A 72,089-nucleotide genomic window follows, 5' to 3' on the forward strand; every position below is an offset into this window, starting at 1 on the left:
TTTATAGTGAAGGAGTATTATTCCAATAAAGGAATAGATGGAGTTGTACAAGTTCCCGTTGACCCGGAGTTTATAGGAGAATGCGGGGCTATCTTCATCACTTCGGAAGACGTTTATCAAGCAGCCTCCATGGATAATATTGGATCCTCAGCTATGCTGTTTGGTATGAGGTATGTATCAATCTGTTATGTCATTACAAACTATTAGAGGAGTTTAAATATATTAGATATTCATCCGTAGTGAAGTAAGTTCTGAGATGAAATTGTGTGCTGCGGAGATAACAAAGGTTGAGAACATGTGTGTCTTAGTGAAGTAGGTTCTGCGAATTTTGTGTGCTGTGGTGGCTTATGGTTGAGAACATGCATGTTGTTTGTTGTATGTTTTGTCTGAATTGAATTTATAGGTTCTAATAATTTTGGATATGCTATAGAAACAGAGGAAACTCTGCCCAATTTTTTTTTGACGATATTAATTTATTAATTGAAAATGTAATATGAATGATTGATTCTCTACAGATGCATTTGGGAAAGCATGCACCCAAATTCACGACAATTATATAAATTTTTTGACACCGAACATCTTTCTATTGGCAATGATGAAAGTAGAAACTATACGGTGGATCTTATAGCCAAATGGATGATGACTATGGATAGACGAGGTCAAATATATTTCATTCCTTGGATTGTTGAGTAAGAACGAACTACTTAAACATTATCACTACTATGGTTGAATTTTAATTTTATAATAATCATATTTTATTATTATTTTAGTCGACATTGGATGTTGGTGCTCGTGATGATGCGGGGGATGACCATAATTTTGGACCCTTTAAAAAATCATAAATCTCCACCAATAATTACGGAGGTTATGGGAAAGTAAGTTCTTCAATTGTAATGTATGCATTATTAATTTTTAAAAGTTGAGAGCATAATATGTATTTAATTAATTTTAATTTTTGTAGAGCATACACACAATGTTTGGAAAATGAATACATCGGTACATTTACAAAATTGCTGAGAGGTTCTTGTCCAAAACAACCTGAAAGTCATGAATGTGGTTATTATGTACTAAGATACATTTATGATCTTGTAAATGCACCGAATCCGTCAGAAGTTATCAAGAAGAAAGTATGTTATATTTTAAACTCTTTTTTGCTTAAGAAAAACTAGATATAGTATTTAATTATCTAATCTATATTAACTTTTTAATTTTGCAGTGGTTTGACAAAAAACAATTCAATGTCAAAGAGGATCTACTACCACTACAAAGTGATTGGTTAGCTAGATTAATGTCATTTGTTTATGAAATCTAAATTTGTGTATGTATGTAAGATTAAAGTGCTAACTTATATTGGTTAGAATGATTAAAGTCTTTGATTCATTACTAGCCAATTATTTTGTATTAGATATGAAATGTATATATAACAATTTAACAAATTACGTTATACTATTGAAAATAATTATGTATAATTAAAATTGAAAATTAATTTTTTTTATTAAAAATGCTGGGCTATAATTCGAAATTGAATTTTTTTTTTAATGAGAAGCACTTTTCGGTCGAATACGCTGCGCTTTTCAATACTCTCGAAAACCGCAGTGTATTGAGTAAAAAAACCGCAGAGAAAAGCTTTTTTTGTAGTAGTGCCATGGCCATTCACATTATGGGGAATTAACCTCATAGGCTCTTTGCCAACTGGAAAAGGTGGAGTAATGTATGTTGTAGTCGCAGTTGATTATTTTACAAAATGGACCGAAGGTGAACCCTTGGCCACTATTACCTCGAAGAAAGTCCTAGATTTCGTAGTAAAGAATATCATCTGCAGATATGGGATGCTTGGGAAGATAGTAGCAGATAAGGGGACCCAAATCGACAGTGATTTACTTACACAATTCTGCGAAAAAATGGTGATAAAAAGTTTCTCCTCTGTGGCCCATCCCTAGTCAAACAGGCAGGTGGAAGCAGTCAATAAAACCTTAAAAAGATCCATGAAGAAAAGGTTAAAAGAGGCAAAGGGGAAATGGTTAGAGGAGTTGTCTCAAGTCTTGTGGGCTTATAGAACCACAGTGTAGGCTTCAACGGAGTATACTCCATTCTCCCTTGCTCATGGATGCGAGGCCATGTTGCCTATTAAGGTCGAAATCCCAACAATAAGGCGCGATGCATACAATCAGGCCTCGAACATGTCCCAACTCGAAGAAAGTCTGGACCTCATTGAAGAAAGATGAGATGAAGCCCAATTAAAAAATGTTGCATACCAGCGATGAGCTATTAGATATTTTAACAAGAGGGTCCGAGATAGAAAATTTGGATTGGGGACCTGGTGCTAAGCCGTGTATTCTTAGCCACATAAGACCCGTCTGCTAGGGTACTTGGACCTAACTGAGAAGGATCTTACCAGATCGAATCCATTATTTGACTTGGAGTGTATATGTTGGCGAGGTTAAACATAGAGTTGGTTCTGCGAGCTTGGAATGGTGAACATCTATGACCTTATTATCAGTAATGTAGGAATGATGTTTTTGTTGTAACCAAGAATGTGCTTGATTTTTTACTTTTTATCAATAAAATTTTGAATTTTGTTCAAAACTTGTATTGTTTATTGTTATACTTTTTTATTTTTTTGCAAACCCTCAGATTTCAATAACCTAAGATCACAATCATAGGATATTAAGGGGCATAAGTGGTATACAATCATACCATAGGATTGAAAAAATATAACATAATTAAAATAAAAAGTAATGTCTGGAAATTAACTCGACGTGAAAAATTGTTATAAGTGTATGGATCATTAACCAAACACATGAACTAAAAATGTCTGGATTATTAACCCGACATGAAAAAAAATGTGTGGATTATTAACCCGACATGAAAATCAGTGTATGGATTTTAAATCAAACACGCGAACTAAATAAGTATGGAACAAACCAACAAAACAGAATCGACGGTAAAAAGTTGGAATTCTAGATAAACCAACTGTAAACTAAGTTGACACTAGGGCTTAAAAGTTTTGCAAACAAGTCTCGACCTCGTAACCTTAAGGCCATACTCGAGGATGAGGAAAAGTGACTGAAAAAGAAAAATATAACTAGACTACTAAAATTACATGCCAATTAAGTACTTTCAAGTACATGGTAAAAGTAAGGCTCGACCTTGACAATAACGAAGTCGAACATCGATACTTTGAATAAATTGTGCATGAATGCATTGAAATTTGAACCTAAATCCAATGGATATATTTGTACGAATAAGCAAGTATAAAAGAAAGTCCTTAATAGTGGCATACTCAATATATTTTGATCCGGAAATGTAAAGCATGGCATTAAGGCAAAAAGATAAAGGTAAAATTGAGTGCATAAAGATTTTCCAAGGTAAAGTCCACATCAAGGCTGGAAAATTTTGCAAACAAGTCTTAACCTTTCAACCTCAAGGCCATACTCAAGGATGAGGAATAGTGACTAAAAAACCAAAATATAACTAGAGTACTAAAATTACATGCCAATTAAGTACTTTCAAGTACATGGTAAAAGTAAGGTTCGACCTTGACAATAACAAAGTTGAACATGGGTACTTTGAATAAACTATGCATGAATGCATTGAAATTCGAACCTAAATCCAATGGATATATTTTTACGAATAAACAAGTATAAAAGCAAGTCCTTAACAGTGGCAAGTATAAAATCCAGAAATGTAAAGCATGGTATTAAGGCAAAAAGCTAAAGGTAAAATTGAGTGCATAAAGATTTTCAGCTAGAAAATTGTGTGCATAAAAATTACTATTGTTATAAATTGATAATTAAGATAGCTCAAAATTGAGCTATAAATTGTCTTTGCCCCAAGGGCACAAAAGGTAATTACAAGAAATTCTAAGGGACGCAGCTCTGTTTGAAGTAGTTTATTTATTGATCAAACTGGATTCAGCCTCATCGCCTTTCTCTACCCCAGTCCTGCCATCTTGAGTGGTGGTCGTGACCTCCTCCTCGGCCAACCGAGTCTTCCATTTGGAGACGAACTTCTCTTCTTTGTCCTATAGGAATGAGGCATCGATGTCGGGATTCAAAGACCAGATCATATACATGGCTCGGCCAATAACTCAATCCTTTTTGGCCTCAAACTCCTCGAGCATGTGTTTCTTCTCATCCTCAAGAATTTCAAAGGTGGATTTATTTTCATCCTTCAAACGCTCGACCTCGGCCTTGGCAGCACTGGTCTCGATCTTCAGGTGTTCTATTTCGGCCTTGGCAGCATCAAAGTCTGCTGTCTTGGTGTCAGGCTCCGCCTTTAAGTTGTTGACCGACGTCTTGGAGGAGCTAAGCTTGGATTGGAGAGGTTTGAGGGCATCCTCTACTTTAGCACGGGTCGCTTCAGCTTTTTACATGGCTCCCTTGGCCTCCTTCAAATTATCTTCGGCTCGAATACGAGCATTGTTTGCCTCATAGACTAGGTTCTCCGCCATTGCCAACTTGGAGGAAAACACTAAGCTCTGATGGAGCACACCAAGAAGGGCCTGGAGCAAAAAAACTTTTTTTACTAAGGTTATAGACTAGACAGATGCAAAAGGAAGTTAAAAGACAATAAAAACTTGAACTCACTGAGATGGAAAGCTCCATTATTTGGTCAGTGAGGTGTGTAGGATTGTCACCTCTCAGGAACCGCCAAACGTCAGCATCAAGGTCGTGGCATGCCTGGCTAGCTCGAGACAACATGTCCGAGTACAGATCGACTCCAAGAGCCCTCGCCTTATTCTCCAAAGGGTATTCCCACATATGGGTGGAGGCCACAAACTTGCGGACCACAGTCGGGGCACCCATGGCCTTATTGGCCGAAAGAGGCATGATCTATTTTCCTTTGTTCGCGACAAGAGTTTAAACGGGAAGAGTCTTCTTCTCCTGAGGAGGTGGCACGGTCTCCAAAGGCATGGCAGTGGCGGCGGCTGAGGTCACGAGTGTGATGCCAGGAACCATGTTGGTGAAGGCTGGAGCTTGGGCCTTAGGCTCGGTAGAGACTGGTTTTGAGGGAGACGAGCCCTCTGCGATCTTGGCCAACTTTTAGGTGGGCCCTTTCTTTGAGGTCATGTGACCTCGTTTAAATCCACGGGGCTTGGGGGGCTGTCCCAAGAGGTTTTCGAGATTCCACTCCATATCACATGAAGAATACAAAGTATATTGGTTAAGCCAAAAAGAAAAAAGACAATTAGAGATCAATACATTTTTGTATGGAAAAATGACTAAGTCACAACATAAGATCCTAAAAAGAAGACTCACTAGAGTTTGAGTTTAGGGACAAGGAAATTCCCCTTTCTTCAGATGAGGCTACGGGAGTCCCATCCCTAAAAGTGGGGGACATCCTCGAAAGGTCTCTATAGTTGTTTGTGTCGTATTGCACTGCTATCCCATTCCAAACCTTGTTTAGACTATACATTGTTTGGTATTGACCTAGCTAGCCATCCCACCTACGAACCCTAAGGTCTACCCATGACCATACTAGGAAATTATTCCTGGGGTCCTCAAAGAGGTTCATCACGTTGGGTTTGTGTTTTAGTAAGGAGGGAGACAACATGGAGGATTTGAGCACTACTTTACCTCTTGACGAGCTCGCTGAGGCTTCATCCTGAGCATCGTTTCCCGAGCCTAAGGGTTCTAAGAGGCGAGGTCGGTGGGCCCGAGAAGTTTGACCCCCACGGTTGCCTCTTGTAGAGAGTTTAGCAGTGGGCATGGGTACGTCTTCCCATCTTGTATATTTGCATCGTTTGTGGTCTCGCCTTCTCCTATAAGGCCACAAGCTCGAAGCTCATCCTCGTGGAGGAGATAGGAGAGGGATTGCCGACCATAGGGGAGCTTAAGGATGGCTTCCCTTCACTCTCTCATGGTTTTCGTGGGCTAAGGGCGATGATAATTAACTATATAAAAAACTAAATTCAGCAGGACACATAAGTCTAAATGGAATTTAGCCAAGGAATGTTAGGAACTTACGAATTCTCCAAAAGGATTAGAGTCGAGAAGGAGCGAGGCCGTCTGTCCAGAAGAAAGCAGTTTTAGAGTTTGGAGGATGGTTCGACATGTCCTCGAATATGCGTTTCTCTTTTGGGTAGATGGACAGATAATAGAACCCATCTCTGCCATGGGCTCAGGAAGGGTTGCTTTTAAGGCAAAAGAGATATAAGATCTCATGCGTTGTGGGCTCCTCCTACTTCATCTCCTTGTACAACGACTTTAGTGCGGACATAATCCTATACAAGCTCGTTGGAAGTTGGAAATGAACTCTGTCGACATAATCGAGGAAGCCTTGAAAATTGTCCTTCAGGAAGAGCAACAGGGACCTGGCTCGTAAGTGCTCACAGTTCCAGGCCGCGAGCTTAACTATCCTATCTGGGTTGCCATCCCTAGGTGCAAAGCAGCTCCTCTTGACGGAACTGGCAGGACAACATATCAGGCTTCCAGATAGTCTCAATCCATGGCATGAAAGGAGCTCGGAGATTCATCGCGTTGAGGTGATGGAGTTTTGGTCATGTTCGACCTTGAAGAAAGAACTCTCCAAGACTGGGATGGATAGTGTTTTGGAAGCTTTAGGTGGTTGGTTAGAAGGACCTTCCATTAAATTGAATGCGTGCTTGCCCGGAGGAAAAGCTATGGTGAATTTGAGTTTAGGATCTAATAGGATAGGCCTAATCTCGGGGTCTGGGTAAGGGTAGGCTGCCACTCAAAGTCTTTTTCTTTTTCTTTCAATGACCTCGACAATCTGATGTCGAAAGTGGTCTCGTGTATCTTCTTGCTCGCACCGTTCTTCGTACTCGCGGATCAAATGCTAATTTCAAGTGAAAGGTGATTCGGGATGGGGAATTGGTGGGTGGTAAGGTATCACAAACTTGAGCCCCCACTGATTCTCAGAGTACTGCGACATCTAACAAGAAAGAAAAGGGTAAGGGCCCATCATATAGAAAAATCACAAGGAACTTTTAATTTTGATAACTCGAGCTCGAAAGCTCGAGATAACAAGATTGCCATAATTGAAACTGAAGGCTTGAAAGGGAAAGATTTACTCAGATGTCATTCCCGAACTAGTGTAAAGTTCGGGCATGGAGGTCGCATCCACGCAAGAGTGGGGAGGTTAATACAAGCATAAAAAAAATCTCATGTTTCCAGGAAAAAAGTTGGCAGTTACCCAAAAATGTGATATTTTTGGGATTTGTGCATTAAAACCCTAAACTAAAAACCCTATTTCTTAAGCTACATGAAACCTTTAACTAAAAATCCCTCATTTTAGAAAAACTCCATTTTTATACATTTTTACCAGGTAATTTTTAGCCTAAATCATGATTCTAAGCATACTATGGTATGAAGCAGAAAAACTTGTCTAATGCAAGAATAAATGTCTTAAAAACTAGTAAAAACCAGTGAAGATATTCTCACAAACAGAGGAAACATAGAAAAAGGAAAACATGTGAATGGTGATCAGAGCATTTACACAAATTGGTTCATGGAAATGAGAAGATCGTCGACTGAAAGATGGGAAGTAGGAATGATTCCACTGAGCCGAAGGATTTGGAGTTGCTTTGTTTCTTTGGTTTAGAAAACATGCACAGAAAAGCTATGGGTTTTTCTCTTTTCTTTGGTTCGTGTTTTCCGAGGAATAAAAATTATAGTGAAACTGATGAAGGAGAAGAGATGGCTTATATATATATATATATGACCATGTGGGATATCAAAGGTCGAATAAATCTGGACCTTTGGTTTGGTTTGGGACTTGATCTGATGGATGGGGTCTGGTTAAAACATTGGCGGCAAAAAGAAGTGGAAAGGACGTGCACGGAAAAAGAGGGTACTCAAGTACTTTGCATGTGCAATCCCTGAGTGACGCACGTCCATACTCGAGTATGGTAGGTGGCACATTTTACAAAAGTAGAAGTTCAAAAGTTTCCTTGTCATTGGATTCGAACCAACACTTTTGAGGGGGCAAAATGCTACACCCAAATTTCGAGAATAGAAATTTCGGTCTCAAAAGATAGGCTTGTAAAATGTAAGATCGAAAGAAGCAAGTACGCCACATCATTAGCATATGCGCGAACTGAGTTTGACAATTTCGCTTGGTATCAAGGTGACGACGATAGAATTGGTGAGTTCGATGATACATGCGGTCTCGATGGTGTTTCGAGGTTACAAGTCAAGCTCGATGCCACAACTGATCAACTGCAAGGGCTCAACACTTGTATAAATTTCTTGATTTATTCTTATTGGCGATTCAGCACTAGTCGGGAAGATTCGAGCCTGGGCATTGCAAACTTGAAGGGATGATCTCGATAAAGTTACTGGCTAAGGACGAGGTTAACCAAAATGACGAGCTCGTGATGTTGGTCGATCTCAAAGGCGTGTAAATTATGCTTTCGAGGTCGGTAATCTAGTTTGAACACAGTTACTGTTTGAAAAGCCCTATATCTTGGGGATTTGTTGTAATATGATAATACATCCCGAATATCATGGGATATTATGTAATTAATGTATTTATTTCAAATTTGAATTGTAACTTCTCGAAATAAGAGTGAAGATATTTTGTAATCCAGTTTATAAATAGACAGGAGAATTTCATTTGTACTGAGAATACTCTGCAAAAAATTGCTTTCTAAAAGCTTTAAGAGAATTCCACCACTTAATAATACTGACTCGTGGATTAGGCATATTTTAACTGCCGAATCATGTAAAATCTCATGTTTTTTTTATTAGTTTCCTTAGTTCAATGTCTAATGCTCTTCTTATTTAAATTGACGAAAAACGGCGTCAACATATTTGTCTGCAATGTATATATAAGCAATTAGTATGAATAATAAAATAACAAAAGGAAAAGACAAAAGAAGATCACAAAAAAAAAAAACACAAAAGTACAAATATCATATGTAATTATACATTATTCTATTATATAAGATATATATAAATAAATGTTATTATTTATGCTTTTTTATATAATAGAAGATATATATAAATAGAATTGCTAATGATTGTTAGTGGAGCCCAATATTACAAGAGGTGGTGTATTTATTGGTGTAATTTAATATGAGGTTCTATATATATATATTTAAATTTAATAAGTATTATAATATATTATTAACTAACTATGAAGTATCATGTATTATTAAGTACTTTTTTTTTTTAAAGGATATTATTAAGTACTTTAAAATATTAAATAACAACTTTCATAAATAAATGTCCCATTTGTAACGGTGATGGTTGCTATCTTCCTTAGTGGTGTTTTCCTCTTCCAGATGTGTGTATCTAATGTATTACAATTATAATTAAAGATATTATCTTGGTTATTTGGTAAAGTTATTCTTCCATTATTGCACCTCTTTTTTTTTTTTATCCAATAAGTTTAGTTTCAAACTTAATATGGTTTTTGGTTTACTTTCTTTTAAAATATAAAAATATTAGAAATAGTCCTAAATTTTGCCCAATTTATTGCAAGCTAGTTAGTTCTCGAATATTGAATTAATATATGTAGTGGTCAAACTCTTTATCATGAAAATGACACTTTTGGACTTACGTACCTATATGGATTACTCTGATTTATTATTATTATTATTATTATCATGAAAATGACACTTTATGACTTACGTACCTACATGGATTACTCTGACATATTATTACATGTATTTTATTTTATATTTTAATACTGTATTTATGTAATTTTTTGTAAAATTTTGTACCTTCGTTTATATTTTGTGGTATTCGTTTATAGGAAATTTGTTTGGGAGGACTTCAAAAAGAGTTTTATCGGTAGAGTTTTTTTTATGTTTTTAGTCCGTGAACAGTTTTCGACGCGATTTTTTTTATAATCGTATATATTATAGTTATTTAGAGCATTTTACAAATTTTTAGAAAATTCCGAATTATTTACAGTGCCGAAAATTATACTTTACCTTCTGAAATAGAGAGAAAAACTAAATTTATTGCGAGATTCGAACCTAGAAATGGAGATTTTAATGAGAGACAGCTGGAGTTTTTTTGGTGTGAGATGGGGATTGCAGAAGAGAGAGAAACATCTCTGTGAAGAAAGGGGAAGAAGAAGGAGTTGCGCGGTTGAGATATGTAATGACCCTATATGTCGATGACATGTTCTTGGAATAAGAACTTAACATTTTCCAAACCCGCGAATGACTCACACTTTTGCCAAAACACATCTACGAAGAACTTGTTCTCAGTATATAGGGTCCTCGGTACAGACAACATTTTTTGTAGTGGTATGTTCAACAACTACAATAGAAAATGAGGGGGAAAATTAAAAAAATCAAGAAAAAAAAACAAAAAAGAAAAATTATTACCAAGAGGTGTTGTGCACCTCCGTTTGCTTTTGTAGACACCAAAGAGAGCAATAAAATCACTACAAACAAACAAAATCACTGAAAATTCAGATTCAAATTGAAACAAAAAGTTTTAAAAATTCATAGAAAAATAAAAACAAACCTTGAGATATGAGGATGGTCAAAATATGAGAAAGCCAAAGATGCGAAATTAGGGATAAAAGAGTTTTCAGTGAGAAATTAGAGTTTTTTAAAGAGACAACAGATGAAAAATGGGGCAATTATAGAATGAGATTGAAGTTTTTTCACATCCGAAAGAAGAAGAAAGAATTCTAGCATTTTTAATTATCTTGCAAGAAAAAAAAACCGCAAATATTTACCGCTTTTTGAAAAAATCCCTTTACCGACAAGCATCTTTTTTTTAGTACATGCATGCTTATTCAATCAATAATTAATATTATAGTCACCGATTTTACCTTATTTCTAATCAATCAATCGTTTAGTTTTATATGGACAATAATTCACCATCTGTAATATTGGTTTTTCTACTACTTTATATTATAACCAATGTGACAAAGTTCGTACAATAATTGCAGTTATCTTGTTCAATGGTTATCTTTTCTAATTGATGATTCTATAAGATTTTAATTGTTGTTTTTATTAAAATAATACGATTTTCTCTGTCTTATACGTATAACTTTTTTTTGGTTAGGTACTCTTACCAAAACCCAAATATATAATACATTTATATATATTATTCCCACTACTATAACTTTATTATTATTTTACTTAAGGAGACCTATATAACTTTGTAACTTATTTGAAGTGTGAATCAATATAAGGTTAGGAAAGATAGAAAAAACTATAAAATATATATAAGAAGTCGGCACGGCACGTACAACAGAATCACTTTATTGAAAAAATTATTTTGACTTTTGTTTGATAAATATATATTGTTTAGCATTTTATAAATATATATTTTTTGTAATATAAACAAATTCATTTTTGATCCGAACATAAAAATATAAATTTAGATACAAAACATGCAAGGACTACATTTATTGTTACATATGAATTTTTGTTTTTTTTTGGTCAAAAATATGTATTGGGACTCAAATATGCCCTCAAAATTGGTGTCCCAAAATATAGTGTCAAAACAATGATGCATGAAACTTGTAATCTTAATTATATAATTAGATATAATTATAATGTTAATCATATTTTTGTTTTTGACAAAATTATTTTAAATCTTTTTACATAAAAAAGATTCCCCTTTTTTATATTCTATATATATATATAGTAGATGTATAATGCATGTTTGCTTAGTTTTATTTTTTTAAAAAAAACTATTTTTATTAAATATGTATGATTATCATATAAATTTGAAATAAATAAACAATATTATATATAAAAAAATGACATAAGTATATTAAAAGAAAAATTAAATCAAAATATTGTTTTATGGCTTCTTTTTATTTTAAATAATACGATAACATTTTAGATCACAAACTACAATGTTTAATGTACAAAACATTAATGAAATTATTCAAATTACACATTAATGATTGGAGAGGAAACTTCTTTATTCTTAATAGAAGATAAATGTTATTCTAATTTCTTATTTAGTTATTACGTACATATTCATATTATTTATACACACACGACACTTATATATATTATGTATTAAATATTATTGTAATAATAATATTAACATGTGAATTTATATTAATATAATTAGTAAATATCTAGTTTTGTATTAAATATTATTATAATAATATTTAAATTTTGTTGACCCACGATTTGGCCAACTGACACGGAGTCAGAATATGCTTGATATGAATGAATGCGTAGAGAAAAACGTAATGACAAAAGTAAATAAGATACAGTATTTTATAGTGGTTCGGCCCCAAGATCTGGTAATGACCTACGTCCACTTAGACTGATATTGATCTAAGAATCAAATGAGTGATCAAAGAACAAGGGTTCAATGAGTTTCACTAACCTCAGAAGAACAATACAATATTGCTAGGAGAATTACTATAGTCTCAAATGATTCAAAAGCCAAAAGTCCCTTCCTTGAGCTATCTTTTGCTATTTATAGGCTCAAGGGGGATTACAAAAGATTGTTACAGATATTCTTTCCCGAATAATCAGATACTCAGGAGATTGTGTGAGATAAATTCGGGATTCACAAAGATCTTCTCATAAATGTTGTTTTGTATGTGGAACTATCGACCAGACTGGTCGCAGGTAAGACTGGTCCATACTGCTTCTAATGTGTCTTCTGGTCGATACTCTAGCAGAACGTTTTCAGGTGTCAGCCACGTGTCCAGGAATCACTTACCACGTCATCAATGCTAATATTTTGGATAACAAATTTATATTAATATAATTACTAAATATTTATTATAGCAAAATTTTATAAAAATTAGGATTATATAATATATATTATATATTATTATAATAATAATATTTTATAATATTTGAATTTATATTAATATCTCTTCCATATAATAAGTGTGTAGATAATGGAAATTCTTGGTTTTAATGGTTTTTTATTTTTTAATGTTAACTTTAACATAATATTCTTATATTTAACAGAATATTCTTATATTTAATAGTAGTTTGTAATTACTTAAACTTAAATAAAATAAAATAAATAATTAAAAAAATAAAATAAGATATTTTTGAGATATTTTACAATGATAATTATTTTAAAATAATAAATAATTAAACAAATTAAAATATGATATTTTTGAGATATTTTATAATGATAATTATTTAAAAATAATAAAATCATATGTTTTATAACTTAAATAAAATTTAATTAAACTTAAACTCACTTATTAGAATAATATCATATTAAACATATAATATAATCTACTGTGAATTAGCAACAAAGTGCTCTTTTTTTTTAAAAAAAAACTAACAAGAAAGTTAAATTTAAATCCATGTATAATATTTAATATTACATTAAACATATGATATATAATCTCTTGATGTCACTGCCAAATTAAAAAACTAGAACAAACATAAACTTAAACAAAAATAAATATATTATTTAATTAAAATAAGATATTTATTTCAAAATTTATATAACATTAATAAAAATTTAATAAAAATACCTAATAAATTCTATAAATAAAACTAAACAAACATGCATATTACAAGTTGCTTGTATCTAATAATTAATAAATATCTAATGATATTTTATAATATTTGAATTTATATTAATATAATTAATAAAGATTTATTTTTAATTGGTTTTGAAAGTATATTTCGTTAAAATAACAACAACAAAAAACTTTAAAACTAAGAATTTTTATTATCTACACACTCTTTTGATATAGAAGATAGATACGATTTTTTCTGAATTTCATATACAATAGTTAAAACTAAAAAAAAATTCAAAAGAATTTCCAATCATAAACAAATTCAAAGGAACTTCTCCACAAAAATTATCTTTCATTGGCTGTTCAAATTAAAAGTTTAGAATTTAAATATTTTTTAACTGCAAATATTATTATTTTTGTGTTTGTTGACGCCGTTTTTCGTCAACTTAAAATGTTAAACAATATGAGCTATGGTGAAGATGAATAGTATGATGGAACAACAACGGTTTTACGTGGTTCAGCAGTTAAATGTGCCTAGTCCACGAGTCTATTTATTTAGAACTTGGAGTTTTCTAGAAATCCTTCAGAGATGAATTCCCCAGAGTTCTCTCTCAAGATATCAAAAGATCCCTAGCTCCTTTACAAGTGTTCATGACCTCTCTATTTATAGAGAGTTTTCAGAGTTCATTCCCACATATTTTGGGAAGATACTTCTGCATACTAATTGAAATAATGATATTAAATGTTGTAACTCCTATATATAAGGAAACATCCCCTGAAGACTAGGAAATAGATAACAGACTTGTTAATATCCCTTTGATGTTGGGATGTTACAACAATAAATATCTTTAAACGTACAGAATGTGTTACACCAGACGACTCATCAAATTCCGAGATCAGCAACCAGCATCACGTCAGTCAAGGTTTACTGACAGATTACGAATTGGCCGTCTTATTCCAAGACCTGCTCGGAGCAGATAGATACCATCGAGGCTGTCACATTTCGAGCTTGTTCTCTTTAAGCTCGGACTACTCGGTCTAAAGGCATTCGCTAACAGATGTACCCCGATGCTATGCTCTTTCGAGCTTAGAAAGAATCTCGAGGTTACATCTTCGAGATTGCCGCCTTGCTTCGGGGGGTTTACAGCTGGACCATGAACATGCGTTTTTATATATCTCGAGCTCACACTTGACGAGTTCAGCCTTCGAGGTCATAATTTCTTATCTCGAAATCTGGATGTAACAGTGTTAATGTTTTAAATAAAAAATATATATATTTTAATAACGATGTTATTTTTTAGTGATCTTAGAATTTCTTAGTTGTTATTTTAAGTTTGTTACACCCCAAATTTCGAGATATAAAAAGCAGCCTCGAAATCTAGGCTCGCAAGTATGGAAATCAAATATGTAAAAGGGTGAACAACGTGATTACTTGTGGAGATAGTTAATCACTTTAAGATGCCACGCCATTGGCATCCGAGCATGCAGTGTGAGCTCGAAAGTAAAGGTTCCATCCGAAGGACAGCTTCGAAAGTCTGACAGATGAGGATGCGACACTATTGTTACGCTGAGCTCGAAACATCTTGCAGGCTCGAAAATTCATTGAAGCAATAACGTGTTCACGGTTATAAATGCCTATAACTGTGTGTAAACTACCCTATTTTTAAGGGATATTAATTAATATATTTAATTGTATTTTAATAAATTCTGTTGTATTTCAAATTCAAATGAGATATCTTGTAACTTCCCTAGAATTAAGGGAAAAAATATTCAATAAACCATGTCTATAAATAATCTGGTTAAGTCATTTAGTATTTTATGCACAAATTTGTCTCAAAGCTCTCTGAGATTGCCTATAAAGCATTAAACGCAGGCTACTTATTCAATAAAAATGACTCGTGGACGTAGGTACATGCTACAAAAATGATATTAAAATATGGTGCATCTATGGTGCGACCAATTTACCAGTGCACCCATTTTGGGATTTCGACACTTAAATAATTTATTTTTCTAATTTTTTTATAACGGTGAACATTGTAGTCATTTAAGACATCTTGTAAATTTTCACGAAACAATTTATTGTATGCGTGTCTATTTTTTTGTATGCGCTTGTAAAATGCAATTGTTTGAATTTGGTTATCGGTACTGTAAAACACAAGGATGTGGCATACCGCTATGTATAAAATCCAATATTAGATCCCACATAATTTAATTTAATTATTATTATGGGGTATCATCGCTAACCAATTAGAGCGTCACACCTCTTGTATTGTTGGACAACTTAAAATATCAAATAACAACACTATACTATAAAAGTAATTTTCTCTGTTTCACCGTATAATTATAATTTTTTTAATCAAATTAATTTATCAGGTAAATATCTCTATACATAACTTGTGAATGATGCAAGAAATATTATGACTTCACTGCATATAAAATCTTCCATTCAAATATGTTTATACTTTTGACATATGTATAAATATATATATATATATATTTATATATAAAACCAAGCTTCAATTTGTTTTAGATAAGTTGAAGGTCTCAACACAAATTATATAGATAAATGGTGTAGATAAGTTGTCTCCCTCGACTCCGGGAAACGTCGTCCTTATCCGGCGACTGTTTAGCTAGCCTGGGTCGACTTTTTGAAGCCAAGCTCCACCATTTTCATCGTTACTATTTCTTCATGCATGGCCTCTTAATGCATATGACAACATTAACAAGGTTGTTCTCTCATTGTATGGTTGCCTCTGTTTTTCTTTTTTTCGCTTTTGGTTTTGGGTTTGCCTCTGTGTATGCCATAAAGGGTTAAAGATAATAGTTATATTTGAATAATTACCTTACTCTTATTTGTATTTCTTTTCTTTACTGGTGGACTAAAGTATGCATGGATAAGAAAGGACCTGGTTCTTGCCATCACGGCCACGCGATAAATTACCACATCAAATAGAGATGAAATTAAGCAGCAAGCAAAAAGTAACTAACAAACTCTAATTTTTATTGATTGCTCTTTTGTTCCTTTTGACTCTCAAGCAATTAAGACTCAACAAGTGTCTCTAATGGTTAATTAAGAGTTGTCTGTAGTTTTTTTTTTTTGTCTCTCATCATATAAATCTGCATCCGGTTTAGTTTAACAAATAGGTCACTAGCTACAAAAATGATTTAAAATATAGGCTACGGGTGCATCCATTTTGGGATTTCGATACTTAATAATTTATTTTTCCAATTTTTTTTATAATAGTGTATATTGTAGTCATTTAAGATTTCTTGTAAATTTTCATAAAATTTGGAATACAATTTACAGTGATTAAAATAAAGTTCAAACAGTTTGTTGCACGCATGTCTATTTTTGTTTTTTATTTGAACTTTATTTTCAACACGGCAAAATACAAGGATGTGGCATACTGCTATTGGTAAAATCTAATATCGAGTCCCGTATAATTCAATTTAATTATTATGGGCATCATCACTCACTAATTAAATAGTGACACCTCTTGTAGTATTCGACAACTTAAAGTACCAAACTGCAGCATAGAAAAAAAGTATAAAATACCTTAAAAAGGAAGAAATGCAACCAAAACAGTATAAAAGTAATTTTCTATATTTCCCGCATAATTGTAATTTTTTTAATCAAATTAGTTTATCATCTAAATATCTCTATAGATAAATGGTGTAGATAAGTTGTCTCCCTCGACTCCGGGAAAGGTCGTCCTTCAGGCGACAATCTCCACCATCTTCATCGTTCCTGAAGGTCCCTGCACTGGTTTTTTTCTCAACTTTTGGTGGTCGTGAGTCCCTCAGTCTGCTTTTTAGGTTGAAATCAGTAGCTTCATTTTTTAAAAAAAATTATATATGCTACACCCCACCACATAAAAATGTGGCCTACTATTAGAACCAATGAGCTTTCAAAATTTATGGGTGCATGTCCAAGAAGTCTCTAGACAATATACTGCTCATTGGAGTGCTATGTCTAGCTAACTACAAATCTCCCACATCTCAACAATAGATGAGACGTATTCTTCTATATATACATGTGTAAAGGGAAGAAACTAAGTACAACATACTCTTTCCCAATCCAAGGAAAGCACTAATAATTAATCTCCATGGAGATCCAACTACCCTCTTTCCCAATCCTCTTGATCTCCTTCCTCTTTTTGTTTATGGTGCTTACCAAACTACTGAAAACAACAAAAACCAGCTCATTAAACCTTCCCCCAGGACCATGGAAATTGCCCCTTGTAGGAAACATACCCCACCTTCTTGGCTCTTCCCTACTCCATCATAAACTCAGGGATCTAGCCAAGAAACATGGGCCCCTGATGTACCTAAGAGTTGGAGCAGTTCCCACCATAATAGCTTCATCTGCAGACTATGCCAAAGAGATCATGAGAACCCACGACATCGTTTTCGCATCTAGGCCACAGATTCTTTATTCCCAGATCATACTATATGATTACTCAGACATTGGTTTTTGTCCATATGGCGAATATTGGAGGCAAGTGAGGAAGTTGTTTGTGCATGAGCTTTTCAGCCCAGCAAGACTTGAGTCCTTTTTCAAGCCTATTAGAAAAGAAGGGTTGCTTAGTTTTGTGGAATGGATTCGTTTGAATGATGGGTTGGCTATCAATCTCACTGACCAGGTCAATTTGGCGTTGTGTGGCATCTTTTCTAGGGTTACTTGTGGTCAGTCAAAGGTGGATGATGAAGAGATCTTGTCTGTGTTGATGGGGACTGTGGAGGTGTCATTAGGGTTTGAACTTACCGATTATTTTCCTTCTGTGAGTTTGTTTGGCCATATTAGTCGATCTAAGCCAAAACTCATGAAGCTGCGAGAAAGGTCATCGAGGATATTTGATAAAGTCATTCAAGAACACCAAGAGAAAAAGTCAACGGAGTTAAGTGCTGGCCAGCGTGGCGATGAGGAAGAAGATATGATTGATGTTCTTCTCAAGCATTACAACAATGGTGACCGTGGATATTCCTTGACCTTGGACAATCTTAAGGCAATAATTTGGGTAAGTTATTTATTTCAAAACTCGATTCGAAAAGTTAAGTCAGAATTAACTTTTTTATTAAATGCATTAATTGTTTATTCTTTGATATTCTATAATTTAGAGCATCTTCACATGTTCATAAAATTTTAAATAATTTTATAACCGAAAATGAAAATAAAATTCAAACAAACTTATTTCGTTTCATGCATGATAATTTTTATTATGTTTCTGAAAAATAATATATTTATTGGGTAACTAAAAGAGTTGCATTTGCACCATACCTTCTATATATTTATTAATATAAATATATATATATATATGTGGTCTTGGTTATTCGGTTCAAACATTATCTCTTGAAGCACGTGTTCATTATTATCTAGTAGTGTACAGTCTTGTCTTTTCAAACTTCCCAAAGATTAATATATATGTATATATTTGGTGTTACGTCAAGTGTTGAAAAATTAATCAATTTCATAGTTACACTGCTATATATTAGAATATAATTGTTTTAAGTCCGTCAAGTAAGATATAAATTCTACATATATTGTAGTGATTTACAAATTTCTTAATTAATTTCCAAACTAAAAAGAAAATTGTTTTTATTACCTAATAATAATTATTTGAAAATTATAATAATATATTATGTTATATCTTAAAAGTTTTAAGATAATTTAATTCTGTAATTAATAATACAGAAGGTTTTAATTAATGTATATATAATCTTTCAGGACATCTATAGTGCTGGAATTGAGACATCATCCACAACAATCGAATGGGCAATGTCTGAAATGATGAAGAATCCAACTATAATGAAAAAAGCACAAGAAGAGATTAGAGAAGTCTTTAGCAAGAAAGGGTCATCCATTGATGAAACAAGGCTTAGTGAAATGACATACTTGAAATCAATTGTTAAAGAAACCATGAGATTACACCCTTCTCTTCCTTTGTTAATTCCAAGAGAAAGCCAACATGAGTGTGAAATTAATGGGTTTCAGATACCGACCAAAACCAGAGCCATAGTTAATGTATGGGCAATTGCAAGAGATCCTAAGTATTGGACTGAGCCTGATAGTTTTATACCAGAAAGGTGGCTAAATAGCTCTATTGACTCAAAGGGTAACCATTTTGAGTATCTTCCATTTGGTGCTGGGAGGAGAATATGTCCAGGTTTATCAATTGGTCTCGTGAATGTGGGGTTCACTCTTGCATTGTTGCTATACCATTTCAATTGGAAACTCCCAAATGGAATGAAACATGAAGATATTGACATGACTGAGTCGTTTGGTGCAACACTGAAAAGAAAAAATTGTATAGACTTGATTCCTTCAAGTTATATTAATTAATGATCACATGTGGAGTTAGGTGAAGCTAGCCATATATATCATGAATGTTTTACTAGTTTGCTTGTGTTGGTTTTTTATTATTGTTAAATATTTCTTAGTATATCACCTGTTTAATTAGTAGCAATTGAAAAAGTAAGTAGCAACTATGTTATATCAAATTGGGTTATTGGAAGATTAAAGCATTTTTTGTTTTAATGAGAACTATGTAAAACTATTTGTTTATTATCTAATATATAGAAAAAAAAATTTGTCATTCCATCAACAATTTTGTCACTTTATGTAGTCTTTTTCATGCATTGCTTTAGAATAAAGATTTAGATTTAATTCTTTCCACTATTCTAATACATTTTATTATTATTTCATGCTTAACAACTCAAAGAGGACACATAATGAATCCCCATCATGTACAAATACACTTGGTATATTAGCTAAAATTTGAATAATTACATTTTAGAATTTTCTACATTATTCTCTTTCAAGACTCTCCAAGTTTTCCCCAATGAGGTTTATGTGTATGGCATTCTTATTATATATCATCACCCTCTCAGTATTTCACTATTAATCAAAAACATTAATTGCGGTACCATTCACTACAAGAAACCAGTTCTTTGCCGGCGTAATTCGTAATTGCGCCGGCAAAAATCACTTTCACCGGCGCAATTCATGAATTGCGCCGGCAAAAATCAAACCCTATGCCGGCACAATTTAACGCCGGAAAAGATGACTTTTGCCGGCGCAAGTCGGGGTTGCGCCGGCAAAAGTAATGCCAGATTTTTCAAAATAAGCGTACAAACTTTTGCCGGCGCCTTTCACCTAACGCGCTGGCAAAAGTCAACGTGTTTTTAAATTTTTACACGTTTGAAATAAAAAGTAGGTGGGCTTACTTTTGCCGGCGCGTTTCGTTGCGCCGGCAAAAGTGAAAAAACGCGCCGGCAAAAGTCGAGATAATTAAAACGGCATCGTTTTACTTTAGGGTTTACTTAAACACTTTTGCCGGCGCATTTTTAGACTTTTGCCGGCGCAACGAAACGCGCCGGCAAAAGTCTTAACGATATATCTCAGCCGCAGCCTCCTTCTTCCCCATTTCTGTTCTGAGTTTGTAAGCAAAGCTCTCTCTCTCTCCTCTGTGATAGTCTCCGACCACCGGTGTCCCATAATCCCACGCCGTGGCTCAAGTTATATATTGAAGCATCTCTCAAGGTTAGTAAAATGAGAAATTTTTTAACATTTTTGGATTTTTTTCTCAATATTATGTTTTGTAATTGTATTTTTTTTTTGTTATTCTCTCCCTATGAACAGGTGTGTTGTAACTCTCTCGGTGAAACAAATGCAAAGGTTAGTTTATATATATATTTATATATGTTTATATATATTTCGGTTTATATATATATATTTATATATGATTATATATATATGTATATATTTATATATATTAGTTATATCCGAATATATATATGTATATATTTATATATATTAGTTTATATATATGTATATATTTATATATATTAGTTATATCCGAATATATATATATATTAGTTATATCTGAATATATATATACTTAAATTTGGTTTTTTTTTTTTATATATCTGTATATATGTTTGTATATGGATATATGTTTATGTATTTCTGTAAATGGGTGTGTATATATGTTTATTTAATGTTAAATTTTTGTAGAAATTGATTAATATAAATGTATGTGTGTGATATTTGTTATTATAATTATATTTTTCTGTTTACAAAATAAATAAATGTGTAGTTTTAAAAAAATGATATTAATAATGAAAAAGAAAATATAATTTTAGTATTTATTAAAAAAAATTTGATTTGAGAATGTATATTTTTTTAATTTTAATGCTTAATATGTATATTAAAAAATAGATTAGATTATGTATATTAAAAAAATATATATTATATTTTTTATATTAAATATTATTTGTTTATAAATATTTACTAAATAAATTGTTTTGATGTTACTGATATAGAAAGATTTGATATATGTTATTAATCTTGGTTTATGTTGTGCATGTTATGAGAATGTTCTGTATATTGCTCTGGGACTATTCTGGTTATATATGTGTTTAATTTGTAGGTTTTTAAATTTTTGGGATAGTTTGAAATATAGTCGTTATGCTGCCCAATTTTTGTTGGAGTTAGTAAAATTAATAAAAGTTTAATAATTAATTAAATAAATATTTAAGTATAATTAAAAATTCATCAAAAAAATAATTTTTAACTATAATTTAAATAAAATAAAATTACCAATCATAATAATTAATAATTAATAATTAATTTTAACATTAATATTAGATGTTTTGTAATTGAAAAAGTTAAAAATATAAATGATTTAATAAAATATAAATATAATAAAATTATTATTGATTAAGTAAATAATCCAATACAAATTAAAGAATTTAATAAAAAATTACAAAATGGAGATTAATGTATAATTAAATTAATTTTAAATTAAAAGTAATAAATAAGTAAATGTTAAAGTAGACTAGTCAACGGACACGTGGCAGTACATGATTGATAAAATTTGTTATTATTCTTAAAATATTTTTTAATTTAACAAAAAAATAAAATTTACATTTTTTAAAAAAAAATTCAAAATTTTTTTCAACTTAAGATTAAGTATGAAAAATACATTTTTTTTTAAATTTAATTTTATATTGTTAATATCCTCAAAATTTTTAATTTATTATTATTAAAATCTTCCTATTTATCATTTTGTCTACTTGTTTTCAATTAAAGATTAAGTAATTTTGTTTAAAATCTAAGCAATAATTTAAGATTAAATATTTTTTTTACTTAATCCTAAATAATTGATTAAAAGCAGCAAATTTGATTTTTTTTTTGTAAAAAATGAAAAAAAAAATTATTTTTTGTTACCTTTAAATTGGAAAACAATAAATTGGATTTTTTAAAAAAAATAAAAAATATAAAATGTTTTTTTTTATGAAAAATTATTTAAAATAATAATAATAATAATGTGTACCAATCATGTGGTGTCACGTGTCATTTAAGTGTTAGTAAGTTGTAAGTTTGAGTAATTTAGCCGGAAATATCTCTATAAATAATTATTTTTGCCAGAGATAGGATATTATTATCAGTTAGTGATAATTAGGGAGACAAACAGTCATGAAATACTTTGACTATCATTTCCCTTATTTTAAGACAATTATTAATATTTTCTTAATTATTTCGCTTAAAGATGGCAAGCGACAGAAGCTGGATGAGTGCGAGGAATCGTTGGTCTCTGGAGTATAGAAATGGTGTTAAGGAGTTCTTCGATATCGCCAAAAATCAGTTGAACGATCGGGGTTTGGTTCGCTGTCCGTGCAAGAAATGTGGGAATGTTAAGTTCCAGCCTATAAATGCAATTTCGATGCATTTATTCAACAATGGCATCGTACAGTCCTACAAAGTGTGGCATTACCATGGAGAGGCGCTGCCGTCGCCACCAGCTGTGGTACGAGATCATGATAGAGATGAGATAGCGGATATCCTGGAGGATGTTTACGCTGAAGATGACGTTCCCCATGGAAACTATAATGATCCTCCCCAAGATGATCCTCAACATCGCGACAAGTATGACAATTTATTTAAGGAGATGTCAAGTGAACTGTACCCGGGTTGCCGAAAGTATTCCGCGTTGAACTTCTTGGTGAAGCTGATGCATCTCAAAGTAATTAACAAGTGCAGCAATCATTACTTTGATGGTTTGCTGGAATTGTTAGTCGACGCTATGCCTGACGGAACAATTTTACCTAAGTCTAACTATGAGGCGAAGGCAAAGTTGCGGAGTATTGGATTGGGATATGAGTCCATCGATGCTTGCAAGCATGACTGTGCACTGTTTTGGAAGGAGAATGCGAATTTGGAATTCTGTCCGGTTTGTGGTGAGTGTCGCTGGCAAGATAATCGTGGGAACGGGAAGAAAGTGGCCCATAAGGTCATGCGGTACTTTCCGTTGACGCCGAGATTGAAAAGGCTGTACAGTTCCAGATATACTGCAGAGGATATGAGATGGCACTATTCTAAAAGGCCAAGGGAAGATGGTGTGATGAGGCACCCCGCTGACAGTAAGGCGTGGAAGCACCTTGATGAGTTGTACCCATCTTTCGCAGCCGAACCTCGAAATGTTAGGCTTGGGTTGGCTACAGATGGTTTCAATCCTTTTGGGAACATGAGCAACTCTTACAGCATGTGGCCTGTAATACTTGTCCCATACAACTTGCCGCCGTGGAAGTGCATGAAACCACAGTCATTAATGTTGTCTATTCTTATTCCAGGTCCTTCTTCACCTGGAAAAGATATCGATGTCTATATGAGACCTTTGGTTGACGAGTTGAAGGAGTTATGGATGAATGGTGTCGAGACAAGAGATGCATACAATAGTACATTGTTCAATATGCGTGCAGCAGTCTTGTGGACCATTAACGACTACCCAGCTTATGCTATGATGTCTGGGTGGAGCACAAAAGGGTACAAGGCGTGTCCCACATGCAATGAAGAAACTCCCTCTGTAGGGATTAGAAGTAAGATTGCATACATTGGCCATAGGAGATTTCTTGATATGGATCATGAATGGAGGAGCAAACGAGCACTATTCGACGGTAACAGGGAACTCAGGCCACCACCGAAACATTACTCCGGTGATGATGTTTTGAAGCAATTAGAGAATTTGCTGATTAGACATCCTGGGAAACACAAAGAATTTGGTGGTGTGAAACGCAAAAGGGCTCCGATTGAACTTAATTGGTCGAAGAAGAGCATATTTTTCGAGCTTGATTATTGGAAGGAGTTATTGTTGAGGCATAATTTGGACGTAATGCACATTGAGAAGAATGTTTGCGACAGTGTCTTGGGAACTTTGTTGAACTTAGAGGGAAAATCTAAAGACACTGACAAGGCAAGACTTGATCTAGCAGACATGAAAATTAGGGAAAAACTCCACCTCCGCAAAGAGGGAAACAAGTGGAAGAAACCGCACGCCAGTTACACCCTCAGTGTCCCGGAGCGTCGAGTTTTCTGTGAATTTGTGAAGTCAGTTGAATTCCCGGACGGTTTTGCTGCAAACCTTTCGAAGAATGTCAATGTCAATGATGGCAAGATAACTGGGTTGAAATCACATGATTGCCACGTGTTGTTTCAGCAGTTGTTGCCCGCCGCACTTAGGTCGTTTTTGGTTCCGGAAGTTCGGAAGCCAATTATTGAGTTGTGCGGTTTTTTCAAAAAACTTTGTGCACGGACTTTGAATGTGAAAGACCTTGAGAAGATGGAGACAGACATTATCACCATTTTATGCAAGTTGGAAATGATATTTCCTCCAGCATTTTTCGATATTATGGTGCATTTGGTTTTGCACCTTCCGAAAGAGGCAATTCTTGGCGGTCCCGTGCACTTTAGGTGGATGTATCCCATTGAACGTTCGATGGGAGTTTATAAACAATATGTAAGAAATCGTGCACGTCCTGAAGGTTCAATCGCAGAAGCTTACGTGGTGAATGAGGCTTTAACCTTTTGCTCAATGTACCTGCGGGGGGTTGAGACTCGATTCAATCGACCTGAGAGGAATGACGATCGCGTTGAATCCCAACCAAATCGGGAATATTCTATTTATAAGGCTGTTGGTCGTCCATTTGGTAAGAAATCAAATATGCTCCTCAATCCGCAGTTAAAGCAAAAGGCTGAGTGGTATATCTTGAACAATTGTGCCGAAATTAAGGAGTACCTTAGGTGTGTTTTCTAGTATTTTTTCAATAATGATGTTTGGTTTATATACCGAGTAAATGCCAAAATCATAGTTTTTTTGTTCATTTGTAGTGAGCATATGGATGAATTAAGAAGACGGGGGGGCTTGAATCTTGAAGTTCAACAAAAAACTGATTTTCCTCAGTGGTTCAAAGAAAGAGTATGTATATTAGTCAATTCTTTTCTGAAACCCCAATTAGTCAATCCAAAACTAACTTTCAATGTTAATGTTGATAGGTGAACGGTTTGCATGAGTCAACACCTACTGAAGTGAATAATGAATTGTATGCTCTCGCAAACAAATCAAGCGGCACCGTGTATTCATATCCAGGGATGATAGTGAATGGTGTGAAATTTGTGACTCGTGGTCGTGATATGAAGCTTAAAACACAAAATTGCGGTGTAATGGTGCCAAGTGAGGAAGGAGTGAACTACTATGGAGTTTTGGAAGAAGTAATTGAATTGTCCTACTTGATGGGTTACAGTGTTGTCCTATTCAAGTGTAGATGGTTCAATACAAGTAGAATTAAAGTGGAATCCAATTTTACGAGCGTATATGTGAAAGAAGAATGTTATAAAGATGATCCTTTCGTTCTCGCATCTCAAGCGAAGTTGGTGTATTATCTTCGAGATGTGAAAAATGGGGATGATTGGAGGCTCGTTAATGAATACATTCCAAGGAATGTATGGGATTTCACAAATTCCGATGTTGATGATACTGAGACCACAAATGATATACCAATATTGCAAGAAGTTAATTCTTCTTCATTTCAGTTGTGGGTAGAACTTCCAATTTTTGATAATCTTCAGTATGATCGGGTTGATGTCAATGCCACTGAAGTGCACAACGTTGATGATTTGGTTGGCGAAGGTTCAGATGAATTTGTTGTCGATGATGAAGTTGAATTTGAAGACGACACGTTGGTCGAGTATGAAGACGATGAGGATGACGATAATGTTCTAGTCGATAGTGATAGTGATAGTGATGTTCGTAATGATGTTGTAGTTAGTGATGACGAGGACAGTGATATGTAATTTAAACAAGTGTATGTAACTTTTTATTTAATTCAATGAAAAGTTTATTTATTATCATTAATTAATGATAGTATTAGATATAGGTACACATGCACCTATTGGATGCTTTGGGGATAGTCAATGTATTCATGTACTGGTACTCATTTTTTCAATATATTTGATGAAATATGTTGAAAAAATGGGTAGTCGCACATGTCTGCTTACTATCTCCAAGGGATCTATTAGGTCGGAATAGGGTAGGTTGGGAAAGACAATAAGTAATAAAATGTTAATTCAATAACAAAAAATAATAGTGATGCACCTAGTGGATGCCTTGGGGATAGACAATGTATTCATGTACTGGTACTCATTTTTTCAATATATTTGATGAAATATGTTGAAAAAATGGGTAGTCGCACATGTCTGCTTACTATCTCCAAGGGATCTACTAGGTCGGAATATGGTAGGTTGGGAAAGACAATAAGTAATAAAATGTTAATTCAATAACAAAAAATAATAGCGATGCACCTAGTGGATGCCTTGGGGATAGTCAATGTATTCATGTACTGGTACTCATTTTTTCAATATATTTGATGAAATATGTTGAAAAAATGGGTAGTCGCACATGTCTGCTTACTATCTCCAAGGAATCTATTAGGTCGGAATAGGGTAGGTTGGGAAAGACAATAAGTAATAAAATGTTAATTCAATAACAAAAAATAATAGTGATGCACTTAGTGGATGCCTTGGGGATAGACAATGTATTCATGTACTGCTACTCATTTTTTCAAAATGTTTGATGAAATATTTTGAAAAAGTGTGTAGTCGCACATGTCTGCTTACTATCTCCAAGGGATCTACTAGGTCGGAATAGGGTAGGTTAGGAAAGACAATAAGTAATAAAATGTTAATTCAATAACAAAAAATAATAGTGATGCACCTAGTGGATGTCTTGGGGATAGACAATGTATTCATGTACTGCTCCTCATTTTTTTTAAATGTTTGATAAACATTTTAAAAAACTGAGGAGAAGTACATGACTTCTTACTATCTCCAAGGGATCCACTAGGTCGGAATAGGGTAGGTTTGGAAATACCATAATGAATAAATGTTAATTTTATAACAAAAAACAATAGACATACATAATTTGAATTAGTTAATTAATGAATATTTTAATGTAGAATGGCCGAAACAAGTAATGACACAGGTGGTGGCTCCAAGAGAGGCAGGGGAGCTTATTACGGTGCCAATATCGAGAAGGAGCTGGCCATCAAAAAAGTTACTCATTTGAAAGTAGAGTTTGATAAAGAAACTGGAAAAGCTATTCAAAAGTACGGCAAGTGGTTCAACAATTCTATGGCTCGTTATTTGCGTAGCACCGTACCCCCAACTACACTAGCTTGGGAACAAGTAAAACCAGCTGATATCGAAGTTATTCGAAAGAGACTATCTGTAAGCATTCTTTAAACCTTTAATAACTCATTATTAAATATTTTGTCTATCTTCAAAATATTTTAACAAATTCCAATTTTAATTGTGATTTTAGGAAAAATTCATTTATCCAGAAGACAATCCAGTAATCAACGATGCCATGGTAAGACAAATGCAAAAACATCTGACTGATTGGCGCCACACGATGAAGAAACACTGGGTAGATGTTGGAGGAGAGGTGGACAATGAGAGAGCGAAGTCAAAACCTTTTGTGTCGATCACTTCTTCTGATTGGGCAGTTCTGTGTGATTTTTGGGTTTCTGATTCTCACCAGGTATGCCGTACATTTTACATTAATTTTTAATTATAAAATTACAATTTAGATTAATGAGTACTGTTTTCTTTTTGAAGCGTATATCGAAGAAAAATAAAGAAGCTCGAGCTAAAATGACCATACCAGGAGGACACGGTTCCAAATCCATCGTTGCCCATGTTTATGATCACGTAAATTATAATAACTTATATCCTTACATTTACGAAAATATTATAAATGTCACAATGTTTAAATAATTTGCTTTTTTAGATGGACCCATCTACTGGCCAGCTCCCGAGCATGATCGACACATTCGAGCACCTGCACAAGAAGAAGGATAAGTGGATTAGTGATGCAGCGGCGACAAAACATGTAAGTTGCATAACCTTAACTAATTTATGATCATTTAACTTTAAAAAAGTTTAGTAAATAATTAATAAATATTAATTATTAATTGTTGTTGTCAATTAGTAATTATTTATTAATTATTAATTAAATTTTTAACAATGAAATCTTTATAATCTATGTGCCAATATTTTTATGATTAATGATTGTGGACTAAGATAAAAAAAGAATGTAATTAATGTTGTCCCCGTATCAGGGAGCTTGTGGACTAAAGTAAATTTGGTCATGAAAATCCATATCTGAATCAAAAACATGTAAATATAGTTGATGTATATGTTTGGAGACGTAAATTCCTCATTAATGGAATTAACTGCACTTACCGTATATATCAACAACATCTTCATGATTTTGATTCAGATATGGATTTTCATGACCAAATTTACTTTAGCCCACTTGCTCCCTGATACGGGAACAAAATTAATTACATTCTTTTTCAGTCACTGGTCTGTAGTCATTAATGATAGGATGTTGGCAGATAGATAATAAAGTTATATTTTATATGTTGTTATATTAAAAATTTATAAGTTAGGTTTTCAAATAATGTTATATTGGAATTCGAAATACGTGCTTTTTATTGTGCAGAATGAGATGACCGAACGTCGAGCATCGCAGAGTACGGCCCCTGCATCATCTGCTGCTTCTTGTGTCGGCGATAATGTCGACGGTCATTTCCCGCCTGATATGGATATTGTCACGGATGTCCTTGGACCCCGCTCGCGTTATAAGAAAGGGTTTGGGGGGTTGCCTAGGTTGAAGGCAATTGGCGCAAAGAGGGCAGCATCTTCGTCAACTTCTCAAATGTCCGGGCAATTGCCACCTGAAGTGGACACCATTTTGCAGCAAAATCAGGACATTATGCTAGAAAATCAGAACCTAAAGAAGCATACGACTAAACTTGAGAGTCGTCAACGGCGTCAAGATCTCCTGCTCAGTGCTTTGTTGAAGCAGGTTGGTCAATTGGCTCCTGGTTTTACTGTTGACTTACCAGACCAGGATTCGGACGAGGACGATGATGCTGATGGGGGCGGGAATGATGAGGCGGCCAGTACTCATTTGTAGAACTTTTTTTCTATTTATTTAAAATTTAATTTATGAGACATTTATTTTACTAAATTACTTTTATATTTTAATGTTTGGTGGAGACAATAAATATTAATAGTTGTAATTTTTTGTTTATTTATTTATAAAATTTTAATTTTATTTTTATTTATAATTAAATAATATTACTAAAAAATTAAATAATTATTAATATATTAAAATTGAAAATTATTAATTAATATTAATATATTGAAAATAATATTAATAATTTAATACAAATTATTATTTTAAAAATACTTTTACCGGCGCAAAATTACGTCGGCAAAGAGTTTCAATCTTACCTTCACATATACACTTTTACCGGCGCAAAAATGCGCCACTAAAAAATTAAACTATTGCCGGCGCATTATTGCGCCGCTAAAAGTGTTTTCCACAATATCGTGACAGATTTTTTTACCGGCGCATTTATATTTTCACCGGCGTATTTTTTCGTCGCCAAAAAAGTCCATTGCCGGCGCATTATATTTGCGTCGGCAAAAGTGACATTAGCGACGGAGATACGACGCAATTCTTTGCCGGCGCAAAATTGCGTCGGCAAAAACTCCATAGTTTTTGCCGGCGCAAAACCATACTTTTGCCGGCGCAAATTTGCGCCGGCAAAAGTCTCCTTTTTTGTAGTGATTAGATGTTAAGTAGTATACATTACAAGAAAGTCTGAAATTAGAGGCGGACTTTGTTCGCCAGTACTGTACAAGTTATTAGTGACAGACTACTGGGTCCACTGCTAATAATGTAGAAATATAAAAAAAAATTAATTTTTTTTTATTAATGGCGGACTTACCAATTATTAGCGGTAGGTAGTCTGCCGCTAATATACCAAAGAACTGCCTGGGAAACAAAAGGGTTTTCAATTTTAAAAATATTAGCGGCGGGTATTTTCCTTTAGTAGAGGCGGACTATCCGTTGCTATTACTAATAGTGGCGGGTAATCACCATTTTTAGCCGCGAAATATCCACCGCTAATAATACTATTAGCGGCGGGATAATATTAATAGCAGTGAGTCCCACCGATAATAATCTTGCATATTAAAAAAATTTCATATCGTTCCGTTCGTCCCTTTCACGTCTCTCATTTCTCTTCTCTTCTCTCTCAGACGCAAGCAACACATCTCTCATTTCTCTTTTCTTCTCTCTCACACGCAAGTTTCTCTTCTCTCTCAGACACAAGGCAACACTGCCCCACCACCGCCCCTCTCTCACTCTCTAAGACCTCACTGTCCAAGCACCACCACCACCATGCACAACCCAAGTTATGAGGTATATATTGTATTCATTTTTTAATTTTAATTTTTTGTATGTAGTTTTTATTTTATTTTAATTATTTGTATTTATGTTCAGAACCCCCCACGCCGGAGTTTCGGACCACCACCAGTGTATGTATTTTTTTTAATGATATTGGTTTCATAATATTTATTAAAAAAATAGATTTCTGTGTTGTAATATATTGTATTTAATTTATTGTTAAAAGAATGAGATTTGATTATCAAAAAATTTATAATTAAAAAAATATTAGTATGTTGCTTTATTTTTTTAGCAGAGCATCAAACTTTTGAAAGAAAAAAATCAGATTATTAATGTATGTGTTTTATTATATTTTTGTATTAATCATATTATGGTTTATGTTCATTTGTGTTTGTAATATTATTTTAATAAATATTTTGTTGTTCTAGTTATTTTAGGTTTGTTGTTTGAAGATTTTAAATTTTGGGATAGGTCAAATTTAAGTTGTTATGATGTCAATTTTTTTTTAAAAAAAAACTATATATTTTATAATAAATGTTTTGGGATTTTTAGAGTGCAGGATTTAAAATTTTTTGAAATGATCGTATTACTTTTTATAAATATATATTTACATAATTTAGTTTATATTTTTAAAGTTATACTATTCATTAATTATAAATTTTTATTTGAATTTTGGCGACATTTTATGACTATCAGCATTGGAGTTTTATTAACTGTCGGCGTTGGGGTCAATAGCGACACCTTTTAACTATCAGCATTGGTCTCAAATTAACTGTCGGCGTTGGGCTCAATAGCGACACCTTTTAACTGTTAGTATTGGTCTAGAATTAACTGTTGGCGTTGGGGTCAATAGATACACATTTTAACTGTCGGCATTGGTCTCGAATTAACTGTCGTTGTTGGGGTCAATAGCGACAGTCAAAAGCAACGGTGACAGTTATTAGCTATCGGCGTTAGTCTCTATGCCTACAGTTTTTAACTGTCGGCATAGAGTCCTGTTAAGCTGACTGTCGTGGTTGGGTGTCAAGAAAACCCAGTTTTTTAGTAGTGTGTTATGCTGTCAAATTTTTTGTGAAATTTTATTAAGTAAAGTAGTTTGATTTTTTTTTTGTTATATGTTATGTGAACATTATGAAAATTGTAATGAATATTATTTAACTTAGTTAATTAGTATTATTATAATTGATTGAAAATTATTAAGAAAAATTAATTAGTATTTAATTAGAAGTTAACTTTTTTTTTTGTCTCGGTATGCATATGATTGATAGCTTTTGACTACAACCATCAATTATAGGGATTTCGACACAGAAATGATAATTTTAAAATATTAATAATGAAATAATAAATGAAAAAGATTAATAAAATTTATCTAATTATTTAAAAAATTAATTTGTCTAAAATTTAAATAATAATTAATTTGTAAAATTATTATTATTATTATAACAAATTAAAAAATTATGAATAAATAATTAAATAAATAATAATTTATTTTTTAATTATTTAAATAATAAGTTTGATATAACATTATCTAATTAAATAATTTAATGTAATTTTTTATTAAATAACATTATCTAATATTAAATAGTTATAAATTAGTTGAATATAGAAATTGATAATTATATTTAATAAAATTTTGAAAAATTAGTAATTAAATGATAAATTATTTTAGGAAAAATTATTAATTTGTTTATTAAATAATATTATCTAATATTAACTAGTATTAAATTATTTGAACATAGAAATTGATAATTTTATTTAATAAAAGTTTTAAAAATTAATAATGAATAATTAAATAAATAATAAATTATTTTAAGATAAATTATTAATTTGTTTATTAAATAAAATTATCTAATATTAACTAGTATTAAATTATTTGAACATAGAAATTGATAATTTTATTTGATAAATGTGTTAAAAATTAATAATGATTAATTAAATAAATTGTTACACCCAGATTTCGAGTATTAGGAATTATGATCCCGAAATTTTGGCTCATTAGGTATAAGCTCGAAATATGCACAGTCCTCATATGATCCTCCCGTCTTATGAGGTAAGCTCGCAACAACAAAGGGTTCAACACTTGTATATATTCCCTGATGTATCTCTTGCCATCAGACAAGATGATCCGAGCTCGAGAGGCACAAGCTCGAATATGATGACTCAATCAATAACTTGTTGGGAGCAAATGCGAATCAAGAATGGCGAGCTCGTGATTGAAAAATAATCTCGAAGGCATAATAAGCCCAATTTCTAAACTAGTCGGTTACGTGTGAATGTATTTATTGTTGTAAAATCCCTATGTTGAAGGATATGATGTAATTAGTTATCCCATCTCACATTCTATGAGATAATATCATGCACGTAGAAAATAATGGATTAAGTGGCATTATATCATTTGATTCACAGAATCTCTTCCTGAAATATGTGGGAATGAATTCTGAAACCTTCTCTATAAATAGAGAAGAAAACCCCATTTGTAAAAGACCGAAATCTTGAGATTTGGAGAGAAAACTCTGGGCAACTATTCTCTGAAAGTTTTCAGGAAACTCCAAAGAACTAATAATATAGACTCGTGGACTAGGCAGATTTTTAATTGCTGAACCACGTAAAAAGATCTTGTTTTCATCTTCTTATTTCATTTCCTCTGATATATTCTTGTTTAATTGCTCTCCTTTTTAAGTTGACAAAAAATGGCGTCAACAGTTTGGTGCTTTCACTGAGAGCCATTAAACAGTGCGTGAATCTGTCTAGTCAAAGAGCCTCTCCAATTAGCAACGGTTGCAAATGATCCCAATATACCTGAGAAAGAAATTATAAATGAAGATGAATACCCACGACAGCCTGGAAAGCAGCCTATGGTGAATTTTGATCCCGGGGACCACCTGCCCCCAGGGTCGACGAGGATATGTTCCAATAGTGGAACTCGAAAATTTCCAACTGCATAAGCAATTGGTAGAAGCTACAAAACGCAATGAAGAGTTAGCCAGGCTAGCAGCTGAGGCACAGACGGCTCAGGCCCCACCTCCTCCTCCCCAGGACACTCAGGCCCCACCTCGTAGGCCCAGGGGACGTCCTCGAAAGAATGCAGCCACCTGGAGAGTGGAACAATCACCGCCACGACATCCCCTCCTGTTCCCCCAAGACCTCAGAGGGGGCTCAGGCTGAGGCCACTGCCAACCTGACTGTAGCAACACACACGGGGATGGGGGATAACCGAGCCCCCTTGGTGGCTTGGACCCAAATCTTGGTGTAGCGCAAAATGTCCCAAAACCTAACTTGGAAAATTCGAGACCTTCCAAGCCCAACAATGGGAGACATCCACCGTCTTCCATAAGACACCCACAATAACCAATAAGGCATCCCTCACCAATTCAAGATGCTCCGCGACCTGCCCCTCAAAATAGGGATCGACAGGCTGGGTGGGGGCATAGAAATGGAGAGACTGCGTGAGATCATAGGGCTCCTCAACCTACTAGAAGCCAAATGTCGCGGTCACGAGCTACTGGGACAAGGAGACTAGCAGGGGATCCACCTCGTAATCACCGATCGACGAGCTACGTAAGTGAAAGCTTGGATTACACTAGGTCTATGAGCATTTATGACTCAGAGCCAAGGAATGCCGGGAATAGAGGAGATCACCCTGAATTACGAGAACACTTAAACCATAATGGGGGGGGGGGGTGATAATTCCCCGAATCCAGATCTACGAGATCATCTGAACGGTCGCAAGCAGCCGATGCACAATCCTGCACCAAGACGGGGAACTGGAGTTGTAATCAACGATAACTAGCTCCCTCCAGTTTAGGCCAGGCCTCCTGTAGATCCAGTTCAAGAGAGGATTAAGCAATTGGATAGAGCATTCAGGCTCTTACAGAACGAACATAGTCGGGAACAAGACGAAAAGTTCGATGAGGAACTCGAGCCCTTTGCCCCACATATCTCTAACACCCCATTTCCTCAAGGATTTAGATTTCCTCATGTCCCGCCATTCGATGGAAATTCATATCCATAAAAGCCACTTGAGCACATTCAACACAATTATGCGAGCCAACAATGTGGGCTACGAGCTCAGGTGTATGTTATTCCCAGCCTCTCTCACGGGACCAGTAAAAAACTGGTTTGAAAAATATAAGAGACATTCGATTGCCTCCTGGGATCAACTGTCGAGAGATTTTAAGAAACAATTCAAAGACATGATCGGCATTAGACCCGAGGCTTCAGCCTTGACCAATGTCCGGCAATGGCCAAATGAGTCACTAAAAGGTTACCTCACAAGGTTTAACTTAGAAGTCGCTAGAGCTCGAGATGTCGACGATAGTGGCCATTTAATGGTCATTCGAGCCGAAATAATGCCTAGGAGACCTCTCTGGGAAGACTTGCAAAGAAAGCCTGTAAGGTCCTGTAATGACCCAACTATTTCTAAGACTTAGATCATTAAACCTACTAGACATAACTAGTACTTTGAAGAGAACATACATGAGAAAAATTCATAACTTTATTGAAAACTGTAAAATAATATTTGTGATACATAAATGAGATCATTGTTTTCAAATAAAACATAACTTAAAATGAAATTGTTTACAAAGCTAAATGCGGAAAAATACATAAAAACGTAATGTAAATAGACTAAAAAAAATGACGTCCTCGAATCGACACGCAGCCTATCCACTCCATTCATCTCAACACACACGCCAAGCTTCCAAGAATCCTTCTGCCTTTGTATCTATTTTCCTGCATCATACTAAAAGTAAAGGAGTGAGCCTAATGCCCAGCAAGGAAAAACTACTAACAACATAAACATATACATAAAATTATATCATAAACATATACTATAAACATATCATAAACATATACTATAAACATACGTCATATACTACTACGTACAATGGCCATTATACTACTTGGGGCTTGTTAACTAAGCAAGTCATATGCCCAATGGATTTGTGGGGCTTGCTAGCCAAGCAAGTCATATGCCCATAAGTTATTGGGGCTTGCTAGCTAGACAAGTTATATGCCCAAGGTCTATAAATATACTATACATAATGTAACATAAGATAGCATAACATATCATATAAACATATAAAATTCTATCATATTTTCCTTACCAAAATTGTGATATTTGAGAACAAAATGCGGGACTTGGAACACTAAAAATGGTGAGTATTCCTAAACAGAAAAGAATAAATGTGGAAACTAAACCTTTAAGAAGAACTTACCAAGAAAGGTCTTTTAGTTTCAAGAACCTAATCAAAAACCAATATCAAAAGTTAGGATCTGAATAAAAGGAACTAAAGAAAACTAAAGAGTTTTAGAGAACTAGACATAAAGAATAAGAGTACCTTAGTGTAGAGTCCAAGAACTTTACTTAGCTAAGTTAGATAGTAGTATAATAGTAATAATAGTATTATCTTTATAACTGTGGATTTTTGGTTCAGACCGGGATTTATTTGGACACTCATAGTAGTACTTGTAGATTTTCTAAGTTTAACCTATAGTTTAGGAATATTAATTTTAACCTAAGGTTTGATTAATATGACTGATATTAAGGATAATATTTATTATACTATAAGGTTTAGATAAGAACCAATAAGATAATAGCACATGTTATGTATCGGTTTATTAATGATTAAGTATTTTGAGGATTAAATTTATTAAGGTTAAAATTTGAATACTCTAAGGTCAGTCAGCAGCTTTGAAAACGTTAGAGGGCTTAGTCAAGGCTGTTTACTCAATTCAAATTAAGCTAAAAATGTGTAATTTCGTGTTTAAATATTCAGCGTATGCCGATATATCGCAGCTATAGGGGGCGATATATCGCAGTACGAAGATACGGAAAACACGAAACGTTGCACGATTGCCTCGGGCATAATGGCCCAGGCGATATCACTACACCAAATACCCCATTCCATAAAACATAAATATAACTTTATTAAAAAAGCATTATACTATCTAATGTAAAAATAAAAGCGGTAAATGATGAATAGTAAAAAAAAAAGGCGGGTTAGGAAATTGTTATACTTTCCTTTTCCCTCTCTTCCCGTTCTATTCTCTAGACCTAAACCCAAAGCTCTCATTTTTTTCCTCTAATCTAAAAACCCTGTCTCTAAGCTGGTCTCCTCACTCACCCTTCCCCGATCCCTCTCCTTCTCTCTCTCTCTCTCTCCTGCTCCCTCAACTACGACGGCGAGGGGATAGACGAGGCTTCAACCACGGTGGAGGTCGACGGGGCTGACAGAGGCTTAGCGGGACTGCCGGAGGCTCGACGACGTGGACTCGGAGACTCGTTGGTGCAGGTAAAGATCTCTCTCTCCCTCGTTCTGTTGGTGGGTGATTTTTTGGGTTATATACTTCGTGGGTTTATTAATTTTTTGTTCTTCATTGTTTTATTTCAATTATTGTACTTTGTTTGTTTGATGTTCTTCTTCTTCTTCTTTTTTCACTGTTGAGGTAACGAAGTATATATATCATGGGGCTTAATTTTCTTCCTTAATCTTGCTTCATTACCATGATTTGTTTTATGTTGTGTTTGCTTAATTTTTTTTGGTGCTACAACATTGCTATTATCAACCTTCAGCTTTGCTGGTGCGTTTTCTCTGACGATACGGCGTTTTCTCTGAGGAAAACCCTCGACCTTCAGCTTTGCTGGTGCTATGGCGGGTCGCGGCCGACCGAAGAAGAACGACGTCCAAGGGACTCGACGAAGCACGATGAAGACCTTGCGGAAGAAAGGACCGACTTCCTCCGATAGGGTCGCCAAATCGAAGTCGATGGCAGAGGCTATAGGAGTGGAAGCACTCTCTGTTTCTGGCGATGAGACGGAGGGAGAGGGGATTGCGACGGCAATGGAGCAGGAGGCTATTACTCCCCGAGTCATTTTTGGGCGCGCCCATCAGGAACAGGAGGTTCGGTCGGAGGTTGGAGCTCACCAGACGGAGGTTGAGGCTAAATCTGGTAAGATTTCTATATCCCCGATTCTTCACTCTGGGGAGATTACACAGAATTTAAATCATAGATTTGGAGAATCTGAAGCAAAAGTGAAATGCCCATCTGGGGTTAAAATTGATATGGAAGACATTCAAGAGGAAATCGATTATTGGGATTCTGCCTTAGTATGCTATGTACTGGGAGCAAACATTCCTTTTCATGTTTTTGATGGATTTGCTAACAGAATGTGGAAGGATAAAGGATTGCATAAGGTGGGAGTATTAGCGAAAGGAATTCATATTGTTAGATTCACTTCAGTGACTGCCAGGGATGAGGTTCTTCACGGAGGGTATATGTTTTTTGACAAGAAGCCAGTTATTATGAAAGCCTGGGATCCCTATACTGATTTTACTCAGGCAAATGTCTGTTCGGTAGCAACTTGGATTCAAATCCCTGGATTGGATCTTAGATACTGGGGGGAACGGACACTGTTCAAAATTGTTGGGCAATTAGGAACTCCTCTAATGCTAGATGAGGTGACCAAGAACAAAGAGCTATTGAATTTCCCTCGGGTGATGATTGAGGTGCAGCTACACCAATCCTTTCCTGATGAAATTTCGTTCACTAATGAACTGAATCAGGAAGTTGTGTTGCCGGTGAAATATGAGTGGCTACCGATTGTTTGTGATCATTGTTTTGGTATGGGGCATAAGTCAGCGGTGTGCAAGAAGAAAGAGGTGCCAAAGCAGGCATGGGTGGTGAAAAAGAAAGAGGCAGCGACGAACATAAACAGCAAAACAGTTGAGGGACACGAGGATGATGGCTTTCAACAAGTTACAAAGGGAGTTAAAGGGGTCCGGATGGAAGTGAAGGAAAGGACAGGTTTTGAAATGTCAAATAATTTCGGGGTCTTAATAGATACAGGGGAATGCTCTAAGATTGAGAATGAAGAGGATCGTACACAGGGAGGGGGGGAGCCTCCCTTGGGGAATGGATAGAATATTGTGTTGGAATGTCAGGGGGATCAATAAGCGCCAAAAACAGGAGGAGGTTAAAAGATTGATTTTCTCGATGCAAGTTGGTCTTGTTGGTCTCCTTGAAACCAAAATACAGGCTCACAAGTTGGGTGCTGTATATGTAAATATGTTCTCGGGATGGTGTTTTTCTACCAATAACGCCTGGCACAAAGGTGGAAGAATAATGGTGAGTTGGAACCCCAATATGTTTTCTATAAACATCAAGAAGTGTACTAGCCAATTAATGCATCTAGAGGTGCAATCGAGAGCGGGAATGGAAAGCTTCATGGCAACCTTTATCTATGCTTTTAATGAAGAGGAGAATAGACGAATTTTGTGGAAAGATTTGAAAGAGATTGAGAAGGAATTGAAGGCACCTTGGCTGGTTTTAGGTGACTTTAATGACATTTTGAGTGTAGAAGAAAGGATCGGGGGGAACAAAAGGCAGCAGGTTTCGAAAGACTTTAAAGAGTGTGTAGAGGCTTGCGAGTTGGAGGATTTGAAGTTCACAGGTAGTTTCTTTACTTGGTCGAATAAACAAGCTGCTGAAACAAGAATTTACTCCAAAATAGATCGGGTTTTAGCTAATCAGAAATGGCTAGATAAATTCCCCACTGCTGAGGTATTGTTTATGGCGGAAGGAGAGTTTGATCACTGTCCCGCGTTGCTTTCGGTGTATCCGGTTGGGCAGCAAGGCAAGAAACCGTTTAGATACTTTCGTTTTTGGAAAACTGCTCCAGGTTTTGCCCAGCAGCTACAGCAAGTTTGGAATATGAGCATTGAAGGTGCTCCTATGTTCATACTAGTACAGAAGCTTAAGGCATTCAAGGAAAGGTTGAGGCAGCTGAATAAAAATGAGTTTGGGGATGTACAGGCTATGGAGGTGCGGCTAAGGCAGACTTTGTTGGACAGCCAAGAAGAATTGCAAAAAGACCCCCTAAATGCGGATTTGATCATTAAAGAAAAAACTGCTAGGACCCAACACAAGGCAGCACACCAGATTTTTATTTCCTTCCTTCAGCAAAAAGCCAAGATAGCCTGGCTTAAGGATGGAGATGACAACTCTGCCATTTTTCATGCTAGCATTCGTTCTAGGAGGGCCTTAAACAGAATTTATTCTATTCATGATCAGCAAGGGAACAAGATTCATCAACCTGAGCAAGTAACAGAGGTGTTTTTAAGCTTTTATAAGACTTTACTGGGTTGTTCACTCATTGGGAGGAAGGCTGTCAGTAGACGAATTGTGACTTTAGACCCGATTATTACTGCAAACCATACAAGATTATTGTTGTCCGACTATTCTCATGAGGATGTGAAAAGAGCACTGTTTGATATTCCGGGGAATAAGTCGCCTGGACCAGATGGATTTAGTAGCTTCTTTTATCAAGATAACTGGGAGGTGATTGGGCTTGATGTGGGTGAAGCGGTTCTTTCTTGGTTGCATACAGGGAAGCTCCTTAAAGAAATCAATTCAACCACCTTGACATTAATCCCAAAAGGTAATTGCCCGAACTCTGTCTTGGACTTTCGACCCATAGCTTGTTGCAACGTGATTTACAAGATTGCAACCAAACTCATATGCTCTAGACTGCGAATGATTCTTCCTGATATCATTGCTCAAAACCAAAGTGGGTTTGTCCAAGGTAGATTCATAGCATATAACACTATGATTTGTCAGGACTTGGTGAGGCATTATGGGAGGAAGGGGAGGCGTCCCAAATGCATGATAAAATTAGATATAAGGAAAGCATATGATACAATTGAATGGGACTTTATTGAAGAGATGCTGAATGCTTTCAAGTTTCCGAAAAAGTTTGTGGATCTAGTTATGATGTGTGTAAGAACTCCTCGTTTTAGTCTTATGTTTAATGGGAGTTTGCATGGGTTTTTTGAAGCCAAGAGGGGTCTTCGTCAAGGAGACCCAATGTCTCCTCTTCTTTTTGTCTTGGGCATGGAATATTTATCAAGAGTGATGATGAAGGTTGGGGAGAAAGAAGATTTTAAGTTCCATGATCGATGTGAACAACTAAAATTGAATCATCTTTGCTTTGCGGATGATGTCTTGCTTTTTTGTCATGGTGAATTTAAATCGATTTACCGTATGCTTCAAGGTCTCAAGCTTTTTTCTCAAACTTCGGGTCTACAACCAAGTGAGGCCAAATCTGAACTTTATTGTTGCAACATGGCTGAAAGTGAAGTTCAAAGAGTGGTGGATGCCTCTGGATTTGGAAGGAGCCAGCTGCCATTTCGTTACTTGGGCATTCCGATTTGTGCCAAAAAATTGCCTATTGCTGAATGTGACATTTTGATAGAGAAGATGGTGCAAAGAATCAAAGTGTGGAGTTCAAGGAACTTGTCTTATGCAGGTCGGGTAACATTGGTAAACTCTGTGCTCATTGCTATTCATACTTATTGGTCACAACTAATGATTCTCCCTTTGAAAGTTCTACAAAAAGTCAACTCTGTCTGTAGAAGTTTTCTTTGGAAAGGGGTGGATTCAAGCGGTCCGGGATTAGTAGCTTGGGAGGATTTGTGTAAGACCAAAAAAGAAGGTGGATTGGGGTTCAGAAGAACCAAAGAATGGAATGAGGCGGCAATAGGAAAATATGTTTGGGCTATTGAATCTAAAAAGGACACATTATGGGTGAAATGGGTGAATGCAGTGTATATAGGAGAAGAAGATTGGAGGGCCTATGAGGCTCCTCCTTCCAGCAGCTGGTATTGGAAGCAAATTGTAAGAGTGAAGAACAAATTGATGGGGCTGAATGTCTTCCCAAGCTCTGCAACAGGTACATACTTGATCAAAGAGGGATATGCTAGCCTTTGTCCTGAATTTCCAGCGATTAATTGGCAAGGACAAGTGTGGAATAGACTGTCTATACCAAAGCATAGATTTATTTTATGGCTTGTGGTTTTAGATAGATTGAGACTCAAAACCAGATTGTTCACATATAATATTTGTCCAGATGAGGATTGTCCAATTTGTGGAATGAGCAAGGAGAGAGGAGAGCATTTATTCTTTATCTGTCAGTTGAGTTTTCAGGTGTTGGCTGAAATTAAACAGTGGCTGCATTGGACTACCACTATGGTTAGCGTCCCTGGTTTGTTGCAATGGATTTCTAGAGCAAAACTCAACAGGTTCAGTGTAGAGTCCAAGAACTTTACTTAGCTAAGATAGATAATAGTATGATAGTATTTATAGCATTATCTTTGTTACTGTGGATTTTTGGTTCAGACCGGGAATTATTTGGACACTCGTAGTAGTACTTATAGATTTTCTAAGTTTAATCTATAGTTTAAGAATATTAAGTATAACCTAAGGTTTGATTAAAGTGACTGATATTAAGGATTATATGTATTATATTATAAGGTTTAGACTTCAACCAATAGGATTTTAAGCACATGTTATGAATGGTAATTAAGGATTAAGTATTTTGGAGGATTAAATTAAATAAGGGTAAAGTTTGAATGTTATAGGGTCAGTCAGCAGCTTTGAGTACGTTGAGGGCTTAGTCAAGGCTGTTTACTCCATTCAAACTTAGCTAAAAATGTGTAATTTCGTGTTTAAATATTCAGCGTGTGCCGATATATCGCAGCTATAGGGGGCGATATGTCGCAGCACGTAGATACGGAAAACACGAAACGATGCACGGTCGCCTCGGGCATACTGGCCCAGGCGATATATCGCCTACAGGGGGCGATATATCGCCTCCTTCAGCATGGATTCAAACTCTTTTGAATTCATTTCCTTTCAGCCATTCAAACTCCTTCAACAGTCCAGCATCTTGTGAACGAGTCTTCAGCCTCTGCTGAACGATTATTCAAATGATTTTCACCTAAAAAGCCATTATTTTTATTCAAGTAAAATCAAGATATTTTCATTCCCAAACTCTATAAATAGGACCTAGTACCCAGCCATTATTCACCATTTGCTCTAAGTTCAGAAGCTGCTAGTGTTAAGTGAGTGTGAGAGTGTAAACACTTGGTTGGGGAAAAACTATAAGCTTAAACATCATAAGCTTATCAAACACTTTGGGAAGTGAGTTCTATAGTATTTCGGTGAAGGTTAGAGTGATCTTGCAATCTTTGAGGTAAACCCAAAACTCTAGTTCCTTTCTGTATTTTATGTTATTTCTTTTCTCAAAACCTTCTACTCAGTCCCCTAACCTTATTCTTATTTTGGTTAGGGAATCCAAGCTCTTAAGTATATAAGTTGGTAAGTATGTTTTTATGGTTTAGTCTTTCCATCTCTTTCATTTCATCTCCTTTCTTTAGACTCACTCTTTCTTATGGTTTTAGGAGTGTTCCAAAAGTCCCAACTCAGTCCATAATCCCGGTAACTTTGGTAAGGAAAATAGGCTAGACTCAATATGTTATGTGCTTATGTTATCTATATGTTTTATGTTATTAAAAGTGTTATGATATGTATATGTGTATGTTTGTAGGCTTGGGCATATGACCCATATGACTAACAAGACCCCAAATGGGTTATGGGCATATGACCTACTTAGCTAGTAGGACCCCACTAATCCCATGGGCATATGCTTGTTTAGTCTATGGGACCCCAAGTAATAATGGCCATTATAATAAGTGAATTATGTGTTATGATATGTCTTTACGTTATTATGAAATTATGTTTATGTTTATGACTATGTGTTAGATTTTCCTTGCTGGGCATTAGGCTCACTCCTTTCTGTTTATGTGCAGGAAATAAGCTTTAGAGGCGGTAACATTCGTGACGCTTGGAGGATGTGTATCGATGGTGAATGGAGTCAAGGGGCCGAGCGTTATTCGATTCGAGGATGTAGTCTTGTTTATGCTTTTATGGTTTTAAATGTATTTTCCGCATCTTCTATGTAATTCTTTTTAGTTTTTAAATTATTTTTGTTTTAAAGACAATGGGTACCCATATCCTACTTATGAAAGTAAATGTTGTTTTATAAGTTTTCTAATAAAATTATGATATTTTCGCAAATGTAAGTTTTAGTAAGAATTTGTATGTATAGTTTCATTAATGGTCCAAAAGTCTAGAGTAGTGGGTCGTTACAGTTGGTATCAAAGCAACGGTTCCTTCGCATGAAGTTCTCCTCGATACACATGCTCAAAGCTCCGAATCGGACCGCCAAGTAAGTGTTTAAGTTACAAGTTACAAGTTACTTTGTCTATGTGTATAGCTAACAACTTTAGTGTTTATGTTTCAGTTAAGAATGAATGGAGCTTTAAGCAATGAGGATATCCGAGCCATTAAGGCTTTAAAAAGAATAAGGGAGCCAAGAAACACCGTAGGAGCACTAGAAAAGATCACTCGAAGATTGATCTTGTTCCACAAAGAGATAGGTCACCTTCAAGAATCTAGGCAAATTATGATGAGAGCTGCAGAACAATATGTCCTAGTAATTAGGCTTTTAAAAGATTTTCCGTCAGCAATTTTAACTTTAGAAGAAATATGGGAGAATATAAATAATGATGATGACTTACAAGCAGCCCTAAGATATTATTCTCTCATACTTAAGTTCACCTATGATTTAGAGTTTCAATTCACTAATGAGCAACAACATAGGATCTTCTTGAATCTTCCCCGAGGAAATTTTGAGGCTCAAGACAATGATGATTATAAGGAGATAGATAATGATATGCTAGATGAAGGATCGGATGTAGAAGATCCTGATTTTTAGAATAGCTAGTTTTTCATTGTTTGTTTTGTTTATTTCTTTATTTTATGATTGTAATAAGTGAAAATATTTTTCCAAATTAATTTCATGTTATTTTATCATGTATGAGTTTGATTTTATTTTCACAATCATAATAAGTAATAAATAAAATGAATAATGACCAAGTTCAGTGAGGGTGGATACAAATCAATGAACCAAGTTTCCTTATTGAGAGTTAGGGGGCCTTAGTAGTGGGAACGATTTTACTGATCCCAGCCCTCCCTCAATATGGTTAACTTTGGAACAAAGATAAGTTTCGAGCCTGAGAATTAAGTCATATAGGATGATTAGAAACACACTTAGAAAATAAAGATGACTTGTTTTTCTAAGTATAGAAACCCACTCTAATAATAAATAAAGACCTATATAATTTTTCATAAGAAGTCATAATAAATAGGTCCGAGATATGTTTGTTTTAGAATAAGTTTTTGCCTTAGAGCCTATTAGGGTAAGTTCTAACAAGTTCTCGACTGTTAGAACTTTTGGTGAAGATGTCGCTCCGAAGATCTGCACGCACCAACGGAAACGCCTCCAACGTTGTTCCAACGATCAATGATGCCCTCCAGTTCGCAGAAGAGGAGTGCGTACTACTACTAGCCGCAACGCGCCGACACCGTCAGCTGACAACACCGCGGAAATCGCTAGACGGCGACAACAAATCGAGGAACTCTTGCAACAACAACGTCAACAGGCGCAGACTCAGCCTCAGCCTCCGCCGCAACTGCAGCCGTAGCTACAACAAATGGCCCTAGCACCCCAACAAGTTGGTCCATATGGGGGATGGCCAGTGACGAACCACGCGCCACATCCAGTACCGAATATAGAGTCAGTGTATGAAAGGTTCCGCAAGCAGCACGCTCCAAACTTCGAAGGGACTATAGACCCCTTTGAGGCAGAAGAGTGGCTAAGGAATGTGAAGCCAATTCTTACGCGAATGAACCTCAGTAATACGGACCGCATATCCTGCGTCTCGTCATTACTCAGGAAGGATGCCAAAATATGGTGGGACTTAGTTCACCTGACTAACGATGTCACCACCATAATATGGACAAGATTTGTGGAGCCGTTCCACAAGAATTATTACACCTCGGCAGTCATCGCTAATGATAGAAGAATATGCTCGTCAGTTCAACAGATTAGTCAAGTTTGCACCAGAGTTGGTCCCAACCGACTTTACGAGGTTGACCAAGTCCGTCAGAGGACTTAGACCAAAGATGGAATTAGGGGTTAAGTTAGCAAACCTGGGAACCACTACCTATGCCAATGTTCTTGAAATGGCAATCGAAATAGAAAGGATTCTGATGAATGTTAGTGAGGAGAAGAAGGATTAAACGATGGTTCCAGACCAAAGTCTTTGCATTGACCCAAGGAGGAACCCATGCTAAGGATTTACAGGTCAGATCCTATCCTCGATAGTATATGTTCTAGTATCACTTGATTGGTAGCTGTATACTCGTAGATCTCGTTAGGAATGATAGAAAAACTAGACAAACCTAGTGAAAGATTTAGAACTAGGTTTGTGACCGAGTTGCCTTCGGGCAAAGTAGTTCTATCATCACGAATAGTACGAGGCGTACCGATCAAGATTGAGGACATAGAACTAGAAGGAGACCTGATAGAGCTAGTGATCAAGGACTTCGACGTAATACTAGGCATGGATTGGCTAGCACAGCATGGCGCAACGATCGACTGCAAACGCAAGAAGGTGATGTTCGAGACCCCTGACGGCCAGAGACGATGCTTCATGGGACAAGCTTCAGGATTACGCACCCCGTTAGTGTCATCTCTCAAAGCTCAACAAAGGATAGAGAAAGGATGGAAAGCGTTCTTAGCCAGCAGCACGAACGTGGAAAGGGAGACGCCACTTAAGGATGGAGATGTTCGAGTTATACCAAAATTTCCAGAGGTATTTTCCCGATGACTTGCCAGGATTGCCGCCAAAGCGAGAAATAGACTTCACGATAGAATTAGTACCGGGCACCGAGCCTATCTCTAAGGAACCATACCGGATGGCACCTGCAAAACTCAAGAAGTTAAAGACGCAGCTACAAGAACTCCTAGACTTAGGCCAAGCCATTAACCATGGGGAGCTCCGGTACTATTCGTGAAGAAGAAGGACAGAAGTATGCGGATGTGCATAGACTACCGTGAGCTGAACAAAGTAACGATTAAGAACAAGTACCCGCTACCTCGGATTGACGATTTATTCAATCAACTCCGAGGCGCGACTGTAATCGATTTACGGTCCGGGTATCATCAGCTCAAGGTAAAGGGAGAAGATATTCCTAAGACAGCCTTTAGGACTCGTTATGGACATTACGAGTTCTTGGTTATGTCTTTTGGTCTTACTAACGCACCAGCCGCGTTATGGACTTAATGAATAAGGTCTTCAAGGATTACTTAGATAAATTCGTCGTTGTATTCATCGACGATATCTTAGTATACTCCAAGGATGAAGTAGAGCACGAGGAACATTTGAGGATGATTTTGACGCGATTGAAGGAGCACCAACTCTACGCGAAGTTCAAGAAATGCGAGTTTTGACTCTCACAAGTGGCGTTCCTCGGGCACATCATATCGAAAGACGAAGTTGCAGTAGATCCATTGAAGGTAGAGGCCGTGAAGGATTGGCCTAGACCAAAGAACGCGTCAGAAATAAGAAGCTTCTTAGGTCTAGCAGGTTACTATAGAAAGTTGTAGAGGGCTTTTTCTAAGATAGCCACTCCACACACCAACCTGACCCGGAAGCAACAAAAGTTTAACTGGAACGATAAGTGTGAAGAAAGCTCCCAGTTACTTAAAGATAAGCCTTGCTCAACACCAGTACTTAGTGTACCAACACCCGACGATAAGTTCGTTGTCTAATGCAATGCATCAAAGCTAGGATTGGGAAGCGTGTTGATGCAAAAACGACAAAGTGATAGCCTACGCCTCACGTCAGTTGAAGGAGTATGAACAACGCTATCCAACTCACGATATGGAGTTGGCAGCGGTGGTCGTTGCAAATCTGGCACCATTATCTTTACGGAGGACGGTGCGAGATTTATACGGACCACAAGAGTTTAAAATACTTCTTTACACAGAAGGAGCTCAACATGAGGCAGCGCAGGTGGATAGAATTAGTCAAGGATTACGACTACGAAATCCTATACCACCCAGGGAAGGCGAACGTAGTTGCCGATGCGCTTAGTAAGGAAAAGCTATGGGAACTTAGCAGCCTTATCCGGAATTGAAAAGCCTCTATAGCAGGAGCTTATCAGTGCCGGAATAGATGTGATTATAGGCAAGCTGGCTAACTTGTCTATCCAATCAAATAGGACATACGGATTGGTCAGAGACATGAGAAATCGCTAGCACCACATATGGATGCAGTCAGAGAAGGCAAGACTACAGATTTCTCAATATCCAGACAAGGATTATTGAGATATAAGGATCGGGTATGCGTGCCAGACAATCAAAGTATTAAGAAGACAATCCTAGAAGAAGCGCACAATACCCCGTACTCAGTTCATCCAGGGTCTACCAAGATGACTCATGACATCAAGGCAGTCTATTGGTGGCCAGGGATGAAGAAGGACATAGCGGAGTATGTATCTAAGTGTCTGGTATGCTAGCAAGTGAAAGCAGAGAATCAGCGGCCTGCAGGATTATTGCAACCGCTTAGCATACCGGAATGGAAGTGGGACGATATAGCCATGGACTTCGTAACGGGTCTGCCAAAGACGAATAAGCAGCATGATTATGCTTGGATAGTCATAGATAGACTAACCAAGTCGGCTCATTTTCTGCCGGTACGGCAGACCAATATGCAGACATCTACATCCAAGAGATTGTACGATTGCATGAATCCCCAAGACGATAATGTCAGATAGAGGATCAGTATTTACGTCAAAATTTTGGAGAAACTTACAGATAGATATGGGTACCAAGTTAAGCCTTAGTACAACTTTCCATCCTCAGACAGATGGGCAGTTTAAGCGTACGATTCAGATCTTAGAGGTATGCTACGCGCGTGTATACTTGATTTCGGAGGATCGTGGAACAAGTACTTACCGCTGATCGAGTTCTCGTACAACAACAGCTACCAGTCAACGATCAGAATGGCATCTTATGAGTTGCTATATGGACGAAGGTACCGATCACCGTTGCACTAGGACGAGGTAGGAGAAAGGCAGCTTCTAAGGCCCGAAGCTGTTAGACAAGCTCAAGAAGCAGTAACGCTTATTAGACAGCGTATGCTGGCTGCTCAAAGCCATCAGAAAAGATATGCGGATACCAAGCGACGCGATGTGGAATTCCAAGTTGGAGATCAAGATATCTCCTATGAAAAGTGTCAAGCGGTTCAGAAAGAAAGGCAAGCTTAGTCCCCGATTCTTAGGTCCTTTTAGATATTGGACAAAGTGGGAACAGTTGCATATAGACTAGCCCTACCGCTAGCACTAGCCGATAGTCACAACGTCTTCCACATCTCGATGTTACGCAAATATGTGTCAGACCCATCTCACGTCCTCAAATACGATACGATAGCACTCCAGAAAGACTTAGGTTACGAGGAACGACCGGTTAGCATCCTAGATAGAGGGATGAAGTAGTTACGGTTTAAGAGCTTTCCTATAGTCAAAAGTCCTATGGAGCAATAGTTTTGAATGCGAGGCAACGTGGGAGTTGGAGGAGGACATGCAAGGCTGGTATCCGGAGTTATGTGATAAGTAAATTTCGAGGACGAAATTCTTTTTAGTAGGGGAGAATTGTAGAGTCCAAGAACTTTACTTAGCTAAGATAGATAATAGTATGATAGTATTTATAGCATTATCTTTGTTACTGTGGATTTTTGGTTCAGACCGGGAATTATTTGGACACTCGTAGTAGTACTTATAGATTTTCTAAGTTTAATCTATAGTTTAAGAATATTAAGTATAACCTAAGGTTTGATTAAAGTGACTGATATTAAGGATTATATGTATTATATTATAAGGTTTAGACTTCAACCAATAGGATTTTAAGCACATGTTATGAATGGTAATTAAGGATTAAGTATTTTGGAGGATTAAATTAAATAAGGGTAAAGTTTGAATGTTATAGGGTCAGTCAGCAGCTTTGAGTACGTTGAGGGCTTAGTCAAGGCTGTTTACTCCATTCAAACTTAGCTAAAAATGTGTAATTTCGTGTTTAAATATTCAGCGTGTGCCGATATATCGCAGCTATAGGGGGCGATATGTCGCAGCACGTAGATACGGAAAACACGAAACGATGCACGGTCGCCTCGGGCATACTGGCCCAGGCGATATATCGCCTACAGGGGGCGATATATCGCCTCCTTCAGCATGGATTCAAACTCTTTTGAATTCATTTCCTTTCAGCCATTCAAACTCCTTCAACAGTCCAGCATCTTGTGAACGAGTCTTCAGCCTCTGCTGAACGATTATTCAAATGATTTTCACCTAAAAAGCCATTATTTTTATTCAAGTAAAATCAAGATATTTTCATTCCCAAACTCTATAAATAGGACCTAGTACCCAGCCATTATTCACCATTTGCTCTAAGTTCAGAAGCTGCTAGTGTTAAGTGAGTGTGAGAGTGTAAACACTTGGTTGGGGAAAAACTATAAGCTTAAACATCATAAGCTTATCAAACACTTTGGGAAGTGAGTTCTATAGTATTTCGGTGAAGGTTAGAGTGATCTTGCAATCTTTGAGGTAAACCCAAAACTCTAGTTCCTTTCTGTATTTTATGTTATTTCTTTTCTCAAAACCTTCTACTCAGTCCCCTAACCTTATTCTTATTTTGGTTAGGGAATCCAAGCTCTTAAGTATATAAGTTGGTAAGTATGTTTTTATGGTTTAGTCTTTCCATCTCTTTCATTTCATCTCCTTTCTTTAGACTCACTCTTTCTTATGGTTTTAGGAGTGTTCCAAAAGTCCCAACTCAGTCCATAATCCCGGTAACTTTGGTAAGGAAAATAGGCTAGACTCAATATGTTATGTGCTTATGTTATCTATATGTTTTATGTTATTAAAAGTGTTATGATATGTATATGTGTATGTTTGTAGGCTTGGGCATATGACCCATATGACTAACAAGACCCCAAATGGGTTATGGGCATATGACCTACTTAGCTAGTAGGACCCCACTAATCCCATGGGCATATGCTTGTTTAGTCTATGGGACCCCAAGTAATAATGGCCATTATAATAAGTGAATTATGTGTTATGATATGTCTTTACGTTATTATGAAATTATGTTTATGTTTATGACTATGTGTTAGATTTTCCTTGCTGGGCATTAGGCTCACTCCTTTCTGTTTATGTGCAGGAAATAAGCTTTAGAGGCGGTAACATTCGTGACGCTTGGAGGATGTGTATCGATGGTGAATGGAGTCAAGGGGCCGAGCGTTATTCGATTCGAGGATGTAGTCTTGTTTATGCTTTTATGGTTTTAAATGTATTTTCCGCATCTTCTATGTAATTCTTTTTAGTTTTTAAATTATTTTTGTTTTAAAGACAATGGGTACCCATATCCTACTTATGAAAGTAAATGTTGTTTTATAAGTTTTCTAATAAAATTATGATATTTTCGCAAATGTAAGTTTTAGTAAGAATTTGTATGTATAGTTTCATTAATGGTCCAAAAGTCTAGAGTAGTGGGTCGTTACATTCAGGCGCCAAGTTTTTTCAGCGACACTTGCGGCAACAATATATCACATATGGTGGTGTAGAAATGAAGCTCTTTGGAGCATGAAAACTTATACAATTACTGTAGTTGTAAAAAGAATCAAATATGATGTAAAGAGTAGAATCACAAGTATTTTGCCCAAAAAAGTGGCAAAACAGGATTTAGCATGGTTTGAGCAATTGTAAATTAGCAGACCTATGATAATTGGTGCTGCTGAGTTGTAAAGTTTGATAGTGGAATATACTTATCTGATTGACCAAAAAAAAAAAAAAAAAAACATTGCTATTATCAGTATTCCCTTTAAAATTTCAGCCAACCGAACTGAACAATTGTTGTGGTTAGAAAGCATCAAGATATTGATTTTAAATCTTATATCTACATATATGTATTGTGTTTGTTTGTTTTTGGACAGAAAAGTGAATTATTGGATTTCTTTTTTGTTTGCTTTGATCTCTTATTGTTCTTGATATTATAATATTCCTTTTCTTGCTCTCTTTGGCTGTTCAAAGTATGAGAAAATGAAAACTTGGGTTTCATTTCTTTGTTGTTTGTTTTTGGTAAGAAATGAAAATTCAGTGACTGAGGTGATACTTTAATTGCTCCCTGATCCTTTGAAGTAATGACTTATTTATTATTTTTTATTTTTTGAAGACAAAAGAATTGGAAGCCGAGCTGGTGAATGTAACAGGGGCAGCTAGGCCATGTCGCAAAATAAGGTGAAAATTCATTTTTTCATTAGCTGTTTGATCTGCTTGCTGTTTTTATTTTTCTTAACCTAGTTGGTATTGATGTCTTCAGGTCTGAGCAAGACAAGGAGCCAGAAAAGGAGGTTGTATCTGAAGTTGTGGGTGCTGGCCCATCTGAGGAATCTACATTTGATGGTGTGTAATACACATAGTCTATTAGATTATTCTTTTTCTTGGTTGATATTAAATGACGACAAGTAGGTGTTCTATCAGCGGGTAACAAGTGATTACCATTGTAGGAGTTTGACACTTTAGGGTTATATTTTATTAGATTTTTTACTGCAGAGATGTTGGTTATTTAGCTCTCCTGTTTATGCATAGTTTAACATATTTTAATTGTCAGCTCCTCAGGAAATAGATGAGTATGAGCTTGTTGATCCTGTTGATAAATTGGCTCCTTTGGAGAAGTCTGGATTTTGGGATGGAGTGGTCAGTCTTCTTTCTTCTCTCCATCAAACTAGTTTAGTTTTTTTTTTTGGTTGTAGTGATTTAATTTAGGAATATTTGGTTTTGATGTTCCTGTACTGCTATTAACATCTTGTGCCTTATGTTACAGAAAGCAACCAAGTGGTCAGAACGGAAAGGGGTTGTTGCAGAGCTAACCAAGCTTGCTTCAACAAAAAGAATAGCACCCGGTGATTTCTCAGAAATCTGTCGGACACTAAAAAAGGTACATTGTCTTTTTATGTTTGGGTATTTCGTTTGCATCGTTTATACCTCTATCTATTACCAAGGATCTTTTTAATATTGCATAGTTAAGTGTTCAATCTGCTCCATTATGTTTTAACTTCATGCTTTATATTCTTACTTCTGTTATAAGTTTATACTTGCTTTTTGAGTTGATGAATAAAAATCATTTAATTCTTTTTCTGTACAGCTCATAACAGATGTTAATATCGCTGTAGCAGTCGAGGCAATTCAAGCTATTGGCAATCTTTCTCGGGGTTTAAGAACTAATTTCTCTGCAAGTTCACGCTTCCTATTGCCAGTTTTGCTGGTATGTTCATTTTTTGCTAGCTAAAAAAATAATATTATATCAACCTAAAATGCAAACAGACTATTTGAATGTAACCAAGCTGTTCAAGTGTTCATTTACTTTTTGCCAGTTACTTACAACTGAGCATGGTGGTATTTTTTTTTGGATTTTGACTTGTACATTCATTTTTCTTATTAATAAAAGTGCACTTAGTCATACGAGTGGATTATTTTTTAGAAGTTCAAATGATGTTGATCGTAGCTTTGATTTGTATATAAAGTGATTTTTTTATTCAATTTTACTTTTAATATATATTTTGATCTGGTTTATCTCAGATTTTTCTTAGAAATAATTTATCTAACTCCTTTGATTTATCTCTCTCTCTCTCTCTCTTATTTTTTTTTATAAAGGAAAAATTGAAAGAGAAAAAACCTGCCTCTATTGAGGCACTAAATCAAAGTCTTCAGGCAATGCATACAGCTGGGTGCTTAAGTCTAGCTGACATTGTGGAAGGCAAGTATATCTTTATCCTACGCTGTAGTTCTTTAATTCAGAATATAGTATTGTCATAGGATTCCTTACTATGTTTTTGGTTTATGGTGGTTTGCCTGTAAAATGACTTTGTACATCTCTATCACCACCCAAAGGTCTTATAGGAGACTTAGATTTGGTATTTTTTTTTTTAAAAAGAATTATTTTTGTCTTGATTAGAGGGTCATTCATTTCAGTTTTTCACGCAATTTCTTAATCAGAAAATACTCTATCCAACTATCCCCTAATCAAATGATTTTGTTGTGTTGTTTATGTTTTTATCTATCTATGTTTTTGCTTCAAATGGTTGAGTTTGGCTTCACGTTGGGGTAACTTGTTCTCTTGATGAATGTGTGCTAGGTATTGATACTAGCCTTGTTTTTCGAATTCAGAGTCGTTGGCACTGCATGAAAGAACAGGGAAGACTAGGGTGAGTCTTTCCTCATTCATTGAGCTCTCTCTCTCTCTTTCTCAAGCTCTCTGTGTTATCCTTTTTATCTGAGATCAATTTTTTTGTGATTATTTGTCTGAATTTTTTTTATTCAAGTTAGAAGTTCACTAATACTGTAGCATCTTAGTTTTTGCTTCATGAGTTTTCCTCTATTGATGGTTGAAGTTTGTTATGGTTTCTGTTATGGGCTCGAAAAGTTCTCCATAAATTCCACTTTTTGGTTATAGCAAATTAGTTCTCTGTAGGTTTCTATTCTGGTTTTGTGTTGTTATACTAATGAAATTAAGTTGCTCTTAGTGAGTTAATGATTTTTTTTTTCAGTGTTTCCTCATTCCATTTTTGCAGTTAAGTGCTCTGTAGGTGTAGAGTCCAAGAACTTTACTTAGCTAATTGTTTAGTAGTATTATAGTATGTTTAGTGTTATCATTGTTACTTTGGATTTTTGGTTCAGACCGGGAGTTATTTGGACACTCATAGTAGTACTTATAGATTTTCTAAGTTTAACCTATAGTTTAAGAATATTAAGTATAACCTAAGGTTTGATTAATGTGTCTGATATTAAGGATTATAATATTATATTATAAGGTTTAGACATCAACCAATAGGATTTTAAGCACATGTTTTGAATGGTAATTAAGGATTAAGTATTTTTGAGGATTAAATTAAATAAGGGTAAAAGTTTGAATGTATAGGGTCAGTCAGCAGCTTTGAGCACGTTGAGGGCTTAGTCAAGGCTATTTACTCCATTCAAACTCAGCTAAAAATGTGTAAATTCATGTTTAAATATTCAGCGTATGCCGATATATCGCAGCTATAGGGGGCGATATATCGCAGCACGTAGATACGGAAAACACGAATCGATGCACGGTCGCCTCGGGAACAAAGGTCCAGGCGATATATCGCCTATAGGGGGCGATATATCGCCTCCACCAGCATGAATTCAAATACATTTGAATTCTTTTCCCTTCAGCCATTCAAACTCCTTCAACAGTCCAGCATCTTCTGAACGAGTCTTCAGCCTCTACTGAACGATTATTCAAATGATTTTCACCTAAAAAGCCATTATTTTTATTCAAGTAAAATCAAGATATTTTCATTCCCAAACTCTATAAATAGGACCTAGTACCCAGCCATTATTCACCATTTGCTCTAAGTTCAGAGGCTGCTAGTGTTAAGTGAGTGTGAGAGTGTAAACACTTGGTTTGGGGAAAAACTATAAGCTTAAACATCATAAGCTTATCAAACACTTTGGGAAGTGAGTTCTATAGTATTTCGGTGAAGGTTAGATTGATCTTGCAATTCTTTGAGGTAACCAAACTCTAGTTCCTTTCTGTATTATGTTTCCTTTCTCTTAGTCTTCTACTCAATTTCCTAACCTCATTCTTATTTTGGTTAGGGAATCCAAGTTCTTAAGCTTATAAGTCGGTAAGTATGTTTTTATGGTTTAGTCTTTCCATCTCTTTCATTTCATCTCCTTTCTTTAGACTCACTCTTGTTCATTATGGTTTTAGGAGTGTTCCAAAAAGTCCCAACTCAGTCCATTTTATCCCGGTAACTTTGGTAAGGAAATAGGCTAGAATCAACATGTTATGTGATTATGTTATCTATATGTTTTATGTTATTAAAAGTGTTATGATATATGTGTATGTTTGTAGGCTTGGGCATATGACCCATATGACTAACAAGACCCCAAATGGGTTATGGGCATATGACCTACTTAGCTAGTAGGACCCCACTAATCCCATGGGCATATGCTTGTTTAGTCTATGGGACCCCAAGTAATAATGGCCATTATAATAAGTGTATGTTATATGTATTATGTTAAGTCTTTATGTTTTCTTATGAAATTATGTATGTGACTTTGTGTTAGATTTTCCTTACTGGGCATTAGGCTCACTCCTTTCTGTTTATGTGCAGGAAAATAAGTTTAGAGGCGGAAAGATTCGTGACGCTTGGAGAATGTGTATCGATGGTGAATGGAGTCAAGGGGGCCGAGCGTTATTCGATTCGAGGATGTAGTCTTGTTTATGTTTTTATGGTTTCAAATGTATTTTATGCATTTTCTATGTAACCCTTTTTACTTTAAGTTGTTTTTGTTTTAAAGACGATGGGTACCCATATCCTACTTATTTTATGAAAGTAACCTTTGTTTCCATAAGTTTCAATAAAATTATGGTATTTCCGCAAAAATGTAAGTTTTATGTATAGATTCGTTAATGGTCCAAATAGTCTAGATTAGTGGGTCGTTACAGTAGGTTTCTGTCACTACAACATAATTGTTTGATCATTATCATCATCATCTTGTTCCTAGCCCTTTTGTTCTCTTTATTAATTTTAAGTGCATAGCATATCTGCATGTGAATTTAAGTTTTAGCTTGCGATTTTCATTATCCGGAGCCTCTGTCTTGAAAAACTGTATCTTTCTAACAATTGATTGAAAGAAAACAAAAATTGACATAGGAACGTTTTATTTTTATTTTTTGTGGAAAATATTGGTAATCTGCTCAAGTATGTATTCACTGCATTAGATGTCAACCAATGGTTCCATAAGTAGTTTTCTACCCTTGAGCCTTTTACATTCCTAAAACTGTGTAGGCTTATCCAGCATTTTGATCCTCAACCAAGGCTATCATGCAATGCATCATTTGTTAGCATCAGATGAATATGCATTTGGATCCCTAGTTTGTGTTGTTTCTGCTCTTTCTTTTCAGGGTTGATTTCCTTCATTGTTTTGGCCTTGAGCTCATTGGGTAGTTTACTTCACTGGGTTTTGATTGTATGCAGACACAAATTCTCACTCAAGTAGAAAGTGATTCTATATTTTACTAATGCTTGTAGTGTGTCATCTATGAGCAGGCCCGTGAGGCTGAAATTTCTGTACAGGGGAAATTGGGAAATTGCAGAACAAGTTGTTGATTACTGGTACTCCATTACAGAACAGTGTGGAAGAGTTGTGGTAAATAATTTCTCTTTTTCACTAAAACAGACATATAAGATTTTGTGTGTTCTGCATTGTTGTTAATTTGCTATACATGCATGTGATTACCCATTTAACAAAACAGTCCAGCTTGTTGGAGTTTTATGTTTATAGCTGATTATGGTGCCTGGGAAGTGGGAAGTATGGGAATAATTTTTGTTCTTCTCCCTCCACCAATTGTGATTATGAGCACATATACCAAATCTTTTTGCTGTTGGACGGGTTTAAACTCTATGCTTAGTAATTCCTTTAATGTTTAAATTTGCGAAATATTGAATTATTAAATTTGAATTTCTTATGTTCTATTTGATAATTTTTGGCATCTTTAATTATGTGTGGAGAGGTTAAAGCAGCTACTGTTTCTAGATATGCTAAAATTTTGATGTTGGGCAACTGTTTTGTTAGCTGTTATAGTGGAACTATCATCAATTTCATCTGGTGTCTAGATATCATTTTAATAATATATTTCTAAACTACTCCTGTTTCAAGTACTATTCTTTCTTATTCGTACAATGTTGTTGACTCTTCTGTCTTCTCTTGGCTTTTATTACATTTTAGTTATCATAATCATTCTCTGAATTAGCTTCAATTCCCAGATGTTCTTCTTATTTGAATTCTTCAATAAAATTTTGTTATTATAAACAAGAAAATGCATAACATAGTTGTACAATTACAACTTATATATTGTGCCTGATAATAATCTAGAAAGGAGATTATGGAAATATGGAAATATAGAGTCTGGTATAGGAGCAAGCTATTGCGAAATCTATAGCAAAAACAGGAAGAAATGTAAACAAACTCCTGAAACTAAAAGAACCAAAACTAAGCCAGACTCTAATTTAGAGAAGGCAGAACCATTCAAAAGGAAAGATGAGAACTTTAGAAACATATTACTAAATACACTGCCAATTCCGAACATTATCTGAGAAGACGTCTTTGAACTCTTTTACTTTGAACACACACATAGTAACCCAAAATCTGATCTTCTCCCACAACACCTCCCCAGATTCTTCTTTATCTTCAAAGATTCTCTTTTATGCAACATTATTCAATTGCTTTAACTTGCAGTGCTAACATTAGAAATGTGCTGCCTCAAATCATGTGTTGACGTTTAACTTTTCGTGAGCTTGAGACCTTGGTGAGGTCTGTGAGGGTATTTGTTTGCTTTTACCATTTAGGTCTCTTCTAGCTTTAGGCTATTTTTTTTTTTTGAGAAATAGGCTTTGTTAATATTGCTGCTATTAGTGTTTACATATTGTTAATGAAGAGATGATGCAATCATTGTTGCCTTTAAATGTACGAGTGAATGCATCTAAAAATTGATTTCTGACTTGTATTGTGCTTTTGATTCTTCTCACAGCATTCAATATTAAAACCTTTCATGACAGATGTAGTTTCAGAGCTTACCAGGAAAACAGAGATCACAGTCCACTGCAAATTGAGTTCATGACAACAAGCTTTTTATCGAGCTATCAAGAACAAGATATCTCTTTCTGAGTTATTTGACAACAATCGTGGACAACTTAATGAAAAAAAACTCCTTAATTTAATGAATATTGTCATTTAGCTAAGGAAGGTAAGCTATGCTTTTCCACCTCCTTTCCTGAAATTAATTTAATTGCTACAAGCAATCAAGTGAGGAAGCTAATTTTTATTTATTTTTTACTATGTGGTACCAGGTCTGTAATCATCCAGAGTTATTCGAAAGGAGTGAGGGAAGCACATATCTCTACTTTGGTGAGATTCCCATCGCCCTTTTGCCTGCCCCCTTTGGGGAATTGGAGGATGTACACTACTCAGGAGGTTGCAATCCTATAATATTCAAGGTTCTTTTTATAGCTGCTTTCTTTTAATATACATAACTATGCAAAATCTCTTGTAGTGTTATTATTCTTTTCAAATAAGTTCCATCCCCCACATGTCCTCACCCATCTCCCCTGTATGTAGTTTAACATAAAATAAAATGAAAATGAAAATGAATAGCATTGTAGAACTTATTTCCATATCACCTTACATCCATGTCACGTTTCCACTACTTTTTGGTTGCTGGTTTTTTACAAGTCCTGAGGAAGGCTGGGAAACACATTATTAGTTCCCACAGAAGGCTGAACAATTCATCTTTAAAAGCCACACTCCCACCAGCTTGATGCTTGTTCATATTTGTATGTGAACGGTAAAACATTAGGGTCACAGTATTTTGCTAGAACATTACCCTATAAACCTTGTTACCTTTATTTTTTACATCATACCTACTATTTATATCTATGGGATTTAGTCCATCACTACATATTCTTAGGTGCTGGTAAGGGCAGCTCTATTTAGGGGCCAAAGGCCCTGAATTCGTTCTCCTATCTATGCACTTGAATTATTTATTAAAATTGGTGTTTTTCTTAGTTTCTTCCTCTTTACTATGAAGGATTCTGGAAGCTCCTATTCAATTCCTTATACAAAAGTTTAGAATTTGCAACGTCCTTCTTATAAAAATTGCATGTAAGGGCAGATTGAACTTCATCCTTTGTTGTTCTCATCAATCTCTTACGTCCATTAGATCCTTCAAGGTGGCCCTCACCTGCATCAAATGAGACATTTGCTGTCAGAAATCAGAAGTTCTCTTATCTGGTTGTTAAATGTTTGATAAAACTTACAAAGGTAACTTCTTGTTTTAGCTATTTTCTTCTGCATTGCTCATATTTTGATGCTTCTCTGAATTTTCATAATGTGTTTTCTAACCAGGAAGGCAATGTTGCATACTAGAGGGAACATCTAATTCTTCTCCTTGCCAATATTCACATTCAGAAAGCTAATAAGCAGTCTGTCTTGAAGGTATTCTGATTGTTAATTAAGGTTGTAAAGCTTTGGCTTTATCTAATCCTCTTATATAAATTTCACTTTATGATATTTGGAGTCTAATGTCAAAACTGGATATTTATGCAGCATTGTTCCTTTGTAAATTTCTATTTAATTAGCATTTGAAACATTAGGGGTGAAATTTGGGTTTTCAATAAGGTCTTTTATTTCTTTGAAACTCTTTTATGACTTTAATTTAAGGTCAATCACTAGAGCCTTGAATTTAACATAAGGATGTAATATTTGCTTTTACATTTACTATCATTCTAGTCATAGAAATTTAGTATAGTTTAGTTACAAGTAATTTAGTTGCTGCTGCTGTTGACAATTTGTGGTATCTAAAAAATGGAATACATACTGTAGTCTTGAAAAAACTTTCAGAAAATGGTAAGAGTTATGTGGGTTTTACAGTTTTATTTTTGTATGATACTTCAAGCACTAATCTATAGACTTATCTCAGTTTTTGGTGGATCGTACTCCATTTTCTAGGATCTTGCAGGCAAAGGACACCAAGTGAATTAGATAGAGAGGTTAAGAACTTGAGGGTGGCATTTACTGACCTGTTTTTGAAGCATAACACTTTCAAAGAATGCAAAACCATCGAGATATTGATGCAAAGAATGGAAGAATGTATTTCACTAATTTTTGTATACATTTCTTGTTTTGTATTTGGTGATAAAGGAATTTGGCATAAATTATGTTGTAATATGATTTCTTAAGCCTAGACTAGTAGATTAAATATTGTAATTACATTTGAGTAATTAATAAAAATCTATTTATGTTACTTTATTTGGCTTCAACTTTCATATTTGTTTTACTAGTTTTGTGTAAGTTAAAAAAAAATTAGGTTTCTCTAAGCTAATATAACACGTGTTATACTAAAGTGTAGTATAACACAAATAATGTGTTATAGTAAAGTGTAGTATAACACAAAAAAAGTGTTATACTAAAGTGTTGTATAACACAAAAAAAGTGTTATACTAAAGTGTAGTATAACACAAAAAAAGTGTTATAGTATCGACTATAAATAACATAATTCAACACTTAACTATATATTAAAATAACATAGAAATTGTGTTATCGCTTACAGTACAATAACACATCTGTATAACACTGATAAAGTGTTATGTAAAGTACCCTGACCTACGATAACATAGTCTGTCTTAACACATCAGAAAGTGTTATCGTAGGTTTTGATAACACATTTTTGGTGTTATTAAAAGCATTTTTTCTTGTAGTGTATATCGCCCCTCTCAGCATATTTTGAAAGTTTTCAAAAACGTTCTCCATTTAAACCTTCAACCTCTTGATAAGTCCAGCACTTTTTTGAACGAGTCTTCAGCCTCTGCTGAACGATAATTCAAATTATTTTCACTTAAAAATCCATTATTTTTATTCAAGTTAAATGAGATCTTTTCATTCCTAAACTTTATAAATAGGACCTAGTACCCGGCCATTTATTCATCTATTACTCTAAGTTCAGAGGCTGCAAGTTGCTAGGTCAGTGTGAGAGTGTAAACACTTGGGTTGGGAATTATAAGCTTGATCATTATAAGCTTATTAAACACTTGGGGAAGTAAGGTTAATTCACATTTCAGTTCAAGGTTTAGATTGATCATATAAGTCTTCAAGGTATTTCCAAACTCTAGTCCATTTCTGTATTATGTTCTTTAAAAATCTCATAGTCTTCTACTCATTCTAACCTTATTCTTATTCTTGGTTAGGAAATCCAAGTTCTTAAGCACAAGGTTTTTGGTAAGTATATTTTGATAGTATAGTTCCTTCTTCACTTTCCTCCCTTTTCTTCAATATACTCACCATATTTTAAATGGTTTTTAGGAGTGTTCCAATGTCCCAAATCAGTTCTCATATCCCGGTTGTTTTGGTAAGGAAAATAGGATAGGATTTATGTGTTATATGCTTTTATATGTTATCTTATGATTTTATGTTATGCAATATGTTATGATAAGTATGATTGTAGACTTGGGCATATGACCTATATGACTAACAATCCCCAAATAGATTATGGGCATATGACTTGCTTAGGTAGCAAGACCCCACTAATCTAATGGGCATCTGACTTGTTTAGTTTATGGGACCCCAAGTAATAATGGCCATTATAGTATGTATGTGACATAAGTGTTATAGTATGTTTTATGTTTCTTTATGAATTTTTATGTATATGGCTATATGTTAGATTTTCCTTGCTGGGCATTAGGCTCATTCCTTTTATGTTTATATGTGCAGGAAAATAGCTATCGTGGCGGGAAAGGTTCGTGGATGCTTGGGGAATGTGTATCGGTGAAGAATGGATTCAAGGAGTCGAGAGTTTCGATTTCGAGGATGTAGTCTTTATTTATGGTTTATGTGTATTTTTTCGCATTTTATTATGTAATCTCTTTTTAATTATCATTATGCCATGTTTTGATTTTAAAACAATGGGATCCCATATCCTGCTTTGAGTTTATGTAAGTTTAACATTTGTTTTTTTTTCAAGTTTTAATAAAGTTATGATCTTATCACTTGTAAGTGTTATTAAGATTAGTGTCTATGTATAAATTCCGTTAATGGTCCAAGGTATAGAGTAGTTGGGTCATTACACTTAGTTGACCTTAGGGATTGGTCTAACTGCAATACTGAAATACACTAATCCTCACTTCCCAAGTATTTTATAAAGCTTAAGAATGGCAAAGCTTTTTCCCAACCCAAGTGTTTATCTCTCTTATGGTCTCACTAACACCTTGGAGTCTGATCACAGCTGAAGAGTAAGTGGAAGAGCTGGGTAGTAGGTCCTATTTATAGAGTTCTAGGAATAAATATCTTCTTTTTGGCTTGAATAAAAATAATGAATAAAATTGAAAATTCGTAAATCAGAAGCTGAAGACTCGATCAAAACTATTCAGGGCAGGTCTAAGGAGTCAAAGCTTGATTTTAAAATTAAAAAAAATATCACTTAGGGCGATATATTGCCCCTATGTGGCGATATATTGGCTCTTCCCTAGTCCTGAGCTTCTGATCATACGTTCGTGCAACATCAACGTGTTTTCCGTATCCTTCTTCAAGCGATATATCGACTCCTAGTTGCGATATATCGGCATACATGAATATTTTAAACACGTAATGGCACTTTTTCAACATAATTAAGGTTGGATAACTGCTTTGACTGAGTCAAAATACGACCCTAACAGTTTCTGGTAGGTGCTAAGGCTGCTATTTCATTATTAAATCATTAAAATACTTAATTCCTTAATAATCATGCTTATGATAAGTGTCATGTTCCTATTGGCTCTATCTAAACCTTAGGTTATAATAAATATCATATTTAGGACCAGCAATATTAATCAAACCTTATGTTATAATTAATATTCTTAAACTATAGGTTAAACTTATCAAATCCATAACTATTGCTAGGAGTTTCCAACTAAGTCCCGGTTTGAACCAAATTCAACGAAATCTAAAATACTACAACTACTACTATCTAGCTAACTAAGTAAACATTTTGGGACTCTATAGGTCCTTAACTGAGTTCAATTGAAGAGCGAGGTCAGCATTGAATATGACCTCTCAGCCCATAACTACAACAACGAACACTAACTCTGTCTCGACCTCGGTGGATCCTACAACTTCAAAACCCCCCGGGGACAACCCTTCCAAGAGAAAGAAAAATGAAGGGAATAACCCCGAGGCAGATGGGGGAAAGAAGGTGAAAGGGGAAATATACTTCTCCGTATACAAGGTGTATACCGAGCTTAATAATTCTTGGGAGAATATCTACCTGGCTAATGAAAACTAGGTTCATTGCAGGCGACCTGATCACATGAGAAACCAAAAGGCAAAAAGAGATTCGAGCAAATATTGTAGATTCCACAGAGATATCGAGCATACAACCGATGAGTGTAGACAATTAAAGGATGAGATCAAATGATTGATCTCGAGTGGGTGTTTCGGTCAGTATGTAAGAAACCGAAACCCCAATCAAGCTTCCACTAGCCAGAGGGAAACAACTGCACCACCGACCCAGAACAATAACTCCCAAGCTCAGAAAGATGAATGACCCCCTCCAATTGATGGAGAAGATGTTATAACCATCTCGGATGGACCCCATATTGCAGGATCGAGCATGAATGCTCAGAAAAGATATGTGAATAAGTTAAAGACTGGTGATGGATCTCCCTACGAACCCAAACCCAGAGCTCTGAAACAACAAAGGGTTGAAACTCAACCCATAACTTTCACTGAAGATGATGCGTCTCATGTTCAGTCCCTTCATAATGACCCTCTGGTCATCACTCTTCTGCTCGTGAACAAGAGGGTACACCGAGTCCTGATTGACAACGGGAGCTCGGTGAATATCCTCAATAAGGCTACTTTTGAAAAGATGGGACTCGCGCTTCGTGATCTAAATGACTGTACAACTACGTTGCATGGCTTTCTAGGAGAAGGGATTGCCTGCATGGAATCCATCAAACTCCCTGTGACCTTGGGAGACTACCCGGTCTTTGTAACCAGGATGATGGAGTTCGTGGTGGTGGACCTTCCATCGGCCTATAACATACTGCGTGGGAGACCCTTCCTAGTAGGGCTGGGGGCAGTTTCGCCCGTTAGGCATCTGGCCATCAAGTTCCCGACTTTTAGTGGCATCGGGACCCTAAAAGTGGACCAGCTCGCGGGGAGGGAGTGTTATAGCATTTCCGTTAGAGGGAAAAAGCAAACAAGTGCACAAACACTTGTCATAATTTGGAATGAGGACGGGACGATCTTTGAAATCAACAAAGACGTCGACCCTAGAGTAGAGGAAAGAGCTGACCTTGAGCCATTGGAGGAGCTCGAAGAAGACGATCCCTCAACGATCATGAAGGTGGGGAAAATTCTTTCCGAATAAGCAAAATAACAATTAATTTGTTTCTTAAAGAATAACCAGGATGTTTTCGCATGGGCACATTCAGACATGGTAGGGATAAGTCCAAATGTAATAAGCCATGCACTCAATATTGACAAGAGCTTCCCCCCGAAGCAGCAGAAACAGAGATTCCTGGACGATGATAGAAAGAAAGCCTTAAAGGAAGAGGTCGACAGGTTAAAAGCAAATCGGGTCATACCAGATGCCTTCTATCCTGATTGGATCGCCAATCCGGTATTGGTCCCGAAACCCAAAGGAACGTGGTGAACTTGCATCGATTACTCCAACCATAATAAGGCATGCCCAAAGGATTGTTTTCCCCTACCTCGGATTGATCAGCTCGTAGACGCCAAATTTGGTCATGGTCTAATGTCATTCATGGATGCTTATTCTGGATATTACCAGATCGCCATGCATGCACCGGACCAAGATCATACGATCTTTGTAACCGATAAAGGGTTGTACTGCTACAATATTATGCCTTTTGGACTTAAAAATGCTGGATCAACGTACCAAAGGCTTGTGAACAGAATGTTCTCCACGCAAATAGGTAATAACATGGAAGTTTATGTTGATGATATGTTGGTGTAATGACCCAACTACTCTAGACTTTTGGACCATTAACGAAACTATACATACTAATCCTTAATAAAACTTACATTATGAAAATACCATAACTTTATTAGGAAACTTGTAAAAAAATAAGAGTTACTTACATAAAATATCAAGTAGGATATGGGATCCCATTGTTTTAAAAACAAAACATAATTTAAAATAAAAACGAGTTACATAGCAAGTGCGGAAAAATACATGTAAAACCATAAAAACAAAATTACATCCTCGAAAATCGAACTCTCGACTCCTTGAATCCATTCATCACCGATACACAATCCCCAAGCATCCACGAACCTTATCACCACTATAGCTATTTCCCTGCACATATAAACAAAAAGGAATGAGCCTAATGCCCAGCAAGGAAAATCTACCACATAGTTCATATACATAAATTTCATAAGAAACATAAAAGCATAACATAACATAACATAACATTACACTTATATCATACACATACTATAATGGCCATTATTACTTGGGGTCCCATAGACTAAACAAGTCATATGCCCATTAGATTAGTGGGGTCCTACTAGCTAAGCAGGTCATATGCCCATAATCTATTTGGGGCTTGTTAGTCATATGGGTCATATGCCCAAGCCTACAAACATACATATCATAACACTTATCAAAACATAAGAAACATAAGATAACATATAAAACATATAACATATGAATTTTTATCCTATTTTCCTTACCAAAATACCAGGATAAGAGGACAGAGTTGGGACTTTGGAACACTCCTAAGAACCATTTGAAAAAGAGTGAGTATAGTGAAGAAGAGAAATGAAAGGAATGGAAGGACTAAACCATTGAGAAAATACTTACCAAAAACTTATGTGCAAGTTCTTAGATTTCCTAACCAAAATAAAGATTAAGGTTAGAAGGTTGAGTAGAAGACTATGAGAAAGAAAATAATATAATACCAATGAACTAGAGTGTGGAAATACCTTGAAGACTTGTAAGACCAATCTAAACCTTGAATCGAAAATGCTATAGAATCTTACTTCCCAAGTGTTTGATAAGCTTATGATGATCAAGCTTATGATTTCCCCACCCAAGTGTTTACACTCTCACACTCACCTAGCAACTTGCAGCCTCTGAACTTAGAGTAAAAGATGAATAATGGCTGGGTACTAGGTCCTATTTATAGAGTTTAGCAATGAAAGGATCTTAGTTTTACTTGAATAAAAATAATGGCTTTTTAGGTGAAAATAATTTGAATTGTTGTTCAACAGAGGTTGAAGACTCGTTCAAAAAGGTGCTGGACTTATCAAGAGGTTGAATGGCTGAATAGAAAACAAATTAAAAAACTTTCAAATTATGCTGAAGGAGGCGATATATCGCTCCCTGTAGGCGATATATTGCCTGGGCCAGTATGCCCGAGGTAGTCGTGCATCGTTTCGTGTTTTCCGTATCTACGTGCTGCGATATATCGCCCCCTATAGCTGCGATATATCGGCATTCGCTGATTATTTAAACACGAAATTACACATTTTTAGCTTAATTCAAATTGAGTAAACAGCCTTGACTAAGCCCTCAAACGTATTCAAAGCTGCTGACTGACCTTAGAGCATTCAAACTTTACCCTTATTAAATTTAATCCTCAAAATACTTAATCCTTAATCACCCATACATAACATGTGCTTAAAATCCTATTGGTTTTTATCTAAACCTTATAGTATAATAAATATTATCCTTAATATCAGTCATATTAATCAAACCTTAGGTTAAAATTAATATTCTTAAACTATAGGTTAAACTTAGAAAATCTACAAGTTCTACTATGAGTGTCCAAATAAATCCCGGTCTGAACCAAAAATCCACAGTTATAAAGATAATACTATAATTACTATAATACTACTATCTATCTTAGCTAAGTAAAGTTCTTGGACTCTACAGTTGGTCAAATCTAAACATAACGATAACCTTGTAGACGACCTCGAAGAATGCTTTGTCGTGTTATAGAAGTACAACATGAAACTCAACCCCCAAAAATGCTCTTTTGGAGTGTCGTCAGGGAAATTTCTGGGCTTCATCGTAAACGCGCAAGGAATAGAGGTTAATCCTGACAAAATCTAGGCGTTAATCGATATGCCCTAACCTCGAAAGCATAAAGATGTTCATTGTTTAACTGGACTGATGGTGGCATTAAGTAGGTTTCGTTTCTAAATCTACAGACCACTGTCTTTCATTCTTGAACCTTTTAAGAGTAGGCAAAAAATTTGAGTGGATGGAGGAATGCGAGCTCACATTCCAAGACCTAAAAAAGAACCTCACGGAACCTCCGAACTTGTCCAAACCTATCCCAGGAGAAGTCTTATACTTGTATCTTGCTACAACCGAGCACGATATCAGTGTTGTGCTCTTCCGAGAAGACAAGAAGGTACAAAAACCAGTACACTATGTCAGCAAGAGGTTACTGGGTGCAGAATCAAGATACTCGTTAATGGAAAAACTGGCTCTCAACTCGATCCATTAGTCTCAAAAGCTCCGACCTTACGTCCAAGCGCACCCCATCCATGTACTGACTGACCAGCCACTGCGACAAGTCTTGTCCAAACCAAAGGCAACGAGCAGATTGTTAAAATGGGTTGTTGAACTTGGACAGTTCAAGATCACTTATCATCCAAGAACGACTATAAAGGGGCAGGCCCTAGCAGACTTCATTGTGGAATATACAGTAGTATCCGATGACAAGGTTTTAACCCCAGCTCGCGAGCTGTGGAAACTTTACTTCGATGGATCTTCCAATGAAAATGGATCGGGGGCAAGAATCATATTAATCACTCCAACAGGAAAGCGATTTCACTCTCTCTTAAGGTTCAGCTTTGAAACGTCTAATAATGAAGTTGAGTACGAGGCTTTATTGGCAGGACTCCAGATAACCAAGGAGCTCAAGGCCAAAGCAATACACTGCTACAGTGACTCGTAGTTGGTAGTCAACCAAATCCTAGGGGAATATCAGGCCTGTGGCAGAAGAATGGTCGTGTATTTAGAAAAAGATAAAGCGACGCTCAAATTTTTTTCGAGTTCTATGCCATAGAGCAATTCCTCGAGAACAAAACTCAAATGCAGACACTCTAGCCAGGCTCGCCACATCCAGCGAAGCCAAAATGCTAAACGTAGTACCAATAGAGCACATGTTGACTCCCAGTATTAGCGAGCCTAATGAGGAAGATGTATTCATGATTGACTCTGAACCAACCTGGATGACCCCAATAGTTGATTACCTCAAAACGGGCATTCTCCCAACAGAACGGAACAAGGCTTGAAAATTGATGTATCAAATTTCGAGATATACTATTGTGGAAGGAAGGTTATATCAGAGAGGATATTCAATGCCATTACTCTGATGTGTGACTCCGCCCGAGGCAAAGAAAATCCTAGAAGAAATTCATAAAGGATTTTGTGGAGACCACACTGGGGAGGGGGGGGGGTAGCTTATCCAAGAAAATTATAAGACAAGGATACTTCTTGCCCACTATCAAAGCAGATGCATTCGAGTACGTCAAGAAATGTGATAAATACCAGCGATTCACTACAATTCTGCGAGCTCCACCATCTGAGCTAACCATGATGACCTCTCCATTGCCATTTGCGGTGTGGGGAATCAATCTCATAGGTTCGTTGCCAACTGGCAAAGGTGGAGTAAAGTATGATGTGGTCGCAGTCGATTATTTTACAAAATGGACCGAGGTCGAACCTTTGGCAATGATTACCTCGAAAAAAGTCTTGGACTTTGTGGTAAAAAACATCACCTGCCGATATGGAATGCCAAGGAAAATAGTACAGATAATGGTACTCAATTCGACAGTGAATTATTCACCCATTTTTGTGAAAAAAATGGATTAATAAAAAGTTTTTCCTCCGTTTCCCATCCCCAAGCAAACTGCCAAGTCGAAGCAATAAATAAGACTCTCATGTTATATGAAGAAGAAGTTAGAAGAAGCTTAGGGAAAATGGCCCGAGGAGTTACCCCAAGTTTTGTGGGCATATCGAACTACATCTCGCACTTCAACATGGCATACTCCCTTTTCCCTGGCATATGGGTGTGAGGCCATGTTACCAATCAAGGTCGAAATACCCACTATCCATAGCCATGCTTATGATCAAGCCTCGAACCGATCCCAGCTCGAAGTAAGTCTGGACCTTATTGAAGAAAAGCAAGATGAAGTTCAACTAAGAAATGCAGCATATCAGCAGTGAGCTACCCAATATTTCAATAAAAAAGTTTGGGATAGGAAGTTCAGATTGGGAGACTTAGTGTTAAGGCATGTGTTCCTAGCTACAAGGGACCTGACTGCTGGCGTACTTGGACCTAATTACGAAGGACCATACCAGATCGAGTCAATTATCTTACCTGGAGTCTATAAATTGGCGAGATTAAATGGAGAATTGGTACCGCTGTAGAGTCCAAGAACTTTACTTAGCTAATTGTTTAGTAGTATTATAGTATGTTTAGTGTTATCTTTGTTACTATGGATTTTTGGTTCAGACCGGGAATTATTTGGACACTCATAGTAGTACTTATAGATTTTCTAAGTTTAACCTATAGTTTAAGAATATTAAGTATAACCTAAGGTTTGATTAATGTGACTGATATTAAGGATTATATTTACTATATTATAAGGTTTAGACATCAACCAATAGGATTTTAAGCACATGTTATGAATGGTGATTAAGGATTAAAGATTTTTGAGGATTAAATATAATAAGGAGTAAAGTTTGAATGTTATAGGGTCAGTCAGCAGCTTTGAGTACGTTGAGGGCTTAGTCAAGGCTGTTTACTCCATTCAAACTTAGCTAAAAATGTGTAATTTCATGTTTAAATATTCAGCGTGTGCCGATATATCTCAGCTATAGGGGGCGATATGTCGCAGCACGTAGATACGGAAAACACGAAACGATGCACGGTCGCCTCGGGCATACTGGCCCAGGCGATATATCGCCTACAGGGGCGATATATCGCCTCCTTCAGCATGGATTCAAACTCTTTTGAATTCATTTCCTTTCAGCCATTCAAACTCCTTCAACAGTCCATCATCTTTTGAACGAGTCTTCAGCCTCTGCTGAACGATTATTCAAATGATTTTCACCTAAAAAGCCATTATTTTTATTCAAGTAAAATCAAGATATTTTCATTCCCAAACTCTATAAATAGGACCTAGTACCCAGCCATTATTCACCATTTGCTCTAAGTTCAGAAGCTGCTAGTGTTAAGTGAGTGTGAGAGTGTAAACACCTGGTTTGGGGAAAAACTATAAGCTTAAACATCATAAGCTTATCAAACACTTTGGGAAGGGAGTTCTATAGTATTTCGGTGGAGGTTAGATTGATCTTGCAAATCTTTGAGGTAAACCCGAAACTTTGTTTCATTTATTTCATGTTATTTCCTTTCTCAAAACCTTCTACTCAGTCCCCTAACCTCATTCTTATTTTGGTTAGGGAATCCAAGTTCTTAAGCATAGAAGTTGGTAAGTATGTTTTTATGGTTTAGTCTTTCCATCTCTTTCATTTCATCTCCTTTCTTTAGACTCACTCTTGTTCATTATGGTTTTAGGAGTGTTCCAAAAAGTCCCAACTCAGCCCATTTTATCCCGGTAACTTTGGTAAGGAAAATAGGCTAGAATCTATATGTTTATGTTTATGTTATCTTATGTGTTATGTTATGATATGTTATGAATGTGTTATGAATTTGTTATGCATGTGTTTGTTGTAGGCTTGGGCTTATGCCCTATTTGACTAACAAGACCCCAAAAAGATTGTGGGCATATGCCTATTTAGCTGGTAGGACCCCACTAATCTCATGGGCATAAGCTTGTTTAGTCTATGGGACCCCTAGTAATAATGGCCATTATAATAAGTGAATTATGTGTTATGATATGTCTTTACGTTATTATGAAATTATGTTTATGTTTATGACTATGTGTTAGATGTTTCCTTGTTGGGCATTAGGCTCATTCCTTTCTGTTTATGTGCAGGAAATAAGCTTTAAAGGTGGAAAGATTCGTGACGCTTGGAGGATGTGTATCGATGATGGATGGAGTCAAGGGGCCGAGCGTTATTCGATTCGAGGATGTAGTCTCCTTTTAATTTCTATGGTTTTATATGTATTTTTCCGCATTTTCTTATGTAATTCTTTTCATTTAAATCATGTTTTGTTTTTAAAGACAATGGGATCCCAAATCCTTCTTAGTATTCTGTTTCTTTGTAAATAACTCTTATTTTGCAAGTTACTCAATAAATTATGGTATTTTCGTAAAAATGTACGTTTTATGTATAGTTTCGTTAATGGTCCAAATAGTCTAGAGTAGTGGGTCATTACAACCGCAAGTTTAGAATGGTGAACATCTATGACCTTACTATCAATAGTGTAAGAATGATGTCTCATTGTAACCAAGCATGTTTGTTTCTACAAAATTTTTAAAGTGTTCGATTTTGTTCAAAAGTCATTCTTGTTCCTATATGTTGTTTTTTTTTGCAAACCCTCTTAATTTAATAACCTATTGTCACACTCATAGAATATTAAGGGGGGCATCAGTGGTATACATACCATAAGTTTGAAAAAATAAATAACATAAAAGAAAAATGTTTGGACCATTAACCCGACATAAAAGTTAAAAGTGTATGCTCGAAATAAGTGTCTGGATATAACCAGATGCGCGAGCTAAGATAATTTGGACGTAACCAGATTATTAAAAAATAAAGTGTCTGGACATAACAGACGC

At 35.6% G+C, this 72,089-nt stretch overlaps 3 protein-coding genes and 2 long non-coding RNA genes across 5 annotated transcripts; all 5 read left to right on the forward strand.

Annotated features, from left to right (window-relative positions):
* The first annotated feature begins 17,425 nt into the window (after window positions 1-17,425).
* On the forward strand, window positions 17,426-20,003 carry LOC133783203 (cytochrome P450 71D9-like). The gene is made up of 2 exons (XM_062222753.1): window positions 17,426-18,416; window positions 19,124-20,003. The coding sequence occupies exons 1-2, from the start codon at window positions 17,505-17,507 to the stop codon at window positions 19,736-19,738; spliced, it is 1,527 nt and encodes a 508-aa protein (XP_062078737.1). The 5' UTR covers window positions 17,426-17,504; the 3' UTR covers window positions 19,739-20,003.
* Window positions 20,004-20,686: 683 nt separating this feature from the next.
* LOC133784484 (uncharacterized) lies at window positions 20,687-27,891 on the forward strand. Its single transcript, XR_009871365.1, has 3 exons — window positions 20,687-20,938; window positions 21,038-21,073; window positions 27,688-27,891. It is a non-coding gene; the product is annotated as an uncharacterized LOC133784484 (long non-coding RNA).
* Window positions 27,892-28,526: 635 nt separating this feature from the next.
* On the forward strand, window positions 28,527-29,765 carry LOC133784485 (uncharacterized). Its single transcript, XM_062223812.1, has 2 exons — window positions 28,527-28,622; window positions 29,238-29,765. Exons 1-2 carry the CDS (start codon window positions 28,551-28,553, stop codon window positions 29,712-29,714), a joined length of 549 nt encoding a protein of 182 aa, XP_062079796.1. The 5' UTR covers window positions 28,527-28,550; the 3' UTR covers window positions 29,715-29,765.
* A 7,880-nt stretch (window positions 29,766-37,645) lies between these two features.
* LOC133786025 (uncharacterized) lies at window positions 37,646-38,917 on the forward strand. Its single transcript, XM_062225237.1, has one exon. The coding sequence runs from the start codon at window positions 37,646-37,648 to the stop codon at window positions 38,915-38,917; it is 1,272 nt and encodes a 423-aa protein (XP_062081221.1).
* A 12,687-nt stretch (window positions 38,918-51,604) lies between these two features.
* On the forward strand, window positions 51,605-52,173 carry LOC133784486 (uncharacterized). Its single transcript, XR_009871366.1, has 2 exons — window positions 51,605-52,034; window positions 52,117-52,173. It is a non-coding gene; the product is annotated as an uncharacterized LOC133784486 (long non-coding RNA).
* The last annotated feature ends 19,916 nt before the right edge of the window (window positions 52,174-72,089 follow it).

Source organism: Humulus lupulus, chromosome 6 (assembly GCF_963169125.1).
Source record: "Humulus lupulus chromosome 6, drHumLupu1.1, whole genome shotgun sequence".
Lineage (NCBI taxonomy): Eukaryota > Viridiplantae > Streptophyta > Magnoliopsida > Rosales > Cannabaceae > Humulus > Humulus lupulus.

Excerpts from the sequence above, each read along its gene's own strand:
- LOC133784485 (XM_062223812.1), top strand. The coding sequence starts at position 28,551 with ATGATCGACACATTCGAGCACCTGCACAAGAAGAAGGATAAGTGGATT. Across the intron at positions 28,623-29,237 it reads ATGCAGCGGCGACAAAACAT|AATGAGATGACCGAACGTCG; the intron begins GTAAGTTGCATA and ends TTTATTGTGCAG.
- LOC133783203 (XM_062222753.1), top strand. The coding sequence starts at position 17,505 with ATGGAGATCCAACTACCCTCTTTCCCAATCCTCTTGATCTCCTTCCTC. Across the intron at positions 18,417-19,123 it reads ATCTTAAGGCAATAATTTGG|GACATCTATAGTGCTGGAAT; the intron begins GTAAGTTATTTA and ends ATAATCTTTCAG.
- LOC133786025 (XM_062225237.1), top strand. The coding sequence starts at position 37,646 with ATGGCGGGTCGCGGCCGACCGAAGAAGAACGACGTCCAAGGGACTCGA.